Source organism: Rhinolophus ferrumequinum, chromosome 26 (genome assembly GCF_004115265.2).
Source record: "Rhinolophus ferrumequinum isolate MPI-CBG mRhiFer1 chromosome 26, mRhiFer1_v1.p, whole genome shotgun sequence".
NCBI classification, from domain to species: domain Eukaryota; kingdom Metazoa; phylum Chordata; class Mammalia; order Chiroptera; family Rhinolophidae; genus Rhinolophus; species Rhinolophus ferrumequinum.
This window is the reverse complement of record NC_046309.1, coordinates 4,613,838-4,674,207: the sequence shown is the minus strand read 5'-3', so window position 1 is coordinate 4,674,207 and position 60,370 is coordinate 4,613,838. Positions and strand designations below refer to the sequence as shown.

Sequence of the window (60,370 nt, the reverse complement as noted above, 5' to 3'; positions counted from 1 at the left end):
GCAGCTGCGTTTCTCCTTAGAAGTGGAAAAAGACATTCCGCGAGGAATGTACTTTCCAAGACAACTTCTGAAGCTACTGAGGCAAAGGCCGGGGCTTCTGGAAACCGCAGGTGCCACTTCCCTCTGGCAAGTCCGATCTGAGGCGGGGCCGTGATTACAGCCATGTTCCAGGCTAAGTCTCGTGTCACTGGGTCCCACGGCCTGAGGGAACCACCACCTCTCACCTGGGAGGAGACCAGGCCGGGCGTAGGGCCGCACTCAAGGGTCTGGGGGTAAGAGGTTCCCGGGGTGGACCTGGCCGCTGGCCGGTCACTCGGCAGCCTTTCTGAGGCCTGCACGACCCAGGAGGCGAGGAGAGTAGAAACAGGACGGGAGCTTCCTGGGATTGGAAGCATTTTTCCTGACTGAGCATTTAAGATGGCTTGCCTCCTCGGGGAACAATGGTATCTACTTTGCTCTTGGAAAAAATGTAAGGTTTTACCACACCCCAGTGAAAACTCCAACATGCTGCTTGAGTTGCAGCCGCCTTCTGGAGACTTCTTTTTCAGGAATCCCCGGGACGTGGCTCTTGGGGTGACGTCTTCACATCCTTGAATCTCGTCTTCCCAGTTCATGCACCTGGCCACGCAGCGACTCCATCGTGAAGGTGAGTGTGGCTTTTCTTTAAACCACTTTGAGGAGATGTGTTCACTGCGGTCGCTCACGACAGGGCTGTTACGTCAGCTAATTCCAGTAAGAGCCCAACGCGCAGACAGCTCACAGTTGGACCCTTGGTCTGACCTGTCTACAGGTGTCCTTGTTAGGTGACCTGGCCAATGGGGCAGTTGCCACCTGGGCACAGGGCGGCTAGAGGCCGAGTGGACCAGACAGTATCGAAAAGTAAAGTAGCATTTTCTGGGTAGATGATTAGAATTGGTTTTTAAAAATTAATTATAGAATATTGACAAGAATTTGGGAAGCAGAACAATGTTACCTGACGGCGCCCTCAACATTGGCCTGCAGAAGTCCGGGGGGGAGATGCTGCCGAGACGTGGAGGTTGGGGCTGCTGGAGCCATGGGTGGTTTTCTGGGGTTCATGACCGTCCGGCGACAAGGCGGAGCGACCACAGCAATGGACCAGCTGGGAACCTGCTGTCCAGCTGCCTTCCTCCTGGGAGGGTGTTATGTTCCTAAACCACTTGGAAACTATTTGAATCGGCCGTATCCTGATACATTTGTCACTCTCCACTTGTAATTTTCTCTGGTGGGGACTGAAACACGAGGCTTAAGCAAACATACAGTCAGTTGTTACCCTGCAGGAGGGGAGGGGAAAAGCATACTGGTGTTCAACTTAGCTGTTGTCCAAATTTTGTCTTAATTGGGTATTTTTAGAGCTTGTGTCAAACCCCCAGTATAAAGGAAAATCTGACACTGACCAGCTCTGATTTAAAGGTGCCCTTTGTCGCGTGGGTGCCTGTCAAGTGTTTCTGGTCAGAGCATCTTGGTGTCACAGTGCATAGAGCCCTGGAGGCACATTTGCGGTCAGGGTACAGTACGCTTGCTGTGCACGCTCACCGTCAGCACTTTTGTCTTCCTGCTGCGTTTGGCCCTGTGGGTGTTAAGTGAGCAGAAGCTCCCTGGACTCAAGGCCCTACCTCCCAGCTGTTTGCCCCTGGAGACGGGTTGGAGCTGTGAAAAGCAAAGCTGTGGCTGGAATGAGCTCCATGTCAGTGATGTAAGTAATCACGGGGGTCCTGGCTGGGCCCACGTACGCTCGTGAACAAATGGGCTCCATTTGTGCTGAGCCGAGTGGACTGTGGCTGCATGACTTCTTCCCTCCTTCTGCGGGTGGTAAGGACGCTTGTGTTTCTGAAGGGCTGTATCTAGACGAAAGGAATTTATAGCAAGACAGGCTGTGAAGTGCCCGGGGCCGACCTGTCATGTTACAGATGAGAATGAGGCTGAGATGAACTCTCCAGGCCCCCGCTGACGGGGACACGCCCCTCCCACCCCTCAGTAATCCCAACAGCGATGACGTGTTACTTAATAATTTAATCATGTATTTATACGAAGGATGTTATAATTAGGCAAACTAATAGGCAGTATTATTTCGTTAAATCAAGTTTAAATGTGAGTTTGCTTTCCCATTAGACGCTGCTGAAGCTCTAGGACAGATGACGCAACAAGGAGAAGTTCAAGTATTCTTTATTCAAAGTTGAAAAATGTACCACACTGCATTATTGCAAAAATTCACTGGTACAAAAACACTTTGCAGCTGGTGAGAAGGCAATAAAAAGTTGATTTTTAAACTCATTACTATAAATTATTCTTACAGTACTTTGCAAATTCAGAATTTCAAACCGCATTTTCTTTCTCTAAATTGCCCACAGTACTGAGGTTCCTGAAGCTAAGGCAGCGTCCAAGGAGGGGGAGGTAGCAGACGTCAAGGGATCTCCATCTCTCTCTCGATGCCCACGTACTTCAGGGCATCGGCCTGGCTGTACCTGCAAAGGCAGGAAGGACACGTGACTGCAAGCCTCCCCCGAGGTGAGACCACCACCACCACACCACCTTAGTTTAGACGGTGCATTAAAACGTCCCCAAGAAAGGCACACACCCTCCACAGTCCAGTGGAGCCGTGGCTGAGCTCCACTCCACGTGGACAGACCTGCTATGCCACACCCTTGCCACAGCTTTTGCCCCTCAACTGCCCAGGAGGCAGGTCCAAGCCTGGATTGCTGGGCTCTTGACCCCACTCAGATGGGGGGTGCCACTCGGGGAGAGTAGCCACAGTGACCTGCGCAAAGCAGCTGCTCGGGCCCTGTCACTGGCCTTCAACAGCCAGCCCTGTGCCACTGAAAGTGGCAACACATGCACCCTAGTTTATAACTCGACCCGTGAAAACAGCTTCTGACTGATCGCATTTAAAGCAACAATAAATAACCCGTGTTTCTCCCGCAGAGCCTGACAGTGTAAACTGCCGACCTGATGCCTGACCTGTAACCACCACCAGGGGCCCGTGTCCTCAGCAGCCCGAGGCTGGCGCGGTGGTGACTTTACAGAAAGGACCCAGAGAAAGCAGGCAGGTGCTGAGCACAGTGCCGTTAAGTCTGGAAGCACTAAATCGTGATAGATGTAGGAAGTCCTCTAGCACTTTACAAGAATGCAGTAAACACAGAATGTCCTCAAACAACAGCGTACTGCGGACAGACTATGGAACATGATCACATTTCCTGTAGGACCAAGGGGGCACAGCCATGCACATGTGTCAAAGGCCCAGGGGTCACACCAGCAGGGTAAAAAATATGGGGCGTCCTACGTTCTTTTTATTATGTATTTAAAGTAAGCATTGCTCTAATTCCTCACCGATGCGCACAGAAAGAATGACAAGTGTCCTGTAAACAGAAGACCCAGTGAAGAGCTGAAGCCTCACACAGAAAGGTCCTGCTACCAACCTGTAATCAAAAAACAGCTCTTCCCCGGTCTGGATGGCTCTCTTCGCAAAGATCCCTATCCTGTGGTCGCCGTTGACCATCATAACTGGAAAGACATGCACGCCAGGGTCAGTGGGGTTGTGAGTCAGGCGGGGGATGGGGAAGGTTCACATGACAGATGTGTCCTGGAGTGTTCAGGTCGCTGTCACTGCACTGAAGTGGGGTGGGGTGTCCCCGCAGTCAGACAACTGATGGGAATGCTGACTCCAGAAGCACCTACCTTTTGCATAGCAGTTTGGATTGACGGAATGATTTGCAAAACGAATTTTGTTACCCTTGCGGGTTGCGTCCACCACAAAATCTAAAAAAACAAGCACAATGCAGTGAACAATTTGAGTTACAGATCAACAAACGATGTTATGTATGATTCTGGGGACACAGCTGGTTATATAGTTCTTCAGGGTTTGCCTTCAAAAGTAAGTACTTCATTCAGCCAACTTCATTCACTATGAAATGACATCTGGAAGAAAATGCTGTTGAAATTAACTGCCACTAAATATGTACTGCTGAGCAAAACACTGCAAAAAGTAGAACCTGACTGAATTTCAAAACTAATTTTCATTATACTGCTTATAGAACATGTTCATTGAAAAAAAAACCTACCCTCCCTGTTTCAATAGTTACTGTCTGAGGTACTATTTTCATGACTCCAGTGCATGGACTGCAGCCTCTGTTCTCTGCCAAAAACATCTGCAAAAGCAGCTTCCTTTATTCCCACAGTCCTTTGAGACCAGGGACGTTTTGGAGATCCTTCCCGGGGGAGGCACCACTTGGCAGACGTGTGCCAAGTCCTTGGGAACACGACAGGAGGGCAGCAGCAGACCGGAAGAGTCTGGCCCCCGCGCAGATGGCTTGGCACTCCAGGGGCTATGTCGCCCACGCCGCCACTGAGGGGGTCCTCCCAGCAAACAGCCCAGGTAACAAATACGCCAGGTAACGAGGTCAGAATGCGAAGGAAGAGGCTACCCGATGCCAGCCAGGAACTAAATGCCCTCTAAGTCGAACATACCATTATTCAAGTTGAAGAGAAAGCTGCACATGTATTTATCATACACTTTCCCTCTTCTGTCTGCTTCGTCTTGAGAAATGATCTAAGAAGAGAGACACAGGGTAAGACGGTGTTGCATGAGGTGAGCAAACCTGGCAGGAGAACACACAGGCTCATCAGAGAAAGCCCTGCTCAGCAGACTCAGTGACCATCTCTCTCTTTTGTCTTCAGTCCACAGGCTGCTGTGTCAGAAAACAACGGTATTTTAAGGACTTCAACTGAGAAGTACATCCACGCTCCAAATAACTACGGTTGGAGAAAGTGATCAACAAAAGTCTTTTTACTGAATGAAAAATACAAACTGGGTAGGTTGACTATAAATGGAAGCTAGCTAGCCCTATCTATGGCTTCTCCCTCCTCTACCACTAAAAAGGCTCATGATAAATGGCACTGTCGTTTCTAGGTCCTTATCAGGCTGTGGACTGAGGACAGACTCCTACATCGTAAGCTCTTGTTCTTCCCTTTGCCCCGATGATAAAAGCTCAGTGTAACCAGTTACCAAGCAAACCCAAACCCCCAAGAAATCCAGGCTGAAAAGGCATTTTGTATTAATGCATTTCTCATCGGCCCCAAGAGTCCCAAACAGTCACTACATCCAGCACCACACAGCCCCAGGTGCTCAGTGTCCATGAATCTACTGCCTGGATCTGGCTCGCTCGGGCCTTACGTACCTCACCACAGTATTCCGAGATGAACTCATTTTTCTGTACAGGATCTTTGATGAAAATCCCCCAGCCAGCCACATCGGACGGCGCCAGCAGTAAATGCTAGAGAACAAAGCACAGTCATAAAATCAGGAGGAGAGCGAAGATGGACTGCTGACAGACGGCCGAAGGGGTGAGTTACCAAGTCCTGAGCCCATCCTAAGGCCGCAATCTGACCAGAGTCCCTAGGAAACCGGCAGGTACTCGACTTGGGTCACCTTCCCTTGTATTGCCCAATGGCGGACGAACTGCCACAACAATGCTTTGGTTTTTTAATAAATCAGGTACAGAGAGAGCATAAACTCTATTACAGAAAACCAACAAGGCCGTGGTGGTGCTAGGCGCTGGCTGCACCCGGGCTCGGCCCCACCATTTCTTCAGGCCTTGAATGAAATCACCCCCCCCCCCGCCACCTCCCCAGAATGACCAGCTAGTCCATCTTCACTCAAGCCCCACGCAGGACATGTTCTGGCTCCCAACTAGCTTGCATCCCTCCCTCCTCCGGCAGTTTTCTCGTGGCCGTGTCTCTGCAGCACCTCTTCATGAGCAACTACCACGACAGGTGTGACCCTCCCGTCAGGCCAGCGTCCTGTCCTGGCAGATGAGCCCCGCTGTCCGTTTAGTCAGTGGATCTGGGAATGAATCCCCAACTTGTCACCGTTCTTCCCAAACTGCCTTGTGGCCTTTCTTTGGGAAGGCTCCCTGGCCAACCCAGGTTCCCAATCTATTCCTGTTCTAATCCAGGGAAATTTCCCAACTACCTCCAGGATCAGAAACTAAATTAGCTAAGGAACATTAACCAAATGAACCCCAGGTGGTACGCAGGATCTACAGTTTTTGTTTTCAGAGCTACAAGAAGCCAGCGACGTGAAGGGCTCTGCCCGCTTCCTGAGCAAACTGCAGGACGGAGAAACGGCGAGGTGATTAGCACGGCACAGGAGCAGCGTGGGAAACGACCGGCATCACCGTGACCTGAGAACCTAAGTGGACACGAACTGTAAACACCTGAAAACATCCCAGCCAAAATATAAGCCACTGCCAGAAACAACTCCTGTAGAAGGAAGGGGAGCAGTCAGTGTGATCTCGGTCACGTTAGCGAGGACACTTGGATGGTGGCCTGAGACGCGGAGGGTGACAGCAGGGGCCTGGACCCCCGTTCCTCTCACGTGCTGTAACTTTGGGGTTAACGACTATCCCCTCGTGGCCGCATGAGGACTAAGTTACTACACAAGGCACTTGGGCCAGTGCTTTGCCGACCAAAAAATCACCTGGTTGCAACTCCCAGGCTTCAGTTATGTAATTCCTGTGCTGTTTTCCAGAATGTTAAAGAAACTAACTCTGCAGAACCTGCCATGGGAAATGCCATCTTTCACTCTGCACAGCGAGGCATACTGGATCCTGTTTGATAAGAATGGGTCTCTCTATGCTGGTAGCAACACCATTTAAATGACTGGTTCTACTAACTAAATATTAAACAACTAGAAAATCAGCTCTTATATCAAATCTGAAACCATCAGCAACTGCTGCTCAGAATTCACGGGTCCATCTTACACCACAGTGAGGGGTGCTACAGGAAACGGAAGCAGTCGCCCAGCCCCAAGAGAACCCCGCTGTACCATTCAATCACTTTGACTTTTCTGCCCCCTTAATGGCCTAAAGCCGCCCTGGCTGACCCTCTTTGAGAACAGAGCCGGGAGGGGTGACGCACCTTTTTGGAGCCCCGCTGAATACTGCAGTTCTTGCAGGACACGTTCTTACTGTCCCAGTGGTCGGCAGCCCCACAGGTGAGGCAGAGGTCGGGGTCGCACTCTCGGACGGCCAGGTAGCACGGGCACTGCTTGGTGTTGCACTGCGCTTTGCAGCGGCATCCAGGAAAGCGGTTTTGACCTTCAGAGAAAGGTTCTTTATCATCATCACTGTGAAAAGCTTGCATCATGGTGCCTGCCTGTCAAGTCCTGTACTAAACAAGCCCCTGATTAGGTCGTGTGAACCTCCCAGCAACCTCAAGTCCAGCCCCAGGTGAGGAAATGACATGGCACTGCGGTGTATCCAGCTTCCTGTGCATTTTCATTACAATTACAGTCACTGCCCTCAGGCTACATATAGCTCCTTTATTCCGGAGACTAAACCTGCCTGAGATTACTGGTGTCCAAAAAGTATCTGGCTAGTAGCTATTTCTAGATTCCCCTAGATTCTGTGCCAACTTGACTGTAATTTAAACCATCAGGAAAAGCTCCTTGAATCCAATGTTACCTAAGCTGCCGCATCACACACGTTAGCCAGGAAACAGGCTGGGCAGTAGCACAGGGCCGGTTATGGGGCTCCACCAATCCCGTGGGATCAGTGGGTATCGAGGGGAAACAGCGAGCACGAGCTGCCACGTCCTGGTTTTCATTTCAGTCACTACTGCGGACCAAAAGCCTATCGCATTCTCATGCAGTTTCATCAAAGCAACATATACTTACACTCTGAACTACATTGACAAAACTTTTCACAAAAATTTTGTGCTATCACACAAGGGCACGAACTGTCACAAGGCTGGCGTGGATGGTCACAGGGCTGGTAGTTGTAAACGTGGTTAGAGGAGCCGTCTGCATCAAGATAACAGCGTGCAGGTCAATCTCGAGGCGGAGATGGTGGCACACATCGCAAACACATTCGTCCCCACTCCCCTTGGAGCTCTGGCTTCCTGGCTGTATGTGCAACTGACACACGTGTTCCTGTCTCCCGTCCCCCGAGTGCCCGACGCAGAGCACGGTCACCACATCTGCCCCATCCCCAGAGCTCTGCTCCTTTAACCCGCTGGCTGCCTCGCTCCATCCCGTCAGCCTTCACCACACAAGAGAACTGACTGGCGATATATATGTAACAGCCTCCATTTAAATGGGTTACATTGCTTTAATGTCCAGAAATCAACTGTATCAATATCCTGAACTCTCTAAAACAAATGACAAGTAGACATTTTTAAGTTAATAATGAAGTTGAACGGGAAGATGCTAACCTTTTTTCAGCTGTATCTTTCTGCAGTGTGCAGCCCACAACCTGCAAAACACAAGTAAAACACAGTGTTCCCCAGGAAGCTGGGGATGCAGTAAGACCACAGAACCCCCCGAAGCTCCTTGAACACATTCGTCTGTGCCATGAGGGGAGCAGTGTCTTAAATCCCAGTGACTGGGCCGGGCCCGGCCCTTTCAGCCTCCCCACGGCTGGGGTGGGGTGGCGTCCGTGCAGCCGGTTCATCCTGGAGGGCACAACACTGAGGCGTCATGTTGTGTAACTGCAGACGTCCTTAATCCAGCTGAGATACTGCGTGATCAGAAATAATTCAACCAAGGAATTCACAAGTATCTACTACAGCCTAAATTCTGCGGGGAAAACGTCTAGGTTCTTTCAGTTTTAAATTAAGTGTACCCTCGATTGAGAAAAGAAACAGAACGTGAGCGTGTACGCCAAGGTTTGAAGCGTCATCTAAACGCTCCCTTCCCAACACCTTAGGGAGTCAGCTCCTCTCTAAGAACATGGGGGGCTCACAGCCTGGCCGCCGCCTGCTGGCCCGCGCTGACAGAGCCGGCAGTCTGCACGGTCACTGCGCCTCCCCCGCCATCACCGGCCCTAGAACAGCCACACCCACACAGCCTTACTACATACTCTGAGAGAATCAGAATGCAAGGCCGCACACCTAGAACCTTCCAGCTCGGAGCTCACATCAGCATGCCAAGGTTCATGCTCAGGAAAACATCTGAGGACCAATGCTGAAGTAACTATTATGTAGCCTTTGCTACAGAAGCAACTTAAGTTCTTCTCTACCAAACACAGCATAGTAACCGTGAGTTTTAGAACTCTTTAACACCCAATCCACTGGAGGCTGCTGTATTCTCGCGGAAGACGACCAGCACGGTCCTTGGAAACTAGACTCCACAGGTACATTTTTGAGGCCGGTTAAGTTTCTCTGTTAACAAAGTGGAGCCCAAGCACTGCCCTTGGATGCCTGGCCTGTGGCGCCTTTTTCTGGTGGCGTGTAACGGCTGCCGGCAGACTTACCGGTGTTTCCTTTTCTTCTTTCGTGGAGGCGTATCGACATCCTCGGCAGGAACTGGAGCGATGATACTGGACTCTTTGACCCGGAACTCGTACACCTGGCAAGAGGCCATGAGGACCATCGAGTTAGGCAAACTAGTCTCATGCTGATTCACAGCAGAAACCGCTGTCTCTTCTGTGTCGCCGCTAAGGCGCTGGGCACACAGGCGAGAAGACAGACACTATCCTGACCCCCTCCCGGGGACAACCGCTGTGATTACATTCTGATCAAGGGTCTGGAGGCTGAATTTAAATTCTTACTGGCTTTTTAAATCCGCTGCCACCTAACCTGAAATAGCTCAAGTTGGAGGAATAATTTTCTTTCCGTTCCCTCGAGTGAAAAAAAAGAAATGGACTCCTTTTCCGGAGATGAACAGAAGCTTCCTGAACGAGACTCTGTCACGTTTGGACAGTGACCAGGTGTTTCGCTCTTCATCAGTGCGCGTGCTTCCCAGATGTACTCACCTGTCTGCATGTCTTGGTCCCAATCAACCTGGCAATGGCACAGAAGTTGTCATAGTAGGTGCCGATGAGGACACGGAACATGGAGGCCTCGGCCCCGCTCCACTCCACATTCTCGGGGGGCTCACTGTTGGGCTTCATCTTTATTGGTGTTTGACACCGAGAATTCGCTTCTGTAAAAGCAGAGTGAAGCCTGGTCAGGAAGGGACAGCTGGAGATCTGTGTTAAGTACACGTCAGGAAGCGAATCTCACTGGAGAGGGAACCCAGGCTCCCACCAGGCTGGGCCCTCCCACAGCCGCCTCCAGTGAAGGCCACGCTTTTACGTTCTCCGTGGTTCACTCACAGGGCTGCAAGGACCCCCCCAGCCCAGTCAGGAAAAGGCGCGCTGTGCTGCCAGTCTCTCCTAACCCAAGCGACCGCAGCAGCAGCATGAGTCCTAAACTGGATGAACTGAACTCCATTCTGCCCGGTCTGAGACATGGAGAAAACGACACACCGTGATAATGAACGGGATGGTGCCCCCCGAGTGACCCAGATGGCAAAGGCACAGGCAGGCTCAGGGCAGGGCCAGTAGCAAGCACTCAGTCACAGGGCCTTCCTCGAGAAGGGGCTCTGTTCTCGGAGGTGTCGTGATTCTGAGAACAACACCCCACGCCCTTTATCTGCACAGTATGGAACTTTTCAAAGCGACAGTGAAGCCCAGGGCGGGGACGTCACCCGAGGAGCTGGACGTCTCGTCCTTCTTCTCCTCCTCTTCTTTGTCGTTGCTCTCGCCGCCAGTTTCGGTGCCAGCTTCCCGGTCGCTGTCCGTGTCCTTGGACTCCAGCACGTTGATGGTGGGGGTGCTGGGCCGGCTGCTGTTGTTGGGGAGCCTCCCCCTCCTGCGGCCCCCCGGGCGTTTGGGGGGGGTCTTTATCCGCTCAGCCGTGAGGGCAGCAGCGAACTCCTTTGCTCCCTCCTACGAAGTGAAACACAGACATCAGGTAAAGTTCTACAACTCCTTTCGGTGGAGGAGAAAAAGACTGCACAGGCAAGTTAGTCAAGAAATGTATCACAATATCCATTTTCCACAAATAATCATTTTCTATCTGCTTGTCCTAGTTTGGAAATTTCAGAAAGATAAACAGGGTTCTATATATTGCTAGAGTGATACGAAATCAGGCAAGACAGTTCTATATTTGTGATACACATTAAGTGATTAATAAGTTAAAATATACTTTGTGTAACATTGACTCTTTACAAGTGAATTTTTAATCATAACCCTAATGAGCATCTAGAGTCATACATCCCTATTTCGCGATTTCTTCAGATTCAACAACCTCTCCATGGTCGTATTTAAAATACACAAGAATACAAAACATAAACAGGCCTGACTTGGTCACTTCCTGCCTTACTATTAAACGCGTGTTTTCCCTGAGGGATGCACACCCCCAGGAAGACACGAAAGGAACCTAAGGAACAAGGCTGTGAGGGTCACGTGCTATTTTAGGAAGTGCAATAATCCAGCCTTATCAGAAAGTATAAAACAATGGTTAAGCGCATGGACTAGAGACCAGAGACACATTTTAGAGGAGCCAAATAAAATTCTGCCTTGTAAAGAATATTATGAAATAGTGCTCAAGAATTCCATTTTTAGTGGCAATAGAAGGGAGAAGTTTGAGAGCAGCCAAGTTTTATACTTCATTCTACAAAAACCAAATTGCTTAAAAATAGGATACCTTCTGCAGGTGCCATTCAATGAATCTTCTGTCCAAAATCCAACAGGCAATATATACCCACTTAGTTCCTAGGTAGGAGTGGCTTGGTTCAAAGAGGGGAAATGGTAAAAATAAGATAGTACCCGTAAAAACAACTTTTCTACTCCTATTTTCCTAAACCTTTACCTTTTCTCCATCATTAAAAAAAAAAAACAAAAACTCTGTGGGACCTACAATACAGCTCAAACTCCAGGGGTTCTAAAACTCACACAAGGGCTCTGAGAACGGCTTGGGACTGCTGCATGAAGTTAGCGAGTTTCTGGGTCTCAATGGGCTAAACTTGGTGGACAAGTCCTTGATCCTAAAGACCTTGAGATCCTGCTGAAGAGACTACCACAGGTAAACCAAGAACTACTACGAGATTAATGAAGGACTACAACGTGCTGCACGTCAGAGCTATGAAGGAAATGACATGGGTGAGAGAACCTGTCTACTGCATGGCCAGTGAAGGTGTGGGAAGCACGGGGTCACGCTGACCTGATACCTCACCACATTCACCAGAACACTTCCCGAGTGCCCTCTGCAACCACACGGCGCTCGGCTTACCAGATGCTGGTAACACTGTGGCCCACAAGGCTTGTTGTCCAGAGCTGTTTCTGTGTTCTTCCGCTTGTAAGTGTTGGGTGTTGCATGAAAAGCTGCAAAATAAAGGTAAATATCCAAATATAACTATAAATTACTTACTTTTTCATTTCCCCAGATCAATGGAAAAAGTCAATTAATACATGACATTCTTGCTAATATGTGGTTTACATCAGAGAACTTTCTTTCCGGCTCTTACTGACTTTATCACCAGGTATTTTCCTCAACTCTCTCACAGGCACCTCCGCTCCACCACCCACCAACGCCTAACCAGGGAGGAAACAGTACGTTCTGGAATGATTAGTGGTTTCTTAAGTCTTCTCTCCTTGCAAAGTATAACTGATGCATATAAACTCTAAACTCTAATTATAAACATTTATTTGAGTCTTTTAATATCGCCACAGAAACAACTGATAGATACATCCTATACAATGAAATCGGATTTTTTCTTTTTACCAAAAGAATTCTGACATCTTTAATTTCTTGATTTCTAAAGAAAAGTCAGCAATCAGCTTGTCAAAAGGGGAAGAATGGAATACCATTTGTTAAAAATTAGTGTTTATTAAAGACGACAGCCTCAGAATACCAAAATTCAATTTCTTTGACTCACACACAATTCAAGAACCTAGTGAGAGCTTACAGTCAGCACCTGCCCACAGGAAAACACAAAGGTCAGATAAAACAGGTTTTAGAAAGATATAAAGTGTTTGAGAGTTAAAATTCCCAAATAATATGATAAACAGAAAGATTCAGATTACATTACAGCACACTGTACACTAACGAAGTGGGAATGCACAGCTGTGAGAGCTTCAGAGAAGCTGGGAAAGCTTGCTTACAGTGTGCAAACCAACTACTGGGGATGTCCTATTCAGAACTGGAAAAGGTGAAAATTACTTACTTCTGATAAAAACAACTGACATACTCATGAAATAAATCATTTTAAAAATACTTGTAAAAAGCCACACTTCTATCTATAAAACCTGAATGGGATATAAAGACAGACTAACGAGGGAAGGGGTCGGGGGAAGGACAGTGTTATTCAAGGCTCAAATTTTGTTTCGAGTGTATGAGTTTTTCTCAGAACAAGAGCCTGATACCATACAACCAGTTTACCACTGGACTACATTTTAACAGACAAGGATCCCTAAAATACGAAGACTGAGCATGTGACAGGTTAAAGTCACATAAGTAGCAAGGAATTACCTCAGCCCACAAAACACGACTGTCCTTGGCCAGTTAGCACACATACTGAGCAACCATTTTTGGTCAAATGTGTTTTTAGTTTGGATGTCTCCTCTAACACGTGCTGTATTTATAGACTGATATTCTTGTCCCAACACAGTGAAAATCCAAAGGCACACATGTATCTGTAGACAAACACACACACACACACACACACACACACGCTCAAATGAGGACAGCAGCCTCTGTGGTCCTGAGTCAAAACTAGGTATCGGTATACTCACTATAAGCCACAATTACATAGCCTCCAAGATAAGAACAAGTTCACGCTATAAAGCCAAAATTAAGATACTAATAAATAATCAAAGGTATCTAAAAACCTAAAAAGTACCACTCTCAAATTCACATTTCATTTAGCTAAAGAACTATTCTTATAACTAGATTTCCCTGAGTAGAACTTCAAGAACTCAAGTTTGTTATTCTGCTTTAGGAAAACTAAGTATACAAAGAATTCTCTGTTCCAGAAATGTGACTATTTTAATGTTTAGAATACATAATCTTTTCAAATAGTCGCCTTAAAATACTAACATTTGAAATTAAATATATTTCAAACTGAATATAGGGAAAAGATTATATAAAATTCCCTGACTGGGAAAATTATTAGAAGGAAAATTAAGGCAAGAACTTTTAAATTTCACAAAAAGGAGAGAACATGGATATTGAGAGTTTTTAACGTCAAAAGCAACCTATAAAATCTTGATAAAAAAACCTATCTAAAGGTTTTCAAGCAAAGGTTAAAAACTTATAAATTGGCAACACTGAAAAATGGCTAAAATACACTGAGCGTATCCCCTTAGACTCTAGTACCGTTTCACAAAATGATGCCCCAAACCCAGAACGGGAATCCGAGGACTGGAGTGGGAGCAAATGTCAGCAAGCACCCACTGCCCGGCAACAAGGATAAAGGCAGTATGTGGCAGCTAGTTGGCTGGCAGCAGGGTGGCCAGGCCCCCACTCAGCACTTCACCACACGGCGGGAGAGAAGGACCGGGCACCTCTAAGAGCCTGTCATTGCGATCCTTAGTACACCAATTCTAAGTGCTGCTTCAGCTCATCATGTGATAAATTAATGACCACAGAATAGTGTCAGTTTTACACATTTTCTGCTCAAAGTACTGATCCTGTCTGCTCTAATTAGAACTTGGTATTAAAAATAAATTCTCGGGGCGGCCGGATAGCTCAGTTGGTTAGAGCACAAGCTCTGAACAGGGTTGCCGGTTCGAATTCCACATGGGCTAGTGAGCTGCGCCCTCCACAACTAGATTGAAGACGAGCTGCCGCTGAGCCACCAGGAGAGACGGCCGGTTGGCTAAGTTGGTTAGAGCACAAGCTCTCAACCACAAGGTTCAATTCCCGCATGGGATGGTCGGCTGCGCCCCCTACAATTAAAGATTAAAAACCAACTGGATTTGGAGCTGAGCTGCGCCCTCCACAACCAGATTGAAAGACAACTACTTGGAGCTGATGGGCCCTGGAGAAACACTGTCCCCCAATATTCCCCAGTAAAATTTATAATAAAACAAAACAAAAAAAAGAATAAATTCTAACTGAATCCACTTACAGCTGGAATCAGGTAAATTCTTTTGTGTATACTCAGCCATCAGACTTTTTCGGAAAGTACTTCACAAAATAACAAAGTCGCTCTTCAGAGCCCAGGGCAGTAGCAGCTAACCACATTCCCTCTGCTCAGAGAACTCGCTAAAAAGCTTCAGGCCTTATCTCTTTTAACCCCCACAAAATCCCCACGACTTAGGATCCTCCTCCTCCTCTTACAGATGAAGGAAACTCATGTTTAGGGAGGTTAAGTCACTCTGTTAAGTACATGGCAAATATGAACTCAGTATATCTGGATTTTTTTAACCCTTACACACCTGAAAACTAAAAACATGTCCATCATCAACTCTAAACTTTGGAATACCTTCTTTGAAATTCTAACCATTTAAAATGTTAAACTTTCTACAGTCAACATTAACTACATTCCAAAAAGAACATTCAAACAGACTTTCACACAATATCAAAGAGGAGATACTGATACAATTGGGTTTATGCTTAAAATGTAGTCCTCTGTATGCCATTCAGACAATAGAAAGCTATCAAAATCTTTATTCCATAAAAGTTCTACTTCGGTTCTATTTAAACACATGCAATTTCCCAAGCTTACTTTCCCTGGCTTCCTCCTTCCTTACCCACTTCCTTCCCTATCAGAAATTACCAAAGGCAGACCCGACAGCCAATTTTAGGCCGAAGCTTTAATAAAGAAATTACCAGAATTCCAAGTTCTCAGAACAATCAGTTTCCAATTTACAAAATGGACTGTGGCCTAAAAGTTATTTGGAATATGAAGTGAGATTAGTTCCCAGACCAAAACCATTTATCCTTCCAGGTTCGTGAGAACATTTAAGTCCCTCTAACAGAACAGACCCACAGTCAGGTAGACACTGAACTTCTGGCAGCCCCTTGCCATCGACACATGATAAAAAGAGTAGCTAAAAAGAGTAGATACCCCAAACATCTACATAACAAGGCCTAATATCAGTACGGCTGCCAGCACAAAAACAGTAACAATAGTTAAAACATCCAAAAAGGCCTTCTCCCTGAAATTTAAAAAATTCTCCCTTAAACAATGAGTGAAAAAGAAAATATAAAATATTCCTTAAAATTATTTTAGACATAGCAAATAATACCACCAAATATCAGAACCTAAGAGAAAAGATGAAACCGTGCTCTAGACAATTCATTGTTAAACACAATGAACCAAAAAAAGAATGAAAACCATCAGACTCATAAACAGTAAAACTAATACAGTAGCTGATTCTGAGGAGAAAATACACAAAACAGATTTTTAAAATATATAAACCACTTCTTAATCTCAAGAAAAAAGGAAGAATGGGATACATATAAAACAAGAATAATCACTGAAATAAGAGAATCATTAAAACATTTAAGTAGATCAATTTTATACAAATAAATTTGAAAACCTGGATGAAATGGATAATTTTCCAAAACTGATCCAGCAGGTGACAAAATTTATCTACTAGCACCATTATTATTTATACAAGCCAACAAAGTTAGGCAAGAGAAAGAAATTAAAAGTTATAAAGATTGAAAAGAAAGCAAAACCATCAATAATTGCAGATGATTTAATTATATAGCTGAAAAGCTCACACGAATCTACTGACAAACTATTATAAGGATAATTCAGCAAGGTAGCAGGGTATAATCCAAGATAGAAAGAGGAAAAGCCCAACACATTTAACACCTAGAAATGATCTGACCCAAGAATGTACAAGAGCTACATGAAGAAAACTTGAGGTTATTAAAGAAGACTCGATCCTGGAATTAGACTTAGTCCTTATTTTTAAATGTCAATTTTCCCTTAAGTAATTTATCATTTAATTGGAATCCCAATAATCATACTACCTAGACTTTTTTTTAATTAGACAAATTGATTTTAAATTTTATATTAAAAAAACAAGAACATCCAAGAGATCTCTGAGTAAAGCCTCCTGGACAAACGGAAGGAAACAGACCCACGTACACGTGGTGATGGGCAACCAAGGCAGCACCTCAATCATAGCAGAGAAAGAAACTTCTCGACAAATGGTGTGGAAACAACTAGTGGGGAGGGGAGCTGGATCCAATGTCTATCAGAATAAATTCCAAACGGATCAAGGAGTTAGATGTCAAAAAAATGAAGCCTATAACGTACTAGAAAGAAAGGTAAGACCCTTTATAATCTTGGAGTAGGGAAAGCCAACTGATAAAAAAAAAAAAAGGTAAAGGTAGTTGAATTTAACTTTGCTTATGGGATTTTTACCAAACAGGGAAAAACATTACAACTCATCTCAAAATGTCTAATTTCCTGACTATTTTATAAAGAACTTCCAGATTTCAAAAAGACCAACAAGCCAAAGGATAAAAATAGTTCCGAGAAAATAAAACACAAATTTCTTAAACATACAGAAAGGAAAAAATGCAAGTTAAACAACACTAAAAACCATTTGTCACTCATTTAATCAACAAAAGTCACTTTTTCACACACTCTATTGGCAGGGTTCTGCGGCAACAGGCATTCTTACTCTGCTGGTAGGTCTTTACACTGGCACATTGCCACATGCAGGTCACTTGGCAATATCTAAATAGAGTGGGTCAGGTTAACTTGCACGTGTGCGAGATGATGTACAGGTACACACGGGTTATTCACTGTAGCACTGTGACAGAAAAAGGCTCGGAACCCTCCAAATGTTGACCTCTTTTAGAGGACAGGCTAAGTTCTAGTGCCTCCTATAAGCAGCTGTCCAAACAGCAATAATATCTACAACATTAAGTCAAAAACGGGAAAAGCCTGAATAGTAAGGCACTACTTGAATAGCATGGTCAGGAAAAAAAGAATGTATTTGCCAGAAGAAACCAGAAAGATACAGAAGAGGGAGGGAGACTTCACTGGACACCTTTTAATACTATTTTGAAATGTAAGCCACGTGAATGATGATCTATTTCTTTTTAAAAAATAGCTAAACAGGATCCAGGTGCTATTTTAAGTATTCTACAGACTAATACATGTAATCCTTACAACAGCTTATAAAATACTATATTCCCATTACGTAGACAAAAAACAAAATGAAAGCACAAAATACTATTATTTAACACGTTTAGTAATTTACATGGCTTATTATACCTAAGACAAATACATAGTGTGTGATATTGTCAAAGTTAGTGTAAAGCAAAGAAATACCTACAGAATCGTTAACGCTCATTATGGAGAGACTGGCTCTACCGGGAAAAGGGCGGACGGGCACAGGGGCTGCGCGGCCCACGGCTTCCAAGCAAGTGGGCAGCCTGCTGGCCCCGAGCCACCCACTCCATTACAAACAGCTCTCTCTTGTTCTCCCCAGCTTGAATGAGATCATTAACAGGTTCAATGTTCATCAAAATTACTCATTTCTAAAGAGCACAATAAAGTAACTCTTGTAATAATGTTTAAAAAGTAGTATCCTGCTTCCTTGGTTCATTTGTACAACAAGAAGAGTAGTTAAATGCTACATCTATAAAACAAATTAGAGGAACCGGTTCACTCACTCCAAAATAGACCTTACAATCTTCTTAAAAAGAACTGGACTTATTTTATAAAATGACCACGTGTAAAAGGGAATCACAGGCAATTCAAGACAACTACTGCAAGGGCTGTGTGAAGACAGCACTGCCAAGCCCAAACAAGATTCACAACGCTCCTCCAGCTGAAGCAACACGTGGCCGATGCCCACAGCTTACTAACACCCCCAAATCATCAATGTATCAGTTAGACAGGAGTGTGGATAGCATTGCAAGGAGATAGCAGATAATGATTCTAAAAACCTACTTCAAGGTTTTCTGATTTAAGATAACTAAACCACTAATACTTCACACATACACACACACAGAAATGACCATTTCCATACCAAGATATACATCACACAACAAATTAGGGGCTGCAGCAAATCTAAGTAGACAGAGCAAAAACTCAAAATGAGGCAAGATATAGCTGGTTCGGCAGCCCACTTAACATTAAGACATGTGACTAGACAATGAGGGAGACATTCTGGAAAAGGTGGGCTCAGGAACTCAAAAAGACAAAGCAACGTGAGGCCAGTCAGTACCGGGGGAAGACAACTTCACCCAGGTCGAAACCCCTACTTGTTACCGGGCCAGAGCCAGTCCCACTAGAATGGGATATGGAAAAAGCTAACCTCTATTAAGTAAACTGTGCTTAGGAAACTGGGAGGTATAAAATATATTTTCAAAATATATTCCCTAAAAGTAGTTGGGGCTTTCAAACTGCTTAAACAAATAAGTTCCAGTTACCTAGACAATTTACTAAGAAACTTCATTCCCCAGCAATGTCAGAAAAATAAAGTAATACTGTGTGTGCCTTACTTCAATTTCACTAAGAACATTTTAAGCTTTACCTATATTCAAATGCAGGGGTTTTTTTTAAGGTAACTTAGAGAGCCAAAAAAATATTTTTAAAAACCACCTTTCACATTAAATAGAGAAGAATATACATAAGCATCTTTATAGCCAATTTCTTAGTCAACAAAACATACTCATCGCTATGGACAGAATTGCTCTGGGCTATCCATCAGCGAGTTCACAGTTCACAGTAATAGTTTCATTACAAAACAGCTCGGATAGCATTTACGGAAAATCACTGACCTGCATCCCCAGTCACTGGGAGACAGCAGTCCAAGTTAAACACGTGCAGAATTAGAGCAACCCTCAAGCAGCACATTCAACATAATACTCTGATCCTAACATATTTTCCAATCTTAATTGCAAGATTAGATCACAAATACTAGCTATAGTAAATGACAACAATTTCCAAGTTGCTTTAAGACATAATTCCACAATAAAGATAGAAAATGAAAACGTACAATAATTGCACTTACGATGTAGGAAGCAGTCATATTTAAAACATCGTCTACAGAAAAGCGTATGAAATGAATGTAGGCTTTGCTCCCTCTGCACAGATTTGGCGTTTGGTCCATCTATGTTTGGGGTACATTCAGGAGGAAGTGCACCAGGCAACTGCTGTTCGGTGAGTTCTTTATATCTAACATTAACCAAGAAAAAGGGAAGTAAAGGTGAAACAAAAATTAGTTATAAAAAATCAAGTTTCTAAATGGTTTCCATGCATTATTTTTGATGTTTACCTTGCCTAAAACACAGAAGAAAAGGTCTAGCCTACAACAATCTAGTGAAGAGCCAATTAAACATTATGCATGATATATCAAGAATCAAATTCACTGATATGATTCAAATTTACCATGAAAAATGTCATATTAAAATTAAACATCAACTGCACTATAAAATGCCTACAAGTGTCCAGAGAATTTATTCTATCTACAACAGATGTTTCGTAGTACAGAGTTCAGAGATACATGTCACTTCCAGTGTCTTGCAAACACTGTGAACAAATGAAGCTACATCAGTTCCCCTTCTAATAAGCCAAGATGGTGAGTTACGTACCATACAAGGCTCTAAGACCGCCTCAAAAGAACAAATCTTACTTTTCCTTTAGTTCTTCTGCTGTGCCCTTATCGGGAAACATTGAAGAAATGGCTTCAAAAATTTTATCAGAAGGAAATTTCCGAGGTGGGCAGCTTTCTTTATCTAAACATGGAAATATACAAGGAAAAAAAGAACAGTAAACAAGTTTCCAATCTTACATTTTCTCCACACAAATATATATCACAAAGCTGACTTTCTAAGAAATTATATCAACTTTGTGTTTCACTTACTTCTAACATGTTACATGTATCTGTGACATGCTAGTAGGTCAGACAAACAAAAAATTGAAATTTAAATATGGAAAGTTTGAAGCAGTCTGGGAGGCAGAAAAGGCAGTTCTAATCGCACTTTGGCTGGTCAGGGATCCACCTGGGTCTGTTCACTGATCTATAAAACGAAGGTGCTAACTAGATGATCACTAAGGTGCCTGTTATAAAATTGTATGCTTCTCTGAAACTGCTATTTTCCCCCACATTCTTCTGTTTTAATAATGAGCTTTGCCAAGTCTCCACCCTGGGATCGTCTATTTTTCTGGGAAGCCCCACCCAGTGTAGGGGTTAAAAGCATGGGCTCCGGAGTCCGAGCTGGCTACCATGACTCGTGTCTGGGTCGTTTCTTCCCAATTTGTATCTTAACTAAGAGACTTCACCTCACAAAGCCCATCTCAGCTATAAAATGGACCTGATGATGCTTTCTACCTGTAGAGCTTCGTGAGAATCGAGTGAGCTGGTGCAGATAAAGCGATTAACACGCAACAGCCAATGATCAATGTTACAGAATGATTATGATGACTGTCCAGTGAAACCCAGAAATCAGTATGTTCCTTTGCTAGCCAAAGGAAATAAAAGGCGTTTGGGTGCTGGATGAAATGGTGCAAATCATATTCTAATTTTGATTATACTATTGATGTGATTTTTAACAAAAGAGAAAGAGAAAGAAGGAATTAAGATCTACTTGCAGTCTTCCTGTAAAACGCTGGAAGGGCTGCACACAGACCTAAAAGACATACCATCTCGGCTCTCCTCTAGATCTTTCTGTTTTTCTTCTGTTTCATCAGGATCGTCTCCGTCATCATCATCGTCATCATCATCGTCATCATTGTACTGACCAAGAGCATTCACCAACTCCACAAAAATTTCGTCATTTATAAACCCACATTCTGAAATTCACCAAGTCACATATTAGAAATATACAGAGGAAAGTGGTAATGATAAAAGTTTATGTATGCCTTTTCTAATTTGAAAGAAATGGCCAGAGCCCATCAATCAACACTATAACATTATTATGAAAATAACGGGGGTGGGGGCGAGATCCTTTTCAGGACGGGCCTAAGGCAAAGTTAGGCAAAGAATCTGTCTTCAAGACCAATCATTTTCTCTTGATTAACAACCCTCCCTGCCCAAGTTTCCAGTGCCTGCTACTATAACCTAATTCTCTAGAAACTAATTGTGGCCTTGGTCTCCTCTGAAACTGTGTATCTGACAGACCTTGCTTTCTACTAATGATGAAAACGAATGAACAGGGTGTCTCCTGTATACAAAACACCGAAGCCCTGATTCTAATGATAGAATTTTAGGTACTGCAGTAGCCTGCTCGGAGAGGAATTTTAGAGTGATGGGTCTTTTGGAGCCTATGTCATATAAGCACAGCCCTGGTCCTAACTAATTTTACTGCTACAGCATCTTAAAATCTACCTACATCCCAACAATTCTATTTCATTTATATGTTATTGACATTGTAAGTTATGTCATAGCCAACTATGTGTAAGTTCCAAGTGGCAAACATGATCCTTGGGAAAAACACTAAAAATGTTAGGCTTGCAAGCCAGGCCAATCCAACACAAAATTTTAATATTAAAAAATATTTTTCATATCTATGCTTTAAAAGAAATCAAAATATCTCCCAATTCTTTGGTCCCCTTTTCTATGAGAATAAACACATGGCTCACCTCTATCCCCATGTACTTTTCCATCATAATTTTTTATTAGTTCTTCAATGAAAGTCCCATCCTGGTCTAAAACTTCATCCCCCATGTAAGGAATATTATGTAAAACAGTTTCATCTTCCACCTAAAAATTTAAAAAATAGATTTGAAAAGCAGCCTTATCCGAAGTATCGAATATTTTTTAAATCGATATAATAAATAAAATAATGTTTTTCGTAAGTAGATGTCTTTACCCACTTCTCCAAACTGAAAACAGACAGGAAAACTTAACTTTAAGACTATAATTTTAAAAGCTATAAAGAAATAAAAGACCCTCTCACCAATAAGCATAACTGAAAAAATGTTAAGAAAAAATACTGTTTAGCTGATCTAACCTGTCATCAATCATTAAAACTTACCGTTATTTTATGCACCTCTACGAAAGGAAAAAAGATCATCAATTTTAAGACACGTTCCTATTTCAGATAAAAATTCTTAGAATTGATGAAATATGGTACATCAAAATAAACTATAAATAGCCATACCTTAAAAAAAAAAAATAGGATAAGAATTTCTAAATTTCACTTGATCTAGTTATTGAGGCATCCCGTATAAAAAAATTCTAGAGATGTAAAATAAAGTATCGATAGTCAAAGTTACTCTTATACATAAAAGAACATTCACAATAACATCTTTCAATATTGAGATGAGTCAGATGCACATCAAAATTGATAAAGCGAATAAAGATGACAGATGAGTTCATATCAAGGTTTGGATGACAACAGGGAACAAAGATGGTACTAGCTTAGCCAGGAAAAGCCAATCAAAGAACGGTTCAGAGAGAATGTAATACTTAAGAATACAAGGGACAAGAAGCTAACATTCATGGGAGGAAGAATGTTTAGTAAAGAATAAAAAAGACAGTAGTTATACAGACCGGAAGGCTCCGAAGTCCACAGTAAGGACACTAATTTAAGTGAGGACAGGTTAAGTCTTAGGCCTTTGAACAGGGAGGGTATTGCTTACGAACAGAATTTTAGAAAGATCATTCTGATAAAGGCTAAGGCTGACAGGAGGACACGCAGCTATTTTAAAGTGTGAGGTGCCTTTAGGCTGGGGCCATAATCGACAGGAAAGAAGACCCGGGAAATGGCCATGAGACACACAGGGGACCGTCAAGGAGCAGGCAGGAAATACAAAGAAAAGGAAAAAATTCCCAATAACCCTTAGATAACAAATTTAGGACAACTACCTCATTCATACCTTATAGATAAACAGGGAATAAGGAAACGGGGAGAAAAAGTATATATGGGATATAAAATGAAATCTAAATTTTAATGTATTGATCTATTCAGACTCAAGCTTACATACAACTAACGAGTTTTCATCGCTTCTCACTTGCACTAATTCCATTTAAACTAGAAGAGTTAATTGTTTTTGGATGCAAGCCAAAATTAAGTGACAATTGGCTATTTTGCCTTCCCAACTGTATCCAAATAACCTTTGCCCCCCAAACATATCCTAGCCATAAAGACAGTCTGCCTAATTTGCTTTGGTCAGTGTCCAGAAAAACCTATGGATGATTCATAAATAGTATTTATTGACAACTTTAAACACTGTTCTTTCAGCATTTCAGTCTGTGAAAATATGAAACTTCCCTTAAGCTCCTGAAATATGATTCTCAAGCTAAATGTTTTCGAATAAAGCCTTAAATGCACAAATCTATGGCATTGCTGAAACGTACCTGAAGTTTGTCTTTCACACTCCACTATAAAATCTTTAAAATTACTAAAGACATTAATAACATCTATTTTTTTAAATAATCTAGTAAGAAATTCTCTAAAGTAGGCTCACCAAAGGCTTCCATCAATATTTTATACATCAAGTAATAAAACTATATATTTTTTATTGAACAACACAAGTCAAGACTGCGTACTCAGATTTCTCTTTTGTTCCATCCTCCTTCATCCTACTTCTATAAAGAACTAAATACTAGCATTTCATTCATTACCTCTGGAAATATGCTTAAACTTGTGCTCGCTAAGCCCCGAGAATATCTCCTACTGTACACTATCACCTGACTAACATGCTGCCTGAAGTTGTTTTAAATAATAACTTCTCAATTAACAAAACATCCAAGTCAGCCTGAGGTTACAGGATACCAACTGACCTCTTCAAGGATAAGAACTATAAACTTCATAGTTTAAATGTTTTTAACCCCAGGTATGGTTTTTGCTTAGCATTTTTCCTTTGAAGAATCTAACTAAAAAGGACTAGAAAAAGAGCAACACAGCAAAGGCTTAAATTATAGTGTATAAAAATTGGTTTAAAAACATCACTCGAAGTGCTACCATGGTGAAAGCCTTTTTACTCATGCTACCTTGATTCACTGTGACGAGAAAATCATCTACGCTTTTTTATTTAAAATAACTGATAATCGAACAAGCAGAAGCTACATTGTTTACATACCATGAAGTTCTGCTGTAGGGGAGACCACGAGTACATTATGGGCACGGAAGCAACTGCACTCAGAGTCTTTAATGGGATGACTTGTGTTGGAAAATCCAACTCACTGGTCACCGAACACTAGAACAGAAAAAAACAAAATGACTCATAAGAATAAGAACCTGAAGGAAGCTGTAGTCATCATATTATAAAGGGATGCTGCCTACTGACATAATTTATAAAGGATATATCTTTACCTAAGACAGTAAAGTTCATAAAAACCAAAAAGGATTCTCTCCTCTCTCTTTCACTTAGGGTGGGAAAAAAAGTGCTTCAGATTTTTTAAGCCCTCCAACCCTCCCCATACTTACCAATAGCAATAAGAATCAAAAATTGTATTTATGTTAGCCTAAGATTAACTGCTCCTTGCTTTCACTATAAATTTCTTTTACTCCTCAACCACAAAAATAATATAAACACCAAATATGCCACTTGAATCTTACTTAGTAAGAATATGGAAACTTGTTAGGTTAACCTCTCTATCTTTATCTTCCCCATCAGATGACACACAAACATTAAAGGGTAATAGATCTGAGTTTCAATCACGACAAAATGGACTCAAATCAATTTTGCAAAGTGCAATCTCTACACTATTCAGAAGAGCTAATGTTATCAAGCGCTTTCTTATGTGCTAGGTCAGCACTATTTCACACACAGTATGTCTGACCATATTTAGTCCTCATTACAAGACTGTAAGGTGGGGACTATTCCTAGCCTGCATTTTACAGGTGAGAAAACGAAGGTAAGGAAAAGACAGGCAAGTGGCTCCCAGTCATACATTAGACAGGGCTAGAATTTAAACCCAGAAAGTCTGACTCTGGAGCCCCTGCTCTTACCCACTAACACACTGCCATGATACCAAAATTCTATAATGTGTAAGTACATATATTGCCTTGAAATACCGTATTTCATCCAACCTATGATGACATCAATTTTAAGGCATACTATTATTTTCTCTATAACTAAGAAAATAATGTTGCCAGTTAAACTATAACATAATGATTTCTTATCACAGAGATTCTGAGATGCATGATGGTTCCAGATGTTACAAATGGTTAAAAATTTGTATCTTTGATTCTATGAAATACGGTAGAAATCTGTGCCCAAGTAACCACAGCACTTTCCATGGAAATCCAGCTTTTCTTAAAGAGTACCATTACCCAATTATCAGTCTCCAGAGCCTTCTCAAAAACACCCTGGACATATTACTCATAATCTATAATCAATGAAAATAGAGCAAAAAGAAGAATTGAAGTGGTAAAATAAAGCAAAAAAATAATATATACGCACATAATTATTAAACGTTTAATTTTTATTTAAGAGGTCTTAAAAATATCCGAACTAGATTTGGTGAAATCAGAATGGAAGTCTTTCGCCTGTGGCCACCCTGGCGCTGGGCATTTCGTCAGCCAGGGGCATTCCATCTTGCAACCTCACCGTCAGTGCGGCACAAAAACAAACGGTTCCTTCCTCAGTGGAAGTGAAGGTTTCAAGATGGAGTAGTTAGGAAGGACTGCGACAGTGATTAACCCACTAATCTGCTTTCCAAAAGAGCAAAGATAAAGATAGTAATACTAGAAAGCTCACAGCTCAGGTAAATGCGAAGGTGTGAAGAGTTTATTAATACTCCAGAACCCGCCATCTTTCCCGGTTCCACTCTTTGGCCTCTGATACAATTCTTCATCCAGCCAGCCAATAATCCAATAAGCAGTTAACATTTATTGAGCACGTACTACGTTGCAGGCACTGTGCTAAGTGCTTTATACACATTATCTTGGCCGATCTCGTCTTGGCCTTTGGCATCACAACCTCACACATGAGGACACTGAAGTTAAGAGCAGGTACAGAACTTGCCTAGTCACAAAACTGGGGAATTACCAAGCCAGGATGGAAGCCTACGTCTGACTCCAACACCCAAGAGCTTTGTCCCTGTGCGGCTGAGATGCTCAAAGGGTAAAAGAACAAGTACAGCCGAGCACTGGGTGCTGCCTCAGCATCTTCTCTCCTCCCGGTACCCCGGCTTCTCCCCCCAGCACCTTCCTCCTATTCCTATGGCTACCAAGTCTTCTTTCCTGCCTCCTACTCAACCGGGTAACTTTGGGCAAGTCTTACACCCTGCCCAGTGATTTAAAGTACAAAATACTTTTCATTTCTTGCAAAACAATTAAATAAGAGTTTTTTACTTCTGTTTTACACTTGGTGGGAGTAATTAACTCTGTGACTTTAATTCTGAAGATTAGCTCCCTTTAAAGTTTGGGGGGTTGGGAGAAGGAGTTGCCACTCCAACTGACTTGTTTGCCTGCTTTAACATCTAAATCCAAGGTCACACTTAAGGTTGGACAGCTGAATATTCCCTTCAACTACCAAGCAGGAGGGGCGCTGGCTTTGCTGCATCTGTCACCCGAGCCATGGAGAGGTGGCTCTGGGTCCACTGAGTGAGATCAGCTGATTTTCCCAGGGACAGAAAGAACTTCCAGAAGCACAGAAGATAAGACAGCCAAGGGTACAGCGCTAAGTACTACCTCCAAGCCCACACTTCTGTCACACTCCCATGACCCATCATCTCAGTGCTGAGTCACCCGGGAGTCACCAGGCTTTCTGAGGCCAGAAGCAGCGGAGGCAGAGGGTAGCTTTTCCTCTGTCTCGTAGCGCTACTCAGCACAGTGTCTCAAAAAAGAGTAGGCACTCAAAAAATGTTTCCAGAGTGAACAGACTGCATTGCTGGTTCCCCCCCATGGAGACTGCGACTTCAAATTTCTCTTCAAAGCACAGAGAGCACCTACTTAGAAAACTGGAGGCCTATGCAGTTTCTCTAGAAGCCTATCCCATTCTCTAACTATTCACCTTGACTAATAACCACATTCCTTTCATTTATGAAACCATATTCAAATGCAAAAGCATTTGTTGGTAAAAACAAGTTTGGGAATTCTTATTTATTGACTTACAGGAAAATTACTCAAAAATCCCAGTTACTTACCAATAACTTTCTTTTCTTTGAAAATGTATCATCCTTGAGAGTTTATCTAATTAAGTCTCATACCACTCCGAGTACTGAAAAGGAAATTTGACCTTAGGAGTCTCCACAACATTTTACCTGATCAGTCATGTGTTCTGGACTCAGGAACTCACTAGGAGACCTATTGATAAATTAAATTCTCTAATTCTAGTTCCAAGTTGAGGATCACACAAGGCTATTACATAGATGATTCATCATTGAGGGCAAAGAAAGAAAAAACTACATTAGTTCTCAAGGATGCTACATTTTCAGAGAAACACAGCGTACTGGTAAGTAACCAGGTTCCTCTGAGGATGGATAGACTTACATCAACCAGCTGGTACAATAGGCGACTGTGTGGCTGGACCACTGGGAGCTGGAGAGGGAAGTCAAGCCAAAAAGAGTAGTTGTAGGAGGACACAACCAAACTGAGACTCTTGGCAGAAGGCTGGTTCCAAGTAAAAACTGTGTTATGGAAAATCGTAGAGGGAAGAGCAGGTGAATGGCCTGCAGGGAAGGGAAAGAAATTAACACACCCTACTATGTGCCAAGCACTGTGCTAGAGACTTTAGCAAAGTTAACTTCTTTAAAATTCACCACTACCCTATGAGGCCGGTCTGACTCCCCATTATACAGTGGGACACCCCAAAGGACAGCAGCATAGCCATCCAGTCTCTGAACAACCTTTAACATAAGAAGGGTTAAGTCCGACCTCCGTGAAGTTGGGGGAAAAAATAGTCAGTTAGCCAAGTTAAAAATACTCTTGGATACTGGTTGGTCCATTTGATTCATGCCAGAGACAAAATGAACTGTTGATATTGTCTAATATCCTTTAGCTTTTCCAAGTAAAACAATAAGGAACCATCTTACATCTAAGGTGTAGGAAAGAAAGGGTCAGGAGAAAGCATCAGCTGCCACCCAACTTTACAGAAGCTGAGCATGATTTCAGAAACTACCTATATTTTTCAAGACCACAGTAGAGAAAAGATAACACACCCAAGTTTTAAAGTAGCTAGCTAGCTAGCCCTTCTGGTGAAAATGACAGTGTACGGAACTTAATTTCAGACTTTTTCATGAAGGAAGTACCAAGAAAAAACTGTAATGAGATAAATGTCAAGTCTGGATCAAGCTGAGAGAAGCTCGGTGGTAGGAGTGAGTTCACAACCAGGGCTAGAAGGATGGTAAAGAGAAGGTGATTAAAGGAGATGAGTGTCTCCAGCAGGAGAAAGTCAGAAACCAAAGTGGAAAGAAAAAAGTCCTGATTAGATTTGGACAGAGATGTATTAACAAAAGCAGCTAATCAAAGCTTTTGGAGCCAAGGAATGAAAAAGAATGGTTCGTTCTAGCTTGTAAATTATTTGTTTTGTTATTAAACATTTATGTCGCAGAACCATCTGGATTGGGGGGAGAACCTCTCTACCCAGCAACACAAGGCTCTTGCTCCCAAGTTCACTTCAGCACAATAGAAAGATGTCATCCCATAAGCAGCAGTACTTACACTTCTCAAACACACACTTTACAAGCCATCTATGGCATTTAACGTGAACTTTAGCAAAGACCGAGAGTATATAACAACATTTGGAACACGACCTAAAGCTCTTCCCTGCATCCTAGCTTCAGATGCCTTATTCTGAATGAAAGATCACACGCCGGGTGGTGGTGCCAAAAACTGTATACCCATGACTTGTATTCATCTTTCGTTATCAGTATATACTGAGTATTACAATTTTAATACAGTTTTTTCCTTTCTTAAGATGAGTATAAATTTTTTGGCACCCTCTGTATATAAACCTAGTTAATATATTAACTATCAAAACACAACGCACAGGGTAAACCCAGTGCAGTCTGGGTCTGAAGGGGGCTGTTAGGGTAAATCACCCCCTCATAACCTGCAGTTCTGCTAGAAGCAGAAACAAAACAGTCACAGGACAGAAGTTGATAAAACTACAAAAACACTCAACAAAGGACACAAAGCAGGTAACAGAGCATGTTGGTCTATTGTACGCAACTTCAAGCACAATTCAAGAACAGTCCTGTAAGTGGAAAATAAGACCATTCCTGTCATTGAGAAAAACAAGAAAACAAAAACTAAGAAACAAAACACATTACACAAGTCCACGGTTTCCAGAAACAGTGGCAGGATAATCATTTGTGAAGTGTTGCTTCCATGAATGGGCAATGGATTGGATGCTACAAGTAGAGGCCCAGTTAAAGGGAAGAAGCAAGTCTGTCACCAGGCCAGAGTCTCTGAAGAGAGGCGCTCAGTCCCTGCTCAGGGGTGTACCTGCTCAGGTGAATGCCGATCAGGTAGGCCCATTCTGTTTATAACTGCAGATTTATAACTGCTCCTCAATCCTTCACTGATTATTTAGTAAACAGTGTTTAAACAACTATAAAGCTACATAGAAAAAAATTAAAAATCAAATCCCCCACTCACTCTTGATAGAAAAGGAAATTCCTGATGGGTTAAATGATAGTAAAATATAAAAATGAAAACAGAACTAAAAGTAAAGATGGGTAATTTATAATCTTGAAATGGAGAAAGACTTTCTAAGCCTTTAAGAAACACAGAAATCAAAAGTAGAAATTCTAACTTAACTACATAAACATTTAAAAGTTCTGTATAATCACAATATACCAGAAATAACATCCAAGTTGGGGTTGGGGGGAACTGCAAAAGAGATGATAAAACACTTACAATATATAGAATATCCTTAAAAATCATAAGGAAAAAAAGATCCAACCTAATTATAAAAGATCCAAGATCATAAAAGCCAACTCATAAAAGAAATATAAAACAACAGATACTTAACACCTCACTGAATAATTAAAGTCAAAAAACCAGTAATAATTTTTTACTTATCACACTGATGAAGACTAAAAAGATGATGATATTTTACGCTGGGAATATAGATAAACACACACTCCCATACACAGCTGGTGAGAGTGTAAAGGTAAAACCTTTGGGGGGCAATTTGGTAATATCTATTAAAATTTTAAATATGCATATCCTCTTGACCTAGTTATCCTATTACTAGGAACTTTTCCTACAAAAGTATTCAAAAGATGCAAAGATGTATATAAAGGATGTTCACTGAAACACTAACTGCACAAGTAAAAAATAACAATAAAAACATAAATGTTCATCAATTAAAAATAGAGCAAATAAACTACAGTATATCAATAGTATCAAACACTATACATTCTTAAAGACTGAAAACCTGGACAGAGGTTGTAAAGTGATGGTCCAAAATGGCAGGTATAAAGCATGCCTGGGTTAACTTTTTAAAATAAAATATATATTATCATTATTGTTAACATCATATATAAAAAAAGAAATCTCAAAGAATAAAAGTCACACAGGTTGGACTACAAGAACATTTATGTATTTGTGTTATTTGAATTTTTACAATTATTATTGGTAATGACCTTTCATTGGGGAGAAAGATAAAAAGATCCAGTTTCATTGACCCATTAGATATTCACTTTATCGGGTATAGAATCGTGGGTTGCAAAGCAGCCCATGAAATCTGACCAAACTTCCCAACATGGTACTCGGGTAATATTCTTTTATAAAATCTAATAAGAGAAGATAAGAGAGAATCCTGAGCAGTGAATTTAAGTCAATCTATGTTACCAAACTAAATTATGACAGAAGTTCTAGGACTCACAAAATTTTCTTATTTCTTCAGAGCAATAAATATTTTTTAACATTGTAGACTAGACAAGCATTTTTTTTTGGTTTGGGCTTATTCTGTTTTTAAAATAGCCATCAATTTGGTTTTGTATTTTGCAGAGACTTTACCTTTGGAATAGCCAATTTAACAATAATTTTCAAATCAAACTATATACACAGCATTCTAGAAGAAAAATAGCATATTAATCACAACCTCTGCTTGTTTATTAGTCACACAAAATAAACATTTGACATTTTGGAAAAGTTCACTGTTTAAACTTAAGATCTATAACCTTAAGTTTAAAATATAAACTCAAACATCGTAAGTGACCTTTCTTTTTTTTTTAAATGACCCTTTGAAAAAGCATAAAAAAAGTTTCCTTTCAAAAGAAATGGAACACCCCTCCTTCATGGTCTTTTAAGAAATGTTCCATCTATTTCAGCTGAAAGAAAGCCAGAAATGAAGCAAGGGCTGCAGTGATTTGAAAAGTTACACAGGAGGAAGAACTGGCAGAGTTAACATAAGACTAAACTCTCCAAGTAAATACCAACAAACGGTTAAGAGAGGCAAACAGCAGCAGAAAGCAACTTATAAACCAGTTCCTTGAGGAACCAAGAAAGGATGGCAATGTTTAGACAGACGGTCAAAGCAGATACTTGGGAGAGCCATCAGTTTATTTCTAAGACATGAGAAAAATGGCCTTGCTCGCTGCCATGTCCGCTCAAAGGACTTCCTGAGATCCTACTTACTGGTCCTATAATCCTGCAAATCACAAAGGAAAGAAAGCATGCTGGTGTGTTGAAAGTTAAGAGTGTATGTATTTAAGTAGAGCACTAAAAATTCATTTACAATTAACTGAGAAAAGTGCATTACCAAGTCAATAAATAATGCAATCAAGTGTTTACATTATAAACAAGACAATGCTTTTCTTCTCCTTCAACAAAAATAAGTCCAAATTATGAACACGAGAGAACTTACACGTTCTGTTACTTTGATAGAAGCCTCTCAAAAAAAAATTCATTTGCAAATATCAAATGATGGGTGATGAACTTAAAATCATTTCAGGTATCACTAGGAAGAGCAAACCTGTATATACTGAAACGTCCAAAAGACATTTGATTCTTCACAAATTTAAGAGCTATGAGGTGTCTCTGATGTTGCTCGTATGTTAAGTATTCTGAAGACGCCCCATGTTTCAGTTACATAAAAAATCCTCACTATTTTCATTAGTAAACAAGACAGAATTCTTACAAGAACATTATATATTCCTGGGAACCCAAAAATGTGTATTAGCAGGATATTTTAAAATTGCAAAACCAATCAGACAGACATCATTTGAGTAAGCCTCTCTTTCAGTCATAATTCAAATAGGTAATAAAAATCTTGATATGAACAATCAGTGAAGGGTAAAGTACCCTGTTGTTTTTAAGCAAGAAATGGACAAATGTACAAAAAGAAATGCACTACAAGAGTAATTCTTAAACCAGTTTCTTCATTAAAACTGGAAAAATAGACACCCTGAAGAATATGACTACCAATGTGCAGACTTACAGAAGATAAAGATTTTTGTACTGATTGATAAGACAAAATAATGAAAGTCACCTAGAAGCAACTTTTTGAGGAAGAGTCACATATATGGCAATAAGGTGTACCTTTGGCTTGTATATATCATGTAATGACATTATTAAGCTGAATGCTCCTTAAAAAGATCAATCGAAGAGCAAAGGAAATAAATGTAAAACGTGTATCATAGTCGCTGTCTTCAAGGAGTCAGAAGTATTTTTATAAAGAAAAAAATAGACACATACTCTGTATTAAAATTCTACGGACAACACTGCTTAAGGTCCTGTAACCTCAACACCAAACAACAGGTTCCCGAAAGTGTCTTAAGAATACACATTAAGAAAAACAATCTACTACAGATGGGTCTCGAGGTTCACCTGCAGGGTTCCTTGATCTGAATGAAGTCAGTCACTTCATCAGATCAGAAAGGAAACTTGTCAGATATTCTTTACTAAACTAACCTAGATTAAAGTAAAGGGTCCCTTTAGAACTGAGTACATATCCAAGTACAGAAGGGAAGAAAGAATAAGATGAGTGAAAAACTGAAAATTGTCACTGAATCATCGTCATGCTGCAAAGGATTTAAACTTGTAAAGGATCAGCTTACAAAAACGAGCAGTTAATTAAAACAATGTTATAATGGCACTTCCAAAATGTTGAAAAGTCATAGACTTTAGGTGTTTGAATTAACACTGCAGTCCAAAACTCTGCCAAGCCTACTATGAGGGAAGTCTTTGCAAAACAGCCTAACTTTTATTTATCCTCCTGCTTCTGACCTACTTCAGACTCCAACTTTCAAAGCATAAAAAAGAAATCGATATATAGCTGGAAATACTCAAAACTAAAGAAAAAATAAACAGGGATATAGTCTCGTCTGAAAAGTAGGGTGATTTAGACAGATCACTAAAGCCCTTTCCAGCCCTGAAATTTTATTATTTATTGTGATAACACGAAAAAGCTTATCACACACTGTGTAACTTTAGCTTCCAAGTCAGGGATGATGGTTTTAAAAGGGGGGGGGGGGTGAGGATGGGGACATAAAAGATGAATCATTTGAAGCAGATCAGCTATCAAGAGCAGCTCAAAAATGAGTTTGCCTGACCAGGCCAGAGTTCCACGTAACAGAAATTGAATTCCTGAGGCTGGGGATTACTTTCCTCCTGTTTTGTGAAAATGGTTTTTCTCAACCTGCATGGAGTACTAAGTTTAGAAAGCAATTTTATTAAAATGCTGATTTCTTCTTACAACTTTTCACATAAACTCATTAATAAAAAGTTATCTATCTTTACATTCCATGACTTATCTCCAATTGACAAAATTAAAAGCAACCTTCAATTAATAAATATTCATTTAAATAAGCTGTACTCTTAAATTTAACGCCAAAAATTATATTATGAGCAACTGAAGTTGTACATCAGTAATGAAGTTCACTAATTTTTTAATGTGTCTGAGCCAATGGTATTTTTCAGGGCCAACATCAGGTCATTAGAGCAAGCAAGCTGACTTAACTGTCCTCAGGCCGTTTCCTCAGTAAGGGCAAAAAAGGCATAAAACAATCATGAAGATTAAAGAAATCATGTGTGTTGAGTACCTAGCACCGTGCCAGAAATCAAGACTGCTCTTAACTTTTATGATTTACGTGCATTGGGCTTTTGGTAGCATTTTGAGATTTGTAAAGGGTGGCAAAGTAAGTATTCCTTGTGTTTCTATTTTATTTCTCCTATTGCCAAGATTTATTCCTCCAGGGAGAAACAAAAAGGTTTCTTTTTCCTTCACCTCAAATTTTCTAAAAGGTCACCAGACAAAACTTTCAAAAGAATTATTTAGAGGCCCGTGCTTATCCCTTTCAAGAACATTCTGACTGGCATTGCAAGAATCCTTTTCACCCTCAGTACATGAATAAAAAGTTACCACCTCCAACACGTAGGTCCTGACCCGTCTTAGATGATGCGGAGGTGTTAGCAACACAGAATACATGTTCATACAACTACAAGTCGGAGCTTTAAAGAGTTGTCACCTGCCAAAGATGCATAAATGACTAAGAATCATTCCAAGCCATGCGTCACCATCACTGCCACCACACCACCGCTGAGGTCATCTCTAGGACAGTGTGTGCAGCACAGGTTGGGCTACGGTGACAGCACCAACAAGTCTTTGAAACCAGTGTGTCACACGGCCGGCAGGTCTCATACAATAGCAAATTATCGCTTGATTATCACAAGATTATATTAAAAATGGCTACTCGTTGAAAACATTACCTGAGAACAAATTCCACTGTTTGGATGCTTCCCATGTTTCGAAACTCAGATAAACAATCACCGAAATTCCCAGTCACTTTCTTGCCTCTTTTGCCTCGACACCCAGTCAGATGGCACTCCATAGCCTATGCCATGTCTTCCTACCTAAAGCCTGTACTCATAAACAGAAATGTTCTGACCAAAGTCCTACTGATTGGTCCTATACTGTTCAAGCTTGTACCGTTTTCTTTTTACCTTGTTGCCACTGTGTTTCAATGTTTTAATGAATTATGTGACCACAGATTTATTGCCTTTCTTTGAAAATAAGATTTCTTGGAATGATTAATGATTAAGATCTCATTCATTCAGAAATGCTATACAAAAGGAAATTACGAGCTCTCGACACTGAATTTAAAAATTCTTATAGACAGAACCTTGGAATGTGAACAAAACGTAAAAAACGGAAAGGAAACATTTCCTACAGCATAGCTAATTCACATTGGTGGCGGGGGGGACAACTGTGGGTCAGAAAGCTTGCTCGAAATAGTGATCTGATAAGGACCTTAAAGAGTAGGTTTTTTCTTTCAATAGACAGTCTTATAAAAATCCAGGAATCTACCACCAACAGTGACAGTGTATCAAAAACACTAGAGCTCTGTTATAGGAATAGCTATTAGTGTGACCTAAGGTAGCCGTTAATAGTTGCATATCAAAAAGCAACAGCAATCAAAACATGGACACCCCAAAGTCAGGGACCTCCTCTCGCCCACCACAGAAACCAGAATGCACTGACAGTCGCGGCAGCGCGAGTTAACCAACCTCCCTGGTCCCGCGCAAAGAGCTCACAGAAGTCAGGATGTGCACAGGCTGGATCCTTCGCTGCTTCCACTCTTGGTTTAAGATTTCCGTTCTTTCCACAATTTTCTGACGATTGGAACTAAACATACTCTTTAAATAAATGAAGGAGAGGAGAAAAGAAATTGTTCATTGTTAGAAAATCTGTAATATCTCTACTGCAGGTTAAAACCTAGTGATTTCTCAAAAGTATCAGGAACATTCCCTCAAACGTGTATTTTACACTAAACTATAGTTTCCCACATTCAAATATAAAAACACCACACTTATTATCTTCTTGTGAACGGTAGGGAAACAGGAAATGATTACCATCCTTTGCTAACGTTGTGTGTGTGTGTATATGTGTGTGTGTATATATATATATATCACAATTACTTCAGAAACATTAAAACCATGGAACTCTCTGTACTTGGGAGCCACGTCTACACATGCAATACTAAAGAGGGATTTCCAAGTTGGGTGAAAGCCTTTCATTGTACATTATCATTATGTGCATGGGACAATTTTCCATTAAGACAGATCGAGGGCCTGAGTCTTCATTTATCTTACTGTAAATGTGACCGTGGCTGGAAATGTACCCTAGCAAATTAAAACTTATCTTTTTTGGGGGAAAACACTATCTTTAATGGTATACGCATTTTCACAAAAGATCAAGTTATACCTTTACTTCATCAGCCCGCCTGAACCGCTTGAGCTGCCGCAGTCGCATGTACTCTGATTTTACACGCTTCCGCCAACAAACTGGTCCCTTCTCAGATTTCTTCCCAGTCTGGCCCATGATTATTCTAAAAGCAATGGTTTCATATTAAAATCACTAATCTAACCAGCCTGAATATGACCACTTGTGTTTTAATTCCCAGCAAACTAAAAAGCAGTGGAAGAAATAATACTGTTGATATTTGCATAAGAGTGCTTATTTGTTCTGTATGGTTCAATTCTTAAAACATTTCATTCAAAATAGTATAACTATTTAACACAACTTTTAAAAGACACTTTTGATAAAGATGTCCCACCCCCAGATAGCAGCCGCCATACGGAAACGTGATCCCATCACAGGAATTAAGGAGACTATAAGAAGTTAGTTTTCAGTCTGAGAGCCACAGTGCGGAGTGAAAAAAACAACGTAGAAATACACTCTAAGTTTTCATCATTAAATTTCAGGCATAAATGAATTAATATAACTGAAAAAGATAAATCAGAAAAAGTAAAACTCACATCCAGCACTAAAAGTAGAAACAGTACAATATAAATGAGTGTACAAACTGAAGTAACCCCTGACACACACTTGTAAACGATGATTCTCACCTTAAACCCCGTGATAAAGGTCTGTATTTTTGCCTCACATGAGGGTTTCTCTGCCAGCACAAGAAAAAAGGAATGCAGCAAATGCAAAGTAAATTCTTCTGCCTTATCTTCAGCTGCAGGCTCCGGGAACCAATTACGTTTAAATGTGGGGACAGCCTATAGTTCACCAGATGTCTAATTCATACTACAGAGTCCCCACTTTAAGTCTAAATAAGTGTCCTCTTCTGGAACATTTTCTTCCCAAACTATTAAAATCATACTTGTCTTCAAAAGATTAGAAGAACATTTCTCAAAAAAATAATATAATAAAAAAGAACATTTCTCTGTCAGATAGTATAAAGGTTCCACGTTAATGATTTTTGCTCTAATTTATCTTAGAGCAATGGAAAGTGACTGAGTTTTAAGTAAAAGGGGAGGCGGAGATTTCCATTTTGGAAAGACCAGCTGACAACAAGCAGAACAAGAGCTGGAGGGGAAGAGAGGAGAATAAAAGCACAGATAAGGTCAGGCTAGGCTACACTCAGCACAACCTCTGGACACCAGCTGACAACAGCTTCTACCACCACACTGGCGATGGGAGAAAAAAGAAAATGAATTAAAGAGTTAGTTACTTAGGAGAAAACATGGCGATGATTCAAATGTAGGGGAAGATGACTTTCTGGCTTGAATAACAGAATAGCGTTTCATTTACCTGTTCACATAAAACCCTCAGGACTAGAGAAAACTGCCTAAAGAGACAAGATTTAGAAGAAGAAAACGTCCAGAGGTCAATGGGTAACTTTCTGTAAGAACACTCAACCACCAGACAATGACAAAGTAAATGGTGTATAGTTTGGAGCTGCGGAAAGGGGGGCAGAGAAAGCATGTAATTAATAAATGACTATTATGAACCAGGCAATGAACATACAAAGGTGAATGAAACACAATGTGTCCTTATGAAGCTTACGTCCTACCTAAGAAGGCCAAAAAAGAAAATCCTTTACCATATGTCAGACGTGCAAATGTCCTGGGGGGAGGGGCCGCAGAAGGATGGCAGGAAAGGTGACAACTCAACCTCCAAATTTAAGATGGATTTCAAAAGGGCAAATTGGTGGAGACACAAATTACAAGGACTGAGAAAATGAAGAATGAAGAGATTTCAGAATCTGAGATAAAAAAAAGTCGAATGAGACCAGATAGGTGTGTTCCTCGTGAAAAAGTTAAAAAGGCAGCCTCGCCTGTGGGTTGCTGGAGTGGAGTGGAGGTAAAAGTCCTTGGAACTGAGAAGACTAAACTCAACCAAATGCCCGGTCTTTCAGGTGAGGTAGGGCAAAAAGACACCAAAGTTAGGAAGAAATTGGAGCTTCATTTAAAAAATAACTTTGTGGCAATGTTTGCTTTCCTATCTGCTAGTTAATAGAGGACCACAAGTAATTCTATGCAGATTGAGACATTTTGCACTTCAAAGGCCCAGGGATCTGATAAAAAGGGGTTATCTGTTATCAACGAGCTCATAAATTATTTCACAACTAGTCTCCTCTGCCCCCTTGACAAACTCCTGGTCCTTGGAGGCAACAGGACTCTACCTGATCAAACCTACGCAGGAACAGGGAGTTTTCACTGCTGTGCAATATGGGTATGACTACAATTCTCTTTTTCAAGGTGCCCATATTCTATGTCCTGGAGAAGAGGCATCATTACACGAGTCAGCCGTTTGTGTTTCCATACCAGGGACGTCGGAACACCCCTCGCCTAACATCCTGGAACAACATCGTCACGTTGTTTCTACCATTAATAACAATAAAGTATGTCACAACAAAACAAGTCTCTGACCAAAGGTTTCACTGAACTAAACAAGCTGGGAGAGCAACAACAGAACATTTCAAAACTGAATCGGGGAAACAGCGTCTCTGGAAAAAGAGTATATATGGATACATTTCCGTGTATATGAATGTCACAAAGCTCTTCCAAACAAAATACCTGAATGAGGGTTTTAGGCTATAAGGATAAGCCGGTAAATGTGCACAAGAGGGGAAATGAGGAAAATTAGAGTATTTGGGGGAAATTATGGAAATGTAAGGATCACCTCTGAATTATGATCTAAGAAATAAATCTAAGTGTTCAGACTGTTCTTTGAAAGTATAGGGATAAACAGGCAGATTCATGACGAAATAAAACTTAAGGCCCCACTGAGAAGGATGTTTTACAGAAAACAAACGCCCACTATCATAGCATTTACAACATATTAAAATCACATTTTCATGTTTTGCACTCCACTTCACCCCCACTTAAGTTCTTCAGGAGCAAGAACCGTTTTTATTCATTATAAAATCCCAGAGCCTGGCTGCCTGTTTGGCAAACAGTAGATTTAAAAACAAAACAAACAGGTCTGTTAACGAGCACTGGTCATGAGTCGCTCACAAAATTCAAATGCAACACAAGGTACGAAAGGCTGGCACCACGCCTGCGCATGGAGAAGAAGGGTGATGGACCCCATCACCAAGAAGCCCCCAAGAGGTGAGTCAGGAACAGCAGGACCCTGGGCTCCAGCTCCCTGACTACTCAAGCACGAGTTCGGAATAAAAACCCGGAGCTTTTGGAATTTCTTTCTATTAAGGCAAGTTACAGTGCCTTAAAACCTTATTCAAACAACGGGGGTACCACCACCTGCCTCAAGGCTGTCACATGCAGACTCATCCGGCTCAGACGCCGGGCGTGCAGTAAGCCTTCAAATGCTAGCGCCTCTCCCACAGTGAACGGCAGACTCAAATCAGGGTTCTGATTCCGTTTTCCACTACACCCTAGCCCACTAAGTATTAAGATACAGCCCTGAATATTGGAGTATTAGCAAAAAGAAACCTTTGTTAAAATGACTTACCACTAAATGGATGGAGATTTGTGAATACACCCAATTTTTAAATTTATCAATCACAGCATTTGTTTTGTTTCATAGGTAGAATGGCACTAAGGTATGATTTTTATCCAGGATATGAAAACATCTTTTATTCAAAATAGATTACAGTGTAGCTCAAGTCATTAAAACAAGATTCTACCTGTACACAGTGAAACCAAGACAACAGTTATGCTTTAATCCAAAAGACAAACCCAATTATGGCAGGGGACCATCAAAACCTTAATATAATGTAGTGAAGCCTCACAGAATAAAATGAAGGAAAATTACGTAGTCTAGCGTGTATTTTATGAATCAAACCAAACTTCAATAGCTTGAATACCACACCCTTGTAAGCCAGCTTTGTCCCACTAGAGCACACACAGGGTTGGATCTGCTGGCCGCATCTGGAACTTCCCCCATCCCTTCTCTGAGGACCATCCACCATTGGAAGGAAGCCTGGGGTCCCGGCCTGGCTGAGCCCCCACCAGACAGTCCCCAGTTCTGGGGTGGACCCATGAGCAGTCCAGCCACAGTGAGCGAATCTCAGGAGGGTCCCTGCAACTTGAAGACAAGAAAGCTCCCCCTTTTCCACTTAGATCTGAACTTGATAACGTGTTGTCCAAAGAATTGCTGGAAGCTAACTTGCAATCACAAGACAAGAGCCGGCAAAGACAGTCAGCAACAGAAAAACACCCCAAGCCAAGAAAAGGACTCTAGTTCCATCTGAGCCCCGAAGCAGGCATGCTCTGCCAAACCAACTCCAGAACTGCTCAGTTACACGAGCCAAGAAATTCCCTTTTCTTTTTGCTGAAACCAGTTGGGATTAGGTTTTCTGCCCCAGGAAATACAGGAGGGGTCTGAGGCAGATTCTTAGGATTGGATTATATGCACAATGACACCCCGATTAAGAGATGGGTTCTCAGGACCTAGCTCTTGGGGGCGATGGCACCAGCAACAGCCGTTCCCCAGTGTGCTCTGCACCCGCAGGGCGCACCGTCCGTCCTCTCAGCCCATGATGTGCCCAGGACACGCCCCCTACCTCTCCGCACCCGGGTCACCCAGGTCACCCAGGCCAAAGAATCAGCATTCTCCTCCGTCAGGTCCAACCCGACCCACTTGGGAGAGCCTTCACCTGAGGAGACATTCCTGCCCCTCCTTCCTCTGCTGCAATGACAGGGTTTTTGGTTTTGTTTTGAGTTCCCTAGGCATTTTTCAGTGCCCCTGATGTTTTTCTTTAAAGGTTCTTCATTTCTAAAGGATTTGCTACATCAGGCACTAGCCATCTACTTAGTCTTTCTGGGTTCTGTTTCTACTTATCGGAAGAAAACTAATAAATTATATGTACTACTTATCCTTCCTAACTAAATTAACAGCGTTCATTTTGACTATTAACTGAATACCAGACTAAATAAGGTCAAATTTAAGTCTATGACTGCAATGTTCTCGATGTCCTTTTCTGACTAAAATGTCTTTTTCCTTTACAGCAAGACGGCCATAAAATTGCCTGTTTAAAAAAAAAAAAAAAAATCACAAGTCTTCAATAGTACTTTTATGTTTAAATGCTTTGAGGGCAGCTGTTAGTCTCATTTAACAATTTCATTTATTTTTTAAGTTAAAATCCATTGCTTTAATAAGCTCAAAAGTAAATTAATGGCAAATAAGATTCTGTAGGCAACGATAAGGAGAACAATACATGAGAACCTACAGAGCCAGCGATGGAACTCTTGGTGAGAGGTAAAAGTTAATTACCTAGGAGAAGTAGGTCTCCCGCCTGAGGGGAGCACAGAGCACACAGGAAAGGAGGACCGTGAGCAGCAGGTCTCCGAGAGGCGGCTGCCCAGGGCCACTGCACACCGCGCTCCGGATGCCAGACCCGCAGACCTCGTCGCCCGTGACCACGCCGAGTGCTGCAAGGATTCCGAGGCCGAGCCATGTTCTGGCTCAGCAGGAAAGTGCCTTCACCATTAATAATGCCTGTTACGGAGACGGGGCAAAGCAGGTGGGGAGCAGCTCGCTCCATTCTAAACTCACTTCAACAATAAACTAGCAGGTTGGCATTTGGTCCTATTAAGTCCTAAGTCCTACCCCCACTCTTGAATAAAAGGCAAGAGCATGGAGGTGGCCGGTTAGCTCAGTTGGTTAGAGCATGATACTAATAACACCAAGGTTCCTGGTTCGATTCCCACATAGGCCACTGTGCGCTGCGCCCTCCTTTAAAAAAAAAAAAAAAGGGCGGCCGGATGGCTCAGTTGGTTAGAACACGAGCTCTGAACAACGGGGTTGCCGGTTTGATTCCCACATGGGCCAGTGAGCTGCGCCCTCCACAACTACATTGAGGGCCGACGACTTGGAGCTGATGGGCCCTGGAGAAACACACTTGTTCTCCAGGTGTATGTTCCCCAATATCCCTCAATAAAAACTTTAAAAAAAAAAAAAAAAAAAAAAGGCAAGAGCTGGACACCAAACCCCGCCTCTACCTGGATTCAGGTCCCCATTCTCCCACACACCAGTTGCGGGGGGGACTTGGCCAACTTACTCAGTTGGTATTATACTAAATATATTTGTTCCTCACTCTGCTCATGAAAGAGAAGTTGATGCCCAAGTACCCACCTCACAGAGGTGTTATGAGAAGTAAATTTATGGAAGGTGCATAGGACAGCGCCCCAAGCACTGGCTAGCAACTACACAAAGAAGAGAGGAGGGAGATCAGGAATCCCAAGATTATATTAGAAAGTTAAGTTAGACGACAACCCAGTGTGAAGTCATTTTTTACAAAGCAAGATTTCAAGGGCTCTCAGGAAGGAATGTAGACTATACAGTAAATATAACTGTATCAGAACTTTATGAGGTAACCCCACGGAGAATGGCAGGGGAAAGGAGCACCCCACGTAACAGAAAATCTGTGTTTTGACTGAATAGAGAAAAGCTAGAGACAAAAAGAATTGAGCAGACACACTATTCTAGTTAGTAAATTTCTCACTGGGGTAACAGTTACAAATAAGCAAGGGGTGGAGATGGGCTAAAATCGAAGATATCAGTATGAACTCATATTTCTTATAACATATATGCAGACATACAGAAACACAGACATGCAAGCATCCAGAGCTTAGCAGACATACATTCGTTGCCAAGCTCCAGCCACACAGGGCCTCGAAGCAGTGACACTCCACTAGTACACCCAGCACGTGTATCTTTTTTTTCTAAATACCATTCTCCAGGACAGGGAAGCAAAGCTCTAAAGAAATGGCAGCTTCTAGGGCTGGGGCAGGGAAAATACAAGAAAAGTCATACCAGAAAGTAAGGAACTGCTCAAAAGACGAAAGGAAAGGTACATGTCCCAGACGGAACCATACTGAAGGAACTCCCAACGGCCACAGCTGGAAGAATTTGAACAGCAAAATGGTATCATATTACAATGGTATCATATTAAAATCAAATTAATAAGTCTCCAGGAGTCCGTGACATAATAAGTGATTAATAACGAAGTAAATGGAGAAGGGACAAACCTTCCTCACAGGGAATTCCACACAGCGCACTATTGTGCACACTCCCTAGTCTGAGAGGGAGGGTGGACTAGACTCAGTGAGCCGCTTCCAAATCAGAATCTGGAAAGGGAAAAGTCATGTCACCTGGAGGACACCACCATCACCTAGTGACCATGGTTAAAGCACCAGTGAGACAGACACGTAGTGCGGCTGTCATGTGCGCCCGATAAACCTCAGAGCCCACAACCTCCGTCTAATCACGTAAAAACATCAGGTCAACCCAAACTCACGGGCATTTCTACAAAACATCTGAGCAATACTGCTCAAAACTACTGAGGTCATGAGAACAAGGAGGGACAGAAACTCGCAGATTGGAAGAGACTAAGGAGACAAGTAAATGTGACGTGACCAGATCCTGGAACAGAAAAGGGGAAAACTGGTAAAATCCAAATGAAGTCTGTAGTGAAGAATAACATCCTAATGCTGGTTTCTTCATTTTGACAAATGTACCATGGTTCTAGAAATCGAAAATTTTTCCAAACTAAAGTTTTTCTAAAAAAGAGAATTAAGTTACACAACAACCTAATGGAAAGACATTCATTTTAAAAAATAACATCCACTTTTTAAAACGATAAACAGAACAGAAATACATAAAAAAAGTTAAAGTGCTTTGTAGAATATTAAATAGGAAAAAGCAAAAAATATGCACAGATAATTATTACAGAATGATTTAAAAACATGAGGTTAAAGACAGACAGAGAAACAGGTCTTGGCCCCAGACGGGAGATAGCAGTAAGCACATAACACAGAAAAGAGCGTTTGAGTTGGGAGTCTGAATAAAGTATTAATACACATTCATTCATTCAATAACTATTTACTGAGCATCTAATACACGCTGGGTACTATTACAGAAACTAAAGACTTAGCAATATATAAACCAAAAACCTGTGACCTCATAGAACTTAAAGTCTACTTGAATGGAAACAATAAAACACAAAAATGTTTTAAAAATCTAATAAAAATAAACAAAAACCCCAAACAGTTTAGTATGTAAGGAGGTGTTGAGTGCTGTGGATAAACAAACAGGTAAGTAAGGTAAGGTAGCAGGTAGTAAGTCAGCAAACAAAGGCAGCTGTGCTAAAGCACTTAGCACCCTATGCCTGTTGCAAAGCCAGTGGGATGCAGGGATCCCCCAAAGGCACTTTGTCCCCGCCAACCAGCAACAATAAGTTAACATCAAACCCAGAAGTAAAATAAGGAATAAAATACTTTCTAGTAAAGATTCCACAAATAATTGGATTAAATAGCTCTTCAACGCAGATTTCAGTAACCCCACAATGCTCCTGTGATCAACGCAGCTTTACAGAATTTTCAATTGGCATTAAAACTGCTGTTCAGGGATTGCTAGGTGTCACTGTTCGTGATAACTACTAGGTCTGATTATCCAGAACAAATAGAGACCAAAAGTTAACACCTTTTTAGAAAACACGTTTATGCAAACATTCTCTATGTTAGCATTAAGCCAAGTTAAAGAAATAGATTGATTATGAAACGGATCCCGAGACTCTGTCATTCTATAAGCTCTAATGCTGACTCTTCAGTTTTAACAAAACAGCATCAGAAAATGTGTTGCTGATTTGATTGTATTTAATTTGTAACTTTGCTTTGAGTTTATCATAAGTTTATAGCTGTACATTTTTAGGGACTATATGAATAAAATTAAGTCAAGTCAACCCTGGGGTTCCATTCAACGCTCAAGTTTGAAAAACATCTATTAGAACAAAACGGGAGCAGTGATCTGCGGGTTCTGACTGGGTTGATGGCAGTGTGAACGAAGCAAGAAGATGGCAAGAGACAACCTTACATTAAAAAGCCAGATATGTTCATATGAGAAGGAAAAAGAATCAAAAGAGGATAATATGAAGCCTTAAATGAGCCAATGCAATCACGAAGAATTTGGATCTTACGATACAAATTGAGACATTCATTCCTCAGACAGCAGTTACCAGCGTAGACATATAGAATGGGTAGAAAGTTCAAAGAAAACCTATACCCTTCTGGAGCATTTTGGTCTCAGGACCCCTTTAGTTTATATGGGCTACATCTATTGATATTTACCATACTAGAAATTAAAAACAGAAATTTAAAAAAATACTCGGTTTAAAAATAATAGCAAGCCAATTACATGTTAATATAAATAACACCTTCAAAGAAACTATTTCCCTTTTTTTAAAAAAAAACAGTGAGTGGCACTGTTTTTACATTTTTGCCAATTTCTTTAATATCTGTCTTAATAAAAGACAGCTGGATTCTCGTATCTGCTTCTGCATTCAATCTGTCCCAATATGTTGTTTTGGTTGAAAAAAATGAAGAAAATCTATTCTCAAACAGATATTTAGCTAGAAATGGGAAGAGTATTTGAACAGCCTTTTGAGGTAATTGTGGCTCTACCTCCTGCTTTGATATGACACCAAAACAATTCTATAAACCAAGTGGCCAGTTAACCTTGCAATTCAACCTGTTAGGTGCTGCTCCTCAAGTCAACCACTACTCTTGAGTAAGCAATGGTAGTTTCTTAAAAGATTGGTTGCAATGTGGAATCTGAAACTCACAATAAACTTTTCCTACTGTGCTACAGGAAAATTCATTGGCCTATTTATTCTGAATGTATCTTTAACCCATGTGTGATTTTACAACATCATCATTCTTCATTTGAAAAATACTGGTTTACTGAGTTAGGCAGATTTTCCAGAAGTGGACATATTTCAAAAAATTATATTTGTTAAACCCACTGATCTCATCAGAAGTCTTTAAGTATTTATTGGGAAGCTGTCAAGCTCACAGTGACAGATACAAGTTTTCCAAAAATTCTAATTTTTGCTTGAAAGCTCAAATGTTATCATCAGCAACAAAAAGGTCAGTTGTTTTTCTTGAAGTGACAGGCTCACTTTGTTGGAAAATGTTTTGCCAAATACCCAAGTCTGAATAATCAGTTTGTCTGTCAGCCCCTCTTTCAAGCAAAAATGGTGTTCTCCATGAAAAAGGCAGTTAGTGTAGCGCGCAAGTCAATCCTGTAAGTGCTTCTAGAGACCCACTATACTGGGGTATGCAGAAAAGACTTATGCATATTCCCATCTTGTTGCACAGAATATTAAAAACAGGTGCACTCAGCATCGTGTTAATAAAATTAATAATTTGTATTATTTTATCAAGGACATTCTCAAGTTAAAATGGCCTTTTTTTTTTTACTCCAAGTTCTAGAGTGCCAACAATTTTTACCCACCAGTGCTTTTCCACTACTGGTGCATACGTCAACACAGTTCAAAAAGGTGAATAACATCTTAGCATTATTACAAAAATAGTTTTAACGTCACAGACCTCCTGAGGTCCACAAACCACACTTCATAAGCTGCCATGAAACATATCCAGAATCATATGAATCAGGAATCACAGCAATACTCTGCCTTTTCAGTTGCCTAGCAAAGAGCCTAGAACAGGACAGATAGTCAAATTATATATTCCTAAAGACGTATTTATAAGAATGAAAGCCTAGAAATCACCAATCTTGCAAATAAAAATGGGGGCGGGGGGAGAAAACTCTAAGTGAAGAATATTTAATGAGGGATATTTGATATAACTATCAAGCTAGAGAATCAAATGATAATCCGCCATATATCTGTGCCAAATTAAGAGACGAATCTCTAACAAAATTTGTTTTAAACAAACTGCTTGTTTTCACCCACGTCTACCCTCCACCATTCATTGTAAGAAGGTCTCATCCATGGTCACAACCATGCTTTGACCCTCCTGCTGCCTGAAACCACCCCACCCTCCCAACCTGCTCTCCGGAGACTCACAACTTCACCCTACCCCTATAAATGAAAGATAAAATGTAAATCTTGTTTCAGGGACCTTTCGCTTCCTAGAATGTCTATATTTATTTAAAAAGCAGAAAAACGACAAAAATACACAAGCTCCCCACTGCTGGACTCAAACATTCCATCCAAATGACTTCCATAACGCTAGCAGAAGAAACTTCCGAAACTTCAGCGGGAAGGACTCGGAAAGCCAAGAACAGAGGTATTCTCAACCAGTCGGTAAGAATTCATAGAGCAGTCCGAAAATGTTAAATCCTCGGAGAGGATTTGAGTGTGTAAGATACAACAGGCGTCTTGGTGCCTAAACATCTGTGGGTCACTTGTACATGCAACTACAGACGAGAAAGTATTATGAACAAACAGCATTTGTGTTCAGAAGGTCTCCAGAAAACAACTGTGCTGGTGACGAGTAATAGGGGAAAATAAGGGAAAAACCGGGGATCATGTTTGTAGCCCTGGTTTAAGTAGTGCTAAAAAGGCACAGGAAAATTACAAAAATGTGGCAATCTTAGCTAAATGACAGCAAGCATTAACTTGATTGTTTCAGCAATGGTGAGCAGACTGCAGAAATGTATTTTCCACAAAAATAAGATCACTTCCCTCCCTCTAACAGAGTAAACTAAGATCACCATGGAGTCTGCTGACAACCATTCCTGTGTTTATTTGAAAGTTCTATAGGTTTTACAAAGACATGTCTTAGAAAAGAAATGGCCATATAAATTTCAACCAAGTGGAGAACTGATCGATCACAAATGTTCTAAAGAGTTTGCTTGAACGATATATAAAACAGATTAACTAAACTGACATCTGGAGGTTGAAGTTTTCTTTGAAAACTCGACTAAATCTATTTTATAAGCTAAATCCTCTCATTGTGTTGGGTATTACTCAGTTTACTGAGATACTGTTGGAGGAGAAATGAACAAAAAATTATGTACCAGAAGAATCTAAAACTATGATAAACAACTGAGCTCATAATTCTAGGATAAGGTATGAGATACATTATTTCTTCAGCACTCCACTTGATACAAGCAAACAGAATGAAAAGGTAGGTAAGTCTGATGACAGATGTTCTTCCTTCTAGAAAGTCTATTTTAAACCTTGTACCTCAAATAAGCTAACATCGAGCCCCAATTTAACAACATACATTGAACAAAATGTAAGAGAAACTCAATTTAGGTAAATACAAGGGATGTGCCCACGACTCCAGCCAATTAGCAAATGCGTAAGTGAGCGTGAACTGGGTGACAGGGGATCTGCTGCGCCACGAGCTGCTCTGCGCATCTGACTCTGTCCTCGGTGACTCTAGTGCTCAGTCGTTTCTCCTGGAGGACTGGCCCTCAATGAAACCAGGGGCCAACGACAGAGATCTGCTGTCATAGGAAAGGTGGGCTGGCTTGGGACCTAAAGAGAAGGTATTTATGATATGGCATGTTCCGAGGAACTCTTCATGGGTAATTCTGCCAACAGAATATTGTTGCCTTGCACACTGACCTTATATCCAAACCCCCAAATGAGACACAATTTTCCCTATACTCTGGTGACAGAATTAAAACTGGACTGGACAGTTCAAACTGCTAATCCCAAAGCATTTACAGAACCTCTCAACTTCCAGGCACCCTACAAGCAACTGTCTCCTATCTGGTCGTTTCAGTATTTGAGTTTAGTGAGAGCACCCGGGGGCAGACACGCTTGCAAGTGCCATTTCCATCATGTGTGCACAACAACAGAACTCAGTGAGTGCGATCTTTCAGAAACTCCTCTGGCTCAGCTCAGCCCTGAAGTTCACTTTCTCACTAAAATCAGAAGTAGTTTCAGGACAAGATCGAAGTAAAAGTAGGGGTAGTTATGAGATATAGGCCTTTCATGATTTTCCTTTACTTTAGGGTTTATCACAAATACACTGCTGAGATACTAGAAAACTTCAAACCCTCCAAGTATTATTTAGAAGCAATGATTATTTTTCAGTATTTGTTTTACCAAATATGTCTGTTGAATTATTTTATTCCTATAAAATGACATCACAAATAATTAAGCCCTGAGAAAATAGTATATTTTTTGAGTCTCCAGGGGAAATGCTGTGAAGTATTCACCCACCACGGGGAATCCAGCTGTACGATCCCTGCAGTAACCTCCCTGCAATTTCCAGGCTAACAATAAGGCAGGAAGAAAAGAATTCTGTCCCAGCAGTCCCAAGTGGGAAAAGAGAGAGGGCGAGGATAAGTACCTCACACAGGACTTCTAGACTCGGGGGCTACAAAAGGCATGACATTTGCTTTGGTAGTCTGCATTTACAAGTTGGTCTTTTCACTGTATAGAATGCCTGGAGGGTAAGGAAGAGAGTATCTCACCCTTTGTTTAATCATCCTAATGGGTAAAGACAGAAGCACCCAGTAGTTTGAAGGAATTTTCTTTTCCAGAAAACATGTATGGTAGAGCTAGCTAGCTCTTTAGTTACATGCTGTTAGTGGATAACAAGTGATACCAGACAAATGGTTAAAAAACACTGTATTACTCTTCCTCTAAGAGTAAATTCTATAAGAAGAACTGGGAAATAAGCTTGCCCTTGCCATAGATTTGTGTCAAGACAAGGTCTATTGTTTTCATTTCCATTACAGACAATACTATCAGGATAGTATTTCACTTCTGACACTTCTGGTCATCAAATTATTGGTTATTTTTCCCACCTTCCAACAATTCTGGGACACCAGCTGGGTGTCCCACACTTAACTCCATTTTGACACTATCTACCTGGATTCCACAGGTTACAAACTCAGTCCCACAAGACTGTCCACCCCCATACACTTCAGATGCCAACCTTAAGTCCAGGATGTCACCTGTGCTTCAGTCAGGCTATAAATCAGAGGTTCCCATGACACCCTCACTTGGGTTCAATTAATTTGCAAGAGCAGCTCACAGAACTCAACTCAGGACAAATTTCCTTACTAAATCACTGGTGAATTATAAAAGGACATTACTCAGGAACAGCGAGATTTAAGAGATGCCAGGGGAAGGGTGGGGGCTCCCGTGTCCTCTCCCAGCACCTCATGCTCACCAGCCCGGAAGCTCCCCAATCCAGTCCTTTTGGGTTTCTACGGGCTTAGCAATCTTACACCAGATTCTAAAATCAAGTTTACTTTTATTTTACTTTTAATGTTCTCATTTATTCTATGAAGAAGTTTAACTCACTAATAAATGAAAAGGTCTGAATTATCCAAAACTGAAAATTTAAAGAATTGCTGAATATTATCACTTTCAAAACTAGTTAATTTTAAAATTCCACATGCCACACACCTAACACTAACTATGTAAATAATATCATTATAATATTAATATATTCATTTCCATGTTTCTGCAAACATGTAACATTTTGTTACATTAAGAACTAAATGGGAGCAGCGGGTTAGCTCAGTTAGTTAGAATGTGGAGCCCGGTGCTCTTAACAAGAAGGTTGCCAGTTCAATCCCCGCATAGGCCAATGTGAGCTGCGCCCTCCACAACTAGACTGAAACTACTACTTGACTTGGAGATGACGGGTCCTGGAAAAACACACTTAAAATAAATAAAAGTTTAGAAAAAAAAAAATTGGGCCAGCCCAGTGGCTCAGGCGGTTAGAGCTCCAAGCTCCCCATGCTCCTAACTCCCGAGGCTGCCGGTTTGATTCCCACATGGGTCAGTGGGCTCTCAACCACAAGGTTGCAAGTTCAACTCCTCGAATCCTGCAAGGGATGGTGGGCAGCGTCCCCTGCAACTAAGATTGAACACGGCACCTTGAGCTGAGCTGCCGCTGAGCTCCCGGATGGCTCGGATGGCTCAGTTGTTTGGAGCGCGTCCTCTCAACCACAAGGTTGCCGGTTCGACTCCTGCAAGGGATGGTGGGCTGCGCCCCCTGCAACTAGAAACAGCAACTAGAAACGGCAACTGGATCTGGAGCTGAGCTGCGCCCTCCACAACTAAGATTGAAAGGACAACAACTTGACTTGGAAAAAAGTCCTGGAAGTACACACTGTTCCCCAATAAAGTCCTGTTCCCCTTCCCCAATAAAATCTAAAAAAAAAAAAGAAAAAGAAAAAGTAAATGACTTGCAAATTAAGAATAAATTTGCTTTCATATAATCTAACTGAATTGAAACAATTATGTTTCCAGTATTAACATTATTTAACTTATCTGTACATTGTCAAAAAATACACAAAGTCAAAGTTGAAAATTAAGGAGAAAACATTTGTTAATACATCTATCTGACAGAATGTATACCCAGAATATCTCAATTTTAAAATGGTCAAAAGGTTTGACCCCCAAAAACAATGTATACAAATGCACCTTCAAAGATGTTTAACATCACTGATCTTCTGGGACACACAAACTAAAAGCACAATGAGACACTTAACACTCATTCGATGGAAAAATTTAAAGGACTGGCAATACCAAGTGCCAGTGAAGATGGGAGAAACTGTAACTCCTGTTACAGCTACAACTGAAACTAACTCTTCACACAAAATGGCACAATCATTTGGGAAAAGTTTGGCAGTTTCTTATGGGTTAAATCAGCAGTCCAACTACAAGGTATTTTTACCCAAGAGAAATTACAAGATGTGTCCACAAAAAATTTATACAAATGATCAGAGCAGCTTTAGTAATAATAGCCCCAAAATGAAAACAGCCCAGGTGTCCATCAACAGGTATATAACACCAGTATATTCGTAAGATGGAAGACAACTCAGAAATAAAAAGAAACTACGGAAACAAGCAACAACACAGCTGAATCTCACAAACATGCTGGATGAAAGAAGCCAATCACAAGAATAGATACTGTAAAATTCCATTTATATGAAATTCTTGAAAAAGAAACATCTGATGGGTAGTTGACAGGAAATTATTGTAAAAGATCATAAAAGAACTTTGAGATGATATTGGTTACACAGGTTTATGTATTTGTCAAAATTCTTCAAACTGTACCCTTCAAATGTGTGCATCCTATTGTATGTAAATTAACTTTGATAAAGCTGTTTTAACTAAAAAATAGATACTTTTCTAGAAAGGTATCTGACATCTATTAAATCTTGAAATGTGCATACTCTAGAAACAGCAATTCTTACATTAATAGAAAGCTTCACACAAATGTTCAGATGTGGAAGGCAGCTCACTTCTTTGGAGGAGTGAACATAACGCCCATCCCAGAGGGTTGCTTCACTGTATGATGACACATTCATTAACTGGGGTACTACATATTCTGCTTACAAAACAGCCTGAAAGCTTAGAGCTGGGAGCAGCAATCTTCTTCTATAAAGGGCCACACGTGAGTATTTTAGGCTTGGCAGGCCACAGCCAGTCTCCTTGCATATTCTTTTTTGGGGTTTTGTTGTTTTACAACTCTTTAAGAAATGCTAAAAATCACTGGCAGTTGGTGGGCCTTACCCAAAAAACAAAAAGCCACCAGGCTGAGAGATCAGGGATTTGAAACCAAAGTGCTCAAATTCAAATCCTTACTCTGCCACTAACCAGTTGCTACCTAATCTCTCCATCTCTTGTTATTATAGTATCTATATAAAATAAATGAAAGCACTTAGAACAGTGCCAAGAACATAACAAGCCCTAACGAAATACCAGCTATTTTTGAATAAATGGATCTCTCTGTATTCACCTAAAAAAAAAGTTGGTTTGGAACCAAATAACTCAATCCCATTTTTGTAAAATATAGGTATAAGTACATATTCATAAGAATACATTAGGAAGTTTAGGGAAAACATACACCAAATTGTTAAGGGTAGGGAATGGGATTACAGTGCTCAAGAAAGCTCTCAATTTATGAATGTCTAGACTGCTTCAGCATTTCTAACTGAACACATATTACTTGTATTTGAGACATTTCTAAATAAACAAATACATATAGCATATGAAGCACCACTTTCCCCCCCTTTCTTCCGCCCCCCGCCACCCCCACCCCCACCCCGTTGAAGCCGTTGTTTCGCAGTCTGGTTGTGTAGGACACAGCTCCCTGGCCCAAGATTGGCATTATGAGCCTTGCGCACCGCCCCCCTACCCCCGGAAGTTGGTCGTTGGTCATCAGTCGCTCACAGCAGCTCTCGCGGGCTGCCAGCCACTCACACTGACCATGGCCACCGGCGGCACACAGGTGCCCACGGCAGCTCACGCCCACCTCCAGCTGCTCACAGCAGCCCCGCTCCAGGGAGAGCCGTTGTTCACAATCTTAGCTGTAGAGGGCGCAGCTCACTGGCCCCTGTGGGAATCGAACCCGAGACCTTGTCAGTAGGGCCCTCCAACCACCTGAGCCACCAAGCCCGCCCCAAACACCATTTCTTGACTTACAGGCCCTGAGCATGTGTTTAATCTTGAGAAGTGTTTAGTTCCATTAATGAGAAAGTACATCAACTCTTAAAAAAACAATACTGGCACAATAACTAGAAATCATTTATCAAACACTTTCTGCCAGGTGTAGTGCTAAAGGTTTCACGTGTATTAATTCATTCAATCTTTTCAACATCATTATGGAATGAATATTGTCATTAAGATCAATTGTCAGCCAGGGACACTTAAACATCAAGGACAACTTGCCCAGGGCACACACTGGCAGCTCAGAAACTGGAATGGAACCCAAGCCACAGGACCCCAAAGACTACACTCCTAAAACTACTGTTCCGTCCCCCCACCCGCACTATAGAGTGCACATTGTGACAGCTCTGGCTGAGAAAGAAATCCGAAAACCCAACATCTTTCAGTCTGTATAGGGCATCAAAATGTACCTCCCATAAAATTACAATTACACCTACTTTTACATAGTACAACTTTCTGATTGATTCAAATAAACTCTTCTTGGAACCAGTATGTCTGTCATCATCCAGGAGACCAGTAGACAGCTAACCCAGAGTCGCGAATATGGAATCTAACGGACTTAAGTTGGATCCTGACTGAAAATTCCTAGCTGGATAAGCCTGGGCAAGTTCTTAACCCTCTAGATAGCAATTTCCTTTATCTGTAAAGGTTTGCAGAGTGTAGTATTATCAAAGTTTTTTTATTGTAAAATATACGTAACATAAACTTTAACGTTTGAACCATTTTTGTACATGTACAGTTCAGTAAGTAGCATTAAGCACATTCAAATGTCACTCAACCATCACTATCCTTGTCCGAAACTTTTTCATCTTTCCAAACTGAAACTCTGCATCCATTAAACACCAACTTCCCATCCCTCCCTGCCCCTCAGCCCCTGGGAGCATCTAGACTTTCTGTCTCTGTGAATTTGCCTGTTCTAGGTAACTCCTAGAAATGGAATCATACCATTTTGTTCCTTTTGTGTCTGACTCACTTTACTGAACACAATGTTTTCAAGGTCTGTCCACGTTGTAGTGTGCATCTGAATTTCATTCTTTAGTGGCTGAATTATATTCCATTGTACGTGTATACCTACCACGTTTTGTTTATCCATTCAGGGTGGTTTTTACAAGAATTAAAAATAAAAAGCATCTGATGTGAATGTTACAATAAAAACAAACAAACCAAACAAGAAAATAAATGAAAAAAGCATCTGGTAAATAGTAGGAACTTTAGTATTAATGTATTTTGTCACTTCATTTTTGTCATATTTTTTGCACCGAGTCTCAGATACTTATCAGCTATGCCTTTTGAGACATCATTGGATTTGCTAATCTCCATTTATCACAGCATTTTAAAAGAATGATGAAGAGCTTCACAATAAATGACCCGTAATTACACTGGCTGGCAGTACTTCCTTCAGTTTTAGCTGAAATTATTCCAATAAAGAACTCATCCATTGTGCTAAACACCTTTCAATTAAGATTTACTCCTCTCGTGATCCCACCACTTTCCTTATATTTTTATACAAGGATCAATAGCAACACACAAGTCAAATTAAGCAGAAACTAGATGCTGCCAGGAATCCAGGTGACCCAAGCTTCTCTTCCGCTGCCTGAAATACCAAATATGAATATCAATAGTTGCACCTTAAAGATAGCCAATTTTCAACATTATAGAGCATTGTAACTAGGAGAAACCTTAGAACTTGTTCACCTTGATGCTTATTTTTCTTTGTAATCCAAAGTTCCTCACAACATAAATATTAACATATCCTGTTTGCTTTGCGAGTTCCTTTGTCAATTATTTCCCTCCATTTTTTCATATTTCCTTCATTCATTCAACGATTAAACCCCTATTCTCTAGCAACAACCAGGTATACAGAAAAAAATAAGGCAGAGCCTCTGTCTCAAAGCACTTAAAGAGTGTAGTGAAGGAGATGGCCGCATAAACAAGTGGTTACAATACAATCTGATACGCGCTCTAATAAAAGTATGAACAAAGCCCTGTGGAATACAAGAGTGCCTGGGAACGCAGGGCAGGCCTCTGGAAGGGAAGGGGATCATCCCACCATGGTCCTTTCTCTGAATTGAATGCGCGGTTCCTCTCCACTCATGCTCTCCCCCAAACTAAACATTCCACTTGCCCATACAGAAAATCTTTCATAATTCACAGAAAATGTTTTCATTATTTGTACTGACACTGACTTCAAGGCAAATCCAGAAATCATTTCTAATGGACCCCAGATCGCAGTAGAGGATTTTTCCTTGTTGATTTTTTAAAAAGCAGATCTACTTTCTTAATCACTGTTTATTTAGGCCAATACAGAAATCAATTCACATACCTAGGGAAATCTGCCTAAAATTTTTAAGTGGCCAACACAAAGATAATCACTTATTTGTGTATGCATGCAAGGCCAAGCTGATACAAAAGCATTAGAAATTTTTTTTTGCCTAACTACACTAAATCAACAAGTGAGTTTGATTTTTTTTTTAAATCACTACTAGTTAAACTGACTAAATACATTCTCAATTCAACCAGGAAAAAATTTAAAACAAATTTTTAAACTAACTCCCCGAAAAAGACTTCAAAAAAAATATCTTGTGGCAAGTATAAAGATAGTAATTATCAAATACAAAATACATAAGGAAAAATCAGAATTTCTCCTCCTGAAAGATCCAAATTTCTGCCCAAAATCTGCATAACTAGCTCATCTCACAATAATGGGCAAGATTATCAGCAGGGTTTTTTAATATACTATCGGCAACTAACATAAACATTTAACAATCTCAACACTGAGGGAAGCACTTGGAATGTCTGTCCAACACTCTGCAAAATATATGTAATAAAGACCTTTACTAAAGACTTTTACACTGCATTTCTTTGTCTCCATTTTTATGAAACCATAAGATAGTAGTAGGTGGACATTAAATCGTCGACAGATAGAACAATGCAAATCAAGGGTGCCTATGTGGTTCTAAATTCCTTTTCTTTGAATATATCCATTTTCAATGAAAATTAGAATTTAAGATGTAATTTCCCTAAGTGTTTCTGGGACTTTAAACATTACGTTTCCTAATACACCTCCAAAAAGAGAGAATAGGATTCTTTATTTACATCTAAGACTAGAATCCTATATATTAACTTTAGAGACTATGGAAAGGAAATAAAATATATCTTCAATTTTATTTGCAAGAAAATGAAAGTATCAAGAGACTAGTGAGGATCACACACTTATTCTACATTTTATTCCTACATATGAAATAGTTGGTAATGTTCATGAATGAAGAGTAACTGGAAAATAAAGTTCAAAACCCTTAAAAGTACAGATTACATTCAATGGTATCAGCATTAGTGTTTTTTAAAGATTTGTTAAATTTTGTTTTATGTAATATTAAAATGCCATAAAATCAAACTCCTAACTTTGAAACCTAGAAAGCAAAACATTTTTAAATACCAAAGGCAGATTTTTATTTCGAAATGAATTTAAATTTTACAGATCCTGTGTGATAAACACAGGAAGTTTAACTGTGGACAGCAGACTTCGATTTTTTTAGGCAACAAATATTTCTGTAGCCAATCTTCTCTGACTCGCCAAGGCTATTAAAACAAAACCAATTAATAAAAAATTGTTACCCATACCATCTAAACACACGTTTGTCATAAGCATTTTATTTTAATCAACTACTTCTACCATCTCATCCTCATTCATCCCCTAGGGATTTGGGGAATAGTCGCCGACTAAGTGACAGTTGAATTCGTTAGCACCTGTCCCCTTCTCAGATGTATCAAGTTGGCCAAAACAGTTGTAATTTTTTTTTAAGATTACGATTCCTTAGAAAAGTGGCAACTCACTAGGCGTGAGTTCACCAAGTTTTCCAAAATATCGTGCTTCTCTTCTCGATCCCTCCCGTTTTCAAAAAGTGACCCTGTGGCACACTTTGCCGGTGGTTGGAGGGGGTACACAATGACGCGGGAACTCGACGGGAAGCCCTCCAAACGAACAAAACCAAGAAGGGGAAGAACAGCTCGACCCTTCCCTCAAACTTAACATCAAGCCACACGAGAAGGCGAAGGTCGCCCGGGACGGCCTCGTCCGAGCGGCTGGAGACCACAGGGGGGCTGCTTTGGGGGACATGTCATAGGTGCGGCCACTCGGAGTCCCGTCTCCGCACGCTGCCCGGGCGACCGCTGCCCTCCGAGCCCGCGCGCCTGAGGGAGGGGGCGCAGGGTCGAGCCCGCCCACCCGCGCCCGCGGCCGCACTCCCCACGCTCCTCTCCCGCCTGCTGTCAGGCCCCAGTGTCACTGCCCCTTCCTCGCGCCGAGCTCCCCCGAGACACAGTCCGTCCTTTGTCTGAGTGCTCACCCGGCGGCGGCTAGGTCCCACCAACTTGTGTGTGTCCCGTCCCACCCGGCGCTCCACACAAAGGAGACTTGGGCTCGGGCGGCCAGCCCGCCCCGGACTCCGGAGCGCCCCCGGCCCAGCCCGGCGCCTCCGGAGGAGCGCGCACGCGAGAGGACCCCTCCGCACGCCCCCCGCGGGCGCCCGCCCCTGCCCCCGCCCGGGGTCTTCGGGGTCCCGCACTGCCCCCCCACCACCGCGGGATAGCGCGGGCCAGCCCAGACCCACGTCCCCCTTCCGAGGGGTGTCCCCTCACCCCGCCTGCAAAAGCGGCGCCCCGGGAGAGCCTGCTGAGGGCGATACCCGGACGGGCAAAGCGGCGGCGGGGAGGTCCCGGCGGCGCCGCCGCCCCGCGCCCGGCTCCAGAGCCCCGTCGGCGGGCCGCCCCGACAGCGGCGCGTTACCTGAGCCCCGAGCCCCAGTCCGCGCCGCTCCCGCGCGCCGCTCCCGAGTGCCGCCGCCGCCGGGGCTCCACCGCCTTCTGCGTCCCAGTGGGTGTCGAACGCTCCCGGACCGAGCGCCAAACCCGGCAGCCCAATCGCCATCGCTTTTATTTGGCCCCCCCAGTCCAACCAAGCGCCGCCCCGATTGGCGGGACACGAGCGGGCTCCCGTCCAATCACAGAGCCCGCCGGGCGCGGAGGCGCTGAGCCAGCCCCACGCAGTGGCGCCCCCGGGACTCCGCCGGGCCGGGCCGGCGGCGCGTGCGCGCGCGGTCGCCGAGGGACGAGGCTGCCGAGTGGAAGCTCTGCGCCGGCTCTTTGTTCTTATGCTGAAGACTCGGCGCCTCTCAGGAAGTGGACGAGGGGCCTCTGCAGCCCGAAGCCCGGGCCGCGGGCGGGAGGCGGGCAGGGTGGGGTGGCGGGAACCGGCCGGAGGGCGGGACGGCGCGCTCGCGGAGCTTGGCGGGAACCGCCGCCTCGGAGTTCCCGGGCCGGAGGGGCGGGGCGGGGCCGAAAGCCAAGTTTGAACCAGTTCAAAACTCGGGGGTGGTAACGGTTTCAACTGCCGCGCTCTTTTCCCCGCGCACGGAGCCGAGGACCGGGCTGGCCGGCGGCCGCGAATGAGGCGCCGGAACACGGGCCGGCGGGACGCGCTCTGGAGCCCCCGGCTCGTCTCGGGAGAGGAGTCGCGACCCTCCGGTGGGCCCGACGCGCCACGACCGCTGCCGAGCTGGGTGCCCTACCCGTTACTTTTCTCTGCTGCTGCTCCTTGGGCCGGTCTCCGACCCCCCTGGCCCCTGGTCGAGCCCGCAGTGCCCATCTCCTTAGAAACCTGGACCAGAGCGACGTTACAGTTACTTCCAATTCCTCAGTCAAAGCGCCCTGTTCGGACCCTTGCAGTGTTTGTAGTTCCAAGCACGTCTGAACGTTAAAAATCATTTATGCAGAATGAGTGCGGTTCACCGGCCTCATGCTCACGACCCGGAAAGTGTTAGAATGATTGCAGCAGTTTTCAATTACTTAAAAGTGATTCGGGGGTAAACCTTTCTCAACCCAGAGGAATTAGGAATATTCTGTTTAGGGTACAATCGCCCCTCTTGCTTAATCTGGCAATGGAGTTAAGGTTGTTCCGAATTTTTTTTTTTTTAATGGGAGGCAGCTGCAGGGCTAAAATACCACTCACCCATGTAAAGTGGGATCCCATATTGCGAGTTCAGACTGGGGAAAAAATGGTCAACTGTGAATTGTTGAGTGAAAAGCCTTAAAAAATCGTGTTTTTTATGTTTCTAATTACACTTTCAAATGGCTAAGATTTTTAATAAACCAGTGCTTAATATGATTTAACTCATTTTCCCACCTTTCCTAAATCACCATCCCATTCGTCATAAACCGAAGGGTGCCAAAAAAAATGTATACACATGACTTGTGTTTATCTTTTGTTATCAGTATATATTATTACAATTTTAATACAGTTTTTCCCTTTCTTGCAATATGTGTGTGTGTGTGTA

At 41.8% G+C, this 60,370-nt stretch overlaps 1 protein-coding gene across 5 annotated transcripts; it reads right to left on the bottom strand.

Moving 5' to 3' along the window:
* Positions 1-2,167: 2,167 nt before the first annotated feature.
* Positions 2,168-58,966, bottom strand: EZH2 (enhancer of zeste 2 polycomb repressive complex 2 subunit). Of its 5 annotated transcripts, none has more exons than XM_033099173.1 (20): positions 58,825-58,951; positions 36,812-36,935; positions 36,115-36,243; positions 24,788-24,904; positions 22,343-22,463; positions 21,404-21,553; positions 20,394-20,496; positions 19,758-19,936; positions 12,070-12,161; positions 10,484-10,724; positions 9,768-9,937; positions 9,267-9,361; positions 8,227-8,267; positions 7,691-7,816; positions 6,934-7,112; positions 5,193-5,288; positions 4,483-4,564; positions 3,694-3,774; positions 3,435-3,519; positions 2,168-2,483 (listed from the first exon to the last, which is right to left on the bottom strand). In XM_033099173.1, the coding sequence occupies exons 2-20, from the start codon at positions 36,926-36,928 to the stop codon at positions 2,423-2,425; spliced, it is 2,265 nt and encodes a 754-aa protein (XP_032955064.1). In that variant the 5' UTR covers positions 36,929-36,935; positions 58,825-58,951; the 3' UTR covers positions 2,168-2,422. The 5 variants fall into 5 exon arrangements, with proteins under 5 accessions (XP_032955064.1, XP_032955065.1, XP_032955066.1 ...); XM_033099174.1 differs by having other exon boundaries at positions 19,773-19,936; XM_033099175.1 differs by having other exon boundaries at positions 36,142-36,243.
* Between the last annotated feature and the right edge of the window lie 1,404 nt (positions 58,967-60,370).

What these genes read in the sequence shown, in the direction of transcription:
- EZH2 (XM_033099173.1), bottom strand. Translation starts at nt 36,928, where the DNA reads ATGGGCCAGACTGGGAAGAAATCTGAGAAGGGACCAGTTTGTTGGCGG. An exon ending in GGCGGGCTGATGAAGTAAAG is followed by an intron (nt 36,244 to 36,811) that starts GTATAACTTGAT and finishes ATTTATTTAAAG; the next exon opens with AGTATGTTTAGTTCCAATCG. An exon ending in TTCAGCGGGGCTCCAAAAAG is followed by an intron (nt 5,289 to 6,933) that starts GTGCGTCACCCC and finishes TTTGTTCTCTAG; the next exon opens with CATTTACTGCTGGCGCCGTC.